The sequence below is a fragment of the Chiloscyllium plagiosum genome, unplaced genomic scaffold (assembly GCF_037043375.1).
Source record: "Chiloscyllium plagiosum isolate Xiang-an unplaced genomic scaffold, Cpla_swu_hap1 HiC_scaffold_50, whole genome shotgun sequence".
In the NCBI taxonomy this organism is placed as follows: domain Eukaryota; kingdom Metazoa; phylum Chordata; class Chondrichthyes; order Orectolobiformes; family Hemiscylliidae; genus Chiloscyllium; species Chiloscyllium plagiosum.
The window spans coordinates 53,975,891-54,047,979 of NW_028270188.1; the positions used below are offsets into that span (position 1 = coordinate 53,975,891).

Sequence of the window (72,089 nt, forward strand, 5' to 3'; positions counted from 1 at the left end):
CAGAACCGGAGTGGAAGTTTTGGTCCTGTCTGGGAGCTGAGTGCGGGATCTTTATCTGTGCACTGGTGCCTGCATCAGTGCAGCCTCACCCTCCAGAGTTCACCTGGCCATGCCCGATTTCCACCCAGCCCACCTGAGGACTCTCCCCTTCCCCACCTGCCCAGTCTCAGGCATGACCCACAGTCTCCCACCTTCACACAGGCTGCGTCTTCCGAGGGATGACCCATGTCCACAAATTTCTCCGATCCAACAGCGCTACCCTCCACACCAGCGTCTCTTTTCCGCAACCGAGGATAGCAAAGGCACAGGCACCCCCAACCCCCACAAAGACCCTCCTCAATCTATATCCTCCCTGATCGGGCTCCCTCTGTCACTTGCCCACCTTCTCTGTATAAACGGTTCAGTCACTGCTCGGTCCAGCCATCTCCCCTCTCTGCATGTTGTGGGGACCACTCGCTCCACCTAAACCACAGCAGACGGCAATGGCCTAGTGCACTGAAAATCCAGAAACCCAGCTCACGTTCTGGGGACCCAGGTGGGGATCCCGCCATGGGATCGGAATTCAATCAAGAATCTGGAATTGAGAGCCCTCAGGATGGCCACGGGTCCATTGTCATGAAAAACCCCAACTAGTTCACAAGTGCTCTCTCACGAAGTGGACTGGCCTACACGTGGCTCCAGCCCCACCGAGTTGGTTGACTTTGACTACTCGGACCCAGACCATGTGCAAGCAGGCCATTCGGCCCATCGGGTCCAGCCTGACACTCCAAAGAGCATTGCCTCCTCAGACCCATCTCCCTACCCTATCCCTACATTTCACACAGCCAATCCCATCCTAACCTGCACATCCCTGGGCACTACGGGACAATTTAGCATGGCCAATCCATCCTAACCTGCACATCCCTGGGCACTACGGGACAATTTAGCACGGCCAATCCACCCTAACCTGCACATCCCTGGGCACTATGGGACAATTTAGCATGGCCAATCCACCCTAACCTGCACATCCCTGGGCACTATGGGACAATTTAGCATGGCCAATCCACCCTAACCTGCACATCCCTGGGCACTACGGGACAATTTAGCATGGCCAATCCACCCTAACGTGCACATCCCTGGGCACAATGGGACAATTTAGCATGGCCAATCCACCCTAACCTGCACATCCCTGGGCACTATGGGACAATTTAGCGTGGCCAATCCACCCTAACCTGCACATCCCTGGGCACTACGGGACAATTTAGCGGATGGGAATTCCAAAAGACACTCAACATTTCGAGAGGATAGAAAAAGGCAGAGGGAATTCTGCCTTCCTTACCTGGATTCAAGTTGCCCCTCGGTACCTTTCAAATCTTGCTTGCCTCGCTTTCAACCTATGGCCCCTAGTTTTGAACTCTACCCTCGGGAAAAGGCACCCCCTTATCTATGCCACTCTCTAAGGTCACCCCTCAACCTTTTACGCTCCAGGGGAAAAAAAAAGTCCCAGACCTCCCCTTATAACTCAAACCCTTCAGTCCTGGCAACATCCTTGTTAAGTTAGGGGGTGATCCGTATGCCGGGGGACATGGTTTATACAGGTACTGTTTACAACACTGAAAAGATAAACTCGGACAGGGACACTAATAGGAATGGTTTAGGAGGGACATGGGCTGAAAGCAGGCAAACAAGACGAGTTTAATTTGGCAAAGTTGATTGGCATGGACGAGTTGGACTGAAGGGTCTGTTTCCATGTTGTATGATTCGGAGGTTTATGAAATCATGATGGATAAGGCGAGGAGCAAGGTTCCTTTCCCTCAGACTGGGGGGGGGGGGGGGGGGGGGGGGGGGGGGTGTTCAAAACTAGAGGGCATAACGTTTAGGGGAGAGAAGAGTGCTTTGAAAAAAAAACTAAACAACATGGGAGCAACTTTTTTGTTTAAAAAAGATAGAGAGTGTGGTTTGTGTGTGGAATGAGCTGCCAGAGGAAGTGGCTGATGTGGGGATGGTTGCAATGGCATTTGGATAAGTGCATGGACAGGAAAGGTTTGGTGGAATCTGCAGGCGGGTGGGATGAGTTTAGTTCGGGATGACGGTCGGCTTGGTTGGACCGAGGGGGCTGTTCCCCCCGCTCTGTGACTGGGCCTACAGCGATGGCGGGGGGGGGAGGGGGGGGGGGTGAACTCTTACACCGCCCTGCGAAACCGACACCCAGGGCGACCGGCGGAGGAGGGGGACAGGCACAAACCTTTCCACGGCTCGGGAAACCCAACGGCCAAAAGGTGGGGATGGGTGCCGGCGGCGCGGCTTGGGGGGGAACGGTCTCTCGGCCATCGCGGCTTCCTTACCGAGTCTTGTTCTTGTTGTTGGGAGTTTCAGCCACAATGCCGGCGTACAGCCACACCGAGTTGCCGTCCTTGTACTTGGCGACCACTCTGCTCCCCACCATCAGGCGGTCAGCAGCGGGGGTGGTAGTCGTAGGCAACGTGGTTCCCTGACAGCAGGCTCTTGCCCTTGTTGTCGAACTTGACCTTGTACTTGTTCGCGTTGCCTGGTCAAAGAGGTTGAAAACAAAACGTGCAAAAGACCAATCAGACTGGGGAGCACGGCCCACAGAGCCTTCGGCCCAATCCGTCCGTGCCAACCATCCCACCTGCCCACTCCTGCCCCAAATCCCTTCCCCACTCATGTACTTCCCAAATGTCTTTTAAACGTTGCTACGGTGTCAGCATCCACCACTTGCTCTGGAAGCCCATTCCACCCACAAACTACCCTGTGTAAAGAAATTGCCCTATTCAAATCTTTCTCCTCTCACCTTAAAGACGCGCTCTTCAAATCCCCCATCCGAGGGAAAAGACAGCGACCGTTTGCTCGATCTACACCCCTCCTTATTTTATCAGCCTCTAAAAGGTCACCTCGCAACCTCCCACATTCCAGTGAAATACATCCCTGCCTTTCTTTATAACTCAAACTCTCCCAAGTGTCAGAGCTGTGCAGCACGGAAACAGACCCTTCAATCCAACTTATGCATGCCGACCCAGATATCCCAGCCTGATCTCGTTCCATTTGCCAGCGTTTGGCTCATTTCCCTCCAAACCCTTCCTATTCATGTCCCCAGCCAGATGCCTTTTAAATGCTGTCATTGCACCAGCCTCCACCACTTCCTTTGGCAGCTCATTCCACACACGCACCACCCTTTGTGTGAAAATGTTACCTCTCAAGTCCCTTTTATATCTTTCCCCTCTCACCCTAAACCTATGCTCATCTAATTCTGGACTCCCCAACCCCAGAGAAAAGACCTTGGGTATTTATCCTATCCATGCACCTCATGGTTTTATAAACCTCTATAAGGTCACCCCTCAGCCTCCAACGCTCCAGGGAAAACAGCCCCAGACTATTCAACCTCTCCCTGTAACTCAAACCCTCCAACCCTGGTAAATCTCTTCTGAGCCCTCTCCGGTTTAATAATCTCCTTCCTGTAACAGGGTGACCAGAACTGGACACAGTTCTCCAGACGAGGCCTCACCAATGTCCTGTACAACCCCAACATGACGTCCCCAACTCAAGGTCTGAGCAATGAAGGCAAGTTTGCTAAACACCTTCTGACCAACGCTGCCTGCCTCTGATGCAAACTTAAGATTTATGCACTGAACCCCTAGGTCTCTGTTTGATAACACTACCCCAGGGCCCTACTTTTAACTGTATAAACCCTATCCTTGCTTGTTTTACCAAAATGCAACACCTCGCATTTATTCAAACTCTACTCCATCTGTTATTTTTACGTCTGTCCCTTTCCGTTTCATTTCGAAGCATTCAATCAAGATTGTGAAACGAGTTAGTGTGAATTCTCTTGCAGTGTGGGTCTTGCGGTTTTCTTTCATTCATCGGGACAGTCTTTGCTTGTGGGGTAGTGTGACCGAGCGCCGGATTAAGCCAGCATTACTTGCGTGCACATTGACTTCAGGCTTTTGGCCTGGAAAACATCAGGTTTTTTGCCTCCTTCCCCAGTAAACATGGAGGACGAGGCGCGACACCGCACCAGATCAAGGGCAGTCGCAGAGGTCTACAGCATGGAAACAGGCCCTTCGGTCCAACTTGTTCATGCCGTTACAACTAATCTCGGCCCATGTCCCTCCACACTTCACTCATCCACGTACCTGCCTAAATCTTCCTTAAATTGCACCCGCCTCCACCACTACTGTTTCAGACACTCACTACCCTGTGAGAGAAAAACTCCCCTCTCTGGACCCTTCTGTATATCTCCCCTCTCACCTTAACCCTATGCCCTCCAGTTTTAGACTCTGGGAAAAGCTGGCCATTATTCACGAGATTGTATATATCTCGGTAAGGTCACCCCACAGTCTCCGACACTCCAGGAGGAGAAAAGTCCCACCCTGTCCTTACAACACAAGCCTTCCAGTCCACGTAGCATCCTAGTAAATTTTCTCTGCAGCCTTTCGAGTTGAATAATATCCTTTCTGTGTTAGGGTGAGCAGAACTGCACGCAGTACTGCAAACGTGGCCTCACCAACATCTTGTTCAGCTGCAAGAGCTCTGAAACTCAGTGCTCTGACCCACGAAAGCACGCGTGCTGAAAGCTTTCTTCACCATCCTGCCTACCTGCGACCCCACTTTCAAGGAGCTATGAACCTGTCCCCTTAGATCTCTTTGCAGAGAGTGAGGGACTGCAGATGCTGGAGGTCAGAGTTGAAGGGCGTGGTGCTGGAAAAGCACAGCTGGTCAGGCAGCACCCGAGGAGCGGGAGAGTCGACATGTCGGCCATAAGCCTGATAAAGCTCCACACACTTCGCCCCGAGATCTCTTTGTTCTATAATGCTCCCCAGGGCCCCACTATCAACTCTGTAAAAGTCCTGCCCTGGTTTGACTAGCCAAAATGCCAGCACCTCACAATTATCAAAATTAAACTCCACCCGCCACTCCTCAGCCCACGATACTGTTGGACTCTTTGAGAAACTTCTTCACAGTCCACTACACCACCAACTTTAGCAGCATCTGCAAACTTACTAACCACGCCTCCTATGCTCACATCCAAGTCATTTGTATAACTGACAAAAAACAGTGGACTCGCACCGATCCCACTGGTCACAGGCCTCCAGCCTGAACAACAACACTCCCCCACCACCCTCCATCTTATACCTTCAAGGCAATTTTGTCTCCAATTGGCGAGCACTCCCTGGATTTGATCTTACTCAATAACCTACCATGTGATAAAGTCCAAGTAGACAACGCCTATGTCGGCGCTGCTCTCATCTACTTTTTGGTCACCCCTTCAAACGTTTTAAAATCAAGCTTACGAGACATGATTTCCCACGCACAAAGCCGTGCTGACTGTCCCAAATGAGTCCTTGCCTCTCCAGATACCTGTAGATTCGGTGTGTCAGTGAGGGTCTGAGATCAGAATGCAGGCCAAAGTAACGAGTTGTAGTCAGGAGCAACCACTCAATGCATGCAAACCTAGGCAGGGATAAAATGGCTTCCTCGTGCAAATAACATGACAAAATGGCTTCCAGGCTGCAAATGGACAATTCTGCTCAAAGCTGCATAAATGGTTTTTAACCCTGTTACAACGCTGAACTAACCACCGTCGGTCTCAACAGAGATTAGCAGACAATGCTTCCTTTGCAGCATAGAAATAACTAGACTAGATAAGACATTACTGGCCACCCTCACTGACCTTAGAGTCAAAACTCGGTTCATGAGATAAGAATGGCTTAAGTTTGGGAAAACAAGGTTGGTTCCAATTGGGAAGTATCATTGGGCTAAGTTGCTGTCAATAAAAGTCATTTCATTAGCATTGTTTGGTAATCGTTTGGATGTGCTCTACGATTATGCTCTGTACTTCTCTCTCAAAAAAAAGGTATAAAAAAGTCTTTGTTTTAAGCGTAGTTTCTGAGTTACATGGAAGTGTTTAATCTGTTACTGGAGAACCTGCACCCAGCCGAGATTGAACCAAGTGTGAAATCTTACAGAACCAGACCGAATTGCTAGTGTTTATTGACCGAACGCAGATCAGGGAAACCCCACCCCCTGCAGGGGATCCAGATTTATGGGCGGCACAGTGATTAGCACTGCTGCCTCACAGGGTCCCAGGTTCGATTCCAGCCTCTGTGCAAACCCCATACAGTCACCCTTTCTTCCAGGGTGTCTGCGTGGGATTGCTCTGGGTGCTCCAGTTCCCTCCCACAGTCCAAAGGTGTGCAGGTTAGGGTGGATTGGCTATGCTAAATTGTCCCATAGTGCCCAGGGATGTGCAGGTTAGGGTGGATTGGCCATGCTAAATTGTCCCATAGTGTCCAGGGGTGTGCAGGTTAGGGTGGATTGGCCATGCTAAATTGTCCCATAGTGTCCAGGGGTGTGCAGGTTAGGGTGGGTTGGCCATGCTAAATTGTCCCGTAGTGCCCAGGGATGTGCAGGTTAGGGTGGATTGGCCATGCTAAATTGTCCCATAGTGTCCAGGGGTGTGCAGGTTAGGGTGGATTGGCCATGCTAAATTGTCCCATAGTGTCCAGGGGTGTGCAGGTTAGGGTGGGTTGGCCATGCTAAATTGTCCCGTAGTGCCCAGGGATGTGCAGGTTAGGGTGGATTGGCCATGCTAAATTGTCCCGTAGTGTCCAGGGCTGTGCAGGTTAGGGTGGATTGGCCATGCTAAATTGTCCCGTAGTGCCCAGGGATGTGCAGGTTAGGGTGGATTGGCCATGGGAAATTGTTCCATAGTGCCCAGGGATGTGCAGGTTAGGGTGGATTGGCCATGCTAAATTGTCCCGTAGTGCCCAGGGATGTGCAGGTTAGGGTGGATTGGCCATGGGAAATTGTTCTGCAGTGTTAGGTGCATTAGTCAGAGGGAAACGGGTCTGGGTGGGTTACTCTTCGGAGGATCAGTGTGGACTTGTTGGGCCGAAGGGCCTGTTTCCACACTGTAGGGAATCTAATCTAATCTTCATCAGAATCCCCTCTAACAACTTACCCACTACAGACGTTAGGCTCACTGGACTGGAGCTCCCCAGGCACTTCCCTGTAGCCCCTCTTAACAAACAGGCACATTAGCCACCTCCCAATCTTCGGTCACTTCACCCACGGCTGTCAATGATGCAAATATCTCCGCTGGGGCCCCCGCAATTTCCTCCCTGGCCCCCAACAAAGTCCTGGGCTACACTTCCTTGGATCTTAGTGAGTTTTAAGACTTACAGCGCCTCCGCCCTGTAATGGAAGGGAGTCACGCCGTGACTGGGCGTCAAGGGGAAAGCAGTCACGATGTCACGTGTGTGCCAAGGCAAATAGATGGCTCGGCCTTCGATGGGTGGCGAACGCTTGAAGGCTGTTCTGGTGATGCCAAGGAAGCCTTTGCTCAAACATTAACGTCGTGGACACCAACAACAGAATGGAGAAGGGAAAAAAAAATCACGTGACTGGTAAAGTGTGCCACTTACCTGTGGTCACGATGGCAATGAGCACCCCTTTATGCCAGGTTTTGGTGCGCTTCTTGCCCAGAATCCGCATGCCCTTAAAGAGGTCGCCGTCCTTCACCACCTCGCCATCTTCCACGACGGAGGTGGCCGCCTGAGGCGGGTTGGCAGCGGGGGGCTGTGGGGCAGCCAGGCGAGCCGGGCGCAGGTGGGTGCTGCAGGTGGACGACAGGGTGCTGGCGGGCGAAGACGGCACAGAGAAGGCCAGCCCGGACTGCCCGCTCTTCTCGGTCTCTAGGGGCGACCAAAAGACGGGACGTTTAAGGCAATCACTCCCGACGATGAGTGCTTCAGTGCACACAATCTAAACCGACAACGCCAGAGGGGGAGCGTGCGGGCAATGCCAGAACGCCAGCGGGAGCACAGGAAACGCAAGGCGCACGCGGGAAACGCCAGAGTGCCAAAGGGAGACAGCAACGCCAGAGCACCAGAGGGAGCAGGCGGGCAACGCCAGAGTGCCAAAGGGAGAGAGCAACGCCAGAGCACCAGAGGGAGCAGGCGGGCAACGCCAGAGTGCCAGAGGAAGTGCATGGGCAACGCCAGAGGGAGCGCGCGGGCAATGCCAAGGGAGAATACAGCTGGGTGCAAATAGTGACAGAGAACAGGAGGGCAGCAGAGTGCTCCTCAGCGTGCCAAGGTTGACCATTCTCCCTCAAGCAGCGGCTCTGGAAACATTGATTATTTCCAATCGGCCGCATGGCAGTTTGCCGGAGGAGTCTGCACGCCAACCGCCGTCCGTTGCCTGACGTGGCAACAGCCAACACTTGCGAACCAACAAGCCATGCTCCGGGGCAGTGAAGCAGCTTGCTGGGAGGAGGTTCTGTGAGGGGGTGGGGGGGGGGGGCTGCTGATACGGTGAAACCAACCTGCTGCCGTGGTCGTGGCTCGGAGCAGGCACACCGAGGCGGGCGGCGGCTTCCTGGAGACGGCCTCCACAAACTTCTGAACGTCCCGGGCAGACTTCCGCATCGCGGCCATGGCATCGCGCAGCTTTGGTGGGGGGAAATGGAGAACAAGGCGAGAGAGCAAACAGGCGGGCATTAAAACACAACATGTCATCCCGAGCAAGTCGCAGGACAGACCCCTGACGGTGACTCCGGCCTTCTCCCACGCTCTCCCAACTGCCCCTTGGCCTACCCAGCAATGCTCAGTCTTCCACAGGCAAGCAGTCCGTTGACGAACTGAGCTCGGAATGCGCTAGGTGGATGAAGCTTCGAGTTATCAAGTTCCACAGCACGGAAACAGACCCTTCGGCCCAACTCGTCCGTGCCGACCCAGATATCCAAACCTAATCCAGTCCTATTTGCCAGCACTTGCCCCATATCCCTCCAAACCCTTCCTATCCATGTCCCCCATCCAGATGCCTTTTAAACATGGTCATTGTACCAGCCTCCCCCACTTCCTCTGGCAGCCCATTCCACACACACACCACCCTCTCTGTGAAAACATTGCCCCTTTAAACCCCCTCTTACCTTAAACTTACACCCTCTACCTGTGAACTTCCCTACCCTGGGGGGAGGGAGAATAAAAAAAGACCTTGGCTATTCACCCGATCCATGCCCCTCATGATTTTATAAGGTCACCCCCTCAGTCTCAATCCCTTTTGGGGGAAGGGGGGGGGGGGGCAGGCCAGTGTTACCATCACCTGTTCCTCCTTCACTCATCAGGATCTATGCAAGAATGCCAAGTCTCACATGGACACGACAACTGACTCCGGCAGGAGCTAAGATGCTGGGGGTTGGCCGTCCACTCCTTGACTCTCTGGGGAGCCACCGAGTCAGTGCCTCGGTTCCTCGCAGCTTACCTTGCTGTGAGGGGGCGAGGTTTGGCATTCTTGCCATTGTCCTGACGATCATACCCTGTACGAGAACTGCTTCTCCAGGTGGGGGTGGGGGGTGAAACTTGCATAACCCTGCTCCGTAGGCACTGGCCAGGTTCAGGGGCTCAGACAAGAAAGGGGGGGGGGGGGGGGTGCCATCGATCCCCAGGAAGGACAGTGACCGGAGGAACTCACCAAGGACGGCTCGCGGGTGATCTTGCTCAGGGCAGTCACGGTCGACGTGGTGGACGCTGGGGCAGCGGCTCGTCCCGTCTCCACTGTTGAGAAGAGAGAGTTTGTTTGCTCAGTAAACTGACACCAAATACCAAGCTGGCCACGAGAAAATGAACAGTGATGGGACAGGGAGGCTGAGCTGCAGAGTCCCGGTGAACAGGAGAGACAACGGTTTACCAGAACATTTGGAAAGGCTGAGGATGGTTTAGCCTGTGAGCACAACGTTGGTGAAAGAAATTAAGGAACAACCCCTTATCTCTGTCACCCCCCTCCAGCCCCCCACACCCCCTCCCCATCTCTGTAACCCCCACCACCCTCACCCCATCATAGTGATGTACAGCATGGAAACAAGCCCTTCGGCCCAACTCGTTGGTGCCAACCCAGATACCCTAACCTAAATCTAGTCCCATTTGCCAGCACTTGGCCGATATCCCTCCAAACCCTTCCTATTCACCTCCCCATCCAGATGCCTTTTAAATGCTGTCATTGTACCAGCCCCCACCACTTCCTCTGGCAGCTCGTTCCTTTTCGAGAAAGGGTTCTCCGTAACCACCCGGTGTGTTTTTTTGGTAAAATCTTCCAGTTCCTATCAGCGGAGCTCAGGATTCCGTCGGCTTTACCCTCTATTTTCTCAGCTGGTCCTACGCCCTCAAACATTTGGTCGCGCACTTCCTTTCGAATCTCACCCCCCCCCCCCACAACGCCCTCGTCTTTTATACTTTTCCCGCCTCTTCGCTCCGCGTCGCCTTGGCGATAATTCCGGGCGTGGGGAGGGAGCGGTGATGTCTCTGGACCGGTAATCCAGAACATTAGCCTGACGCACCGAGGGCTTGTGTTAGAATCCCACCTCAGCGGAAGGTGGGACGAGAAAAGCAACGCGGTATTTCAGAAGCTGGCTGTCATCGGGATCACCAATGGGGAGGGAAACCTGCCCCCCCCCCGCCCCCTTTGCGCACTCTGCCCTCCACATGACTCCCGGCATGGCGTCAACTTGCAAACAGCCCTCTGGGCAAGTAGAGATGGGTATTAGGGTGGACGCTGGGAATTTGTTTCTGTCAGACGGGGAGACTAGGACCCGTGGGCACAGCCTTAGAATTAGTGGGGGCCCATTTAAAAACGGAAATGAGAAGACATGTCTTCGGCCAGAGTGGTGGGCCTGTGGAATTCATTGTCATGGAGCACAGAGGTGGCGGGGACATTGAAGGCAGAGATTGATAAATTCTTAATCTCGCAAGGAATTAAGGGATACAGGGGAGAGTGCGGGTAAGTGGTGTTGAAATGCCCAGGAGAAAGGGAGGGCTGCAGATCAGAGCTGAAATTGTGTTGCTGGAAAAGCGCAGCAGGTCAGGCAGCATCCAAGGAGCAGGAGAATCAACGTTTGGGGTATAAGCCCTTCTTCACGAATGTCATGATTAAATGGCAGAGTGGACTCGATAGGCCAAATAGCCTTCCTTCCACTCCTGTGTCTTCTGGCCTAATAACTGGTCAGCTAGCAACACCCAGATCCCATGTATGAGTTCGTTTCTAAAAAAAAAAAAACAAATGCCACTTCTCTGCCCACATTCTCGCAGTCGGTCGCTACCATTCCTTTCAATTTGTCTCTCAGAAGCTCAGCCAACAGTGGCTGCGGAGAGAGAAAAACAGAGAGTTTAACATCTCGAGTCTGGTCTGGCTGCTCTTCAGAAAGGGATGCGACACGTTAACGCCAACACGGCCAGACTGCCTGGGCATCTCCAACATGTGCGGTGTCGCAGGTCAACGGCAGAGCGGCAATGGCGCCTTTTGCCTTTATTGGTCAGAGCATCGAGTACAGGAGTTGGGAGGCCATGTAGCAGCTGTATGGGACATGGGTGAGGCTACGGTTGGATTGCTGTGTGCAATTCTGGTCTCCCTGCTGTACAACAGGTGTTGTGAAACTTGAGAGGGTGTGGAAAAGGTTGACGAGGATGTGGAAAGGTCTGAGCTACAGGGTGAGGCTGAACAAGCCGGGACTGTTTTCCCTGGAGCGTCGGAGGCTGACCTTCTAGAAATTTATAAAATCATGAGGGGGCATGGATAGGGTAAATAGCCAAGGGGTGGGTGGGGTCCAGAAGTAGAGGGGCATGGGCTCAGGGTGAGAGGGGAAAGAGACCGGAGGGGCAACTTTTTCACACAGAGGGTGGTACGTGTATGGAATGAGCTGCCAGAGGAAGTGGTGGAGGCTGGTACAATGACAGCATTTAAAAGAAGGTGTCGATGGTCGTCATGATTTGGAGATGCCGGTGGTGGACTGGGGTGTACAAAGTTAAAAATCACACCACACCAGGTTATAGTCCAACAGGTTTAATTGGAAGCACTAGCTTTCAAAGCGCTGCTCCTTCATCAGGTGGCTGTCCGAAAGCTAGTGTGCTTCCAATTAAACCTGTTGGACTATAACCTGGCGTGGTGTGATTTTTAAACATTGAAAAGACATCTGGATGGGGACGTGAACAGGAAGGGTTTAGAGGGGAAATGAGCCAAATGGGACTGGATGAATGGAGGATATCTGGAGGACGTGGACCAGTTGGGCCAAAGGGTTTGTTTCAGATTGCCAGCGTCCGCAGTCATTCGCTTTCAAATGAAGCCAGGTCCCCGACACAGATCAGGAAAAGCGGGGCGCTGAGACAGCGTCCATGGGAAGCCCCTGCATACTGCCCTATGGTCTGTGAAACAGGGGCGCGACAGGAGCAGGGGGGGGGGGGGGGGGGGAGCGCAGATCGAAAGCGCTGTGACGAGAAGCCGACCAGCCTTGGATCAGGATGCTGGTGAGGCCTTTCAGGCAGAGGGGTGGATGCGGGTATAGTTACAACCTTTACAAGATATTTGGATAAAGTACATGATTAGGAAAGGGATACGAGCCAGGAGCAAGCAGGTGGGTACTAGTTTATAGTGTGGGATTACGGTCTGCACGGACTGGTTGGGCCGAAGGGTCTGTTTCCAGGCTGCAGGGAGCAGCACCTACCGGGTTCCACGGCCATCACATCGTCGTCGTCATCGTCGTCCAGGATCTCGATCACTTCGGACACCTTGGCGCTGTCCTTCCCCGTTCCTTCCTCGGTGGAGGCCTCCTCATACTGCAGGCCCAGGTTGTTGTACAGGTCCTTCACCATTAACTCGCACACGTCCACCGACCTGGGGGCACACAAAGCCAGGGCACCAGTGAGAACCCCCAACACAACCCCAAGATGCAATTTCACCCCCCACTCTTGGAAGGCCTGGAGGGAGGGGGAGAAAGTGGGGGGTGCTCAAGAGACAGAGAGAGAGAAAGAGGGTGATCATGTGAGAGAGAGGGAGAGAAAAACAGAGGGGGAAATGGCGCGCGAGACAAGAGGGAGCGCGCGAGACAAGAGGGAGCGCGCGAGACAAGAGGGAGCGCGCGAGACAAGAGGGAGCGCGCGAGACAAGAGGGAGCGCGCGAGACAAGAGGGAGCGCGCGAGACAAGAGGGAGCGCGCGAGACAAGAGGGAGCGCGCGAGACAAGAGGGAGCGCGCGAGACAAGAGGGAGCGCGCGAGACAAGAGGGAGCGCGCGAGACAAGAGGGAGCGCGCGAGACAAGAGGGAGCGCGCGAGACAAGAGGGAGCGCGCGAGACAAGAGGGAGCGCGCGAGACAAGAGGGAGCGCGCGAGACAAGAGGGAGCGCGCGAGACAAGAGGGAGCGCGCGAGACAAGAGGGAGCGCGCGAGACAAGAGGGAGCGCGCGAGACAAGAGGGAGCGCGCGAGACAAGAGGGAGCGCGCGAGACAAGAGGGAGCGCGCGAGACAAGAGGGAGCGCGCGAGACAAGAGGGAGCGCGCGAGACAAGAGGGAGCGCGCGAGACAAGAGGGAGCGCGCGAGACAAGAGGGAGCGCGCGAGACAAGAGGGAGCGCGCGAGACAAGAGGGAGCGCGCGAGACAAGAGGGAGCGCGCGAGACAAGAGGGAGCGCGCGAGACAAGAGGGAGCGCGCGAGACAAGAGGGAGCGCGCGAGACAAGAGGGAGCGCGCGAGACAAGAGGGAGCGCGCGAGACAAGAGGGAGCGCGCGAGACAAGAGGGAGCGCGCGAGACAAGAGGGAGCGCGCGAGACAAGAGGGAGCGCGCGAGACAAGAGGGAGCGCGCGAGACAAGAGGGAGCGCGCGAGACAAGAGGGAGCGCGCGAGACAAGAGGGAGCGCGCGAGACAAGAGGGAGCGCGCGAGACAAGAGGGAGCGCGCGAGACAAGAGGGAGCGCGCGAGACAAGAGGGAGCGCGCGAGACAAGAGGGAGCGCGCGAGACAAGAGGGAGCGCGCGAGACAAGAGGGAGCGCGCGAGACAAGAGGGAGCGCGCGAGACAAGAGGGAGCGCGCGAGACAAGAGGGAGCGCGCGAGACAAGAGGGAGCGCGCGAGACAAGAGGGAGCGCGCGAGACAAGAGGGAGCGCGCGAGACAAGAGGGAGCGCGCGAGACAAGAGGGAGCGCGCGAGACAAGAGGGAGCGCGCGAGACAAGAGGGAGCGCGCGAGACAAGAGGGAGAGAGAGAAAAAGAGAGAAATAAAGAAAAAAAAAGAGAGAGAGAGAGACGAAAAAGAGAGGGGGCTCACGCATGAGAGAAAGAGAGCACGTACGTGAGAGAGAGACACGAAAAAGAGAGGAGGATCGCGCGAGGGAGAAAAAAAGAGAAGGGGATCGTGTGAGAGAGAGAGAGAGAGAGAGAGAAAAAGAGACGGGGAAATCAGGAGAGAGAGAGGGGGATCGCACGACAAAGAAAGAGAGAGAGAGAGAGATCACACGCAAGAGAGAGAGCGAAAAAGAGAGGGGGGAATCACGTGTGTGCAAGAGAGAGAAGGAGAGGGGGGGATCACGCGAGAGAGACAGAGGGAGGAGGATCGCGAGAGAGAGAGGGGGGGAACAAAGAGGAGGGGAATGGGCGAGGGGAAAGTGGCAGGGGGTGTCGGGGTCAGGGGGGGCTCTGATGACCTGGACGCGTCTTCGAAGAGCCCGTCGACGTGAGCCATCTCGGCCTCCTTTTTCTCCACCCAGGTCTCCAGCTCCTGCAGGGCAGCACGCCGCTGCTTCAGCAGGTCCACCTTCTCCAGCTCTTGGTCAATCCACTCCCGGATCTCATCCATCGAAAGGCCCAGCTCTTCCACTGCCAAGTCCATGGTCTCAGCAGACGCCATGGCTGTCCTGCTGGAGGACACAGGAGAGCATGCATTAACAGTGCGACAAAGCTTTGTGAGGTGGGGAAGGGGGTGACACAAGAACGCCCCCCCCCCGCCCAAGAGTTAACACACCACGCGGGGGATGCCACCCACCCCTCAACGTAGCTTATTGTGCCAGAACAAGGGCTCAAGATGATACAAAGGAGATCGTTTCACCGAATCATAACACCCCGCAAGGTGGAAGCAGGTCATCTGGCGGGCCAAGTCCAAACCAACCCTCCGAGGAGCACCCTGCCAAGACCCAACTCCAAACCCTGCCACCTCCACCCCTTCATACGTGCAAGCAGCATTTCACATCGCCAATCCACCCTAACCTGCACATCCCTGGACACTACGGGTCAATTTAGCATGGGGAGAAAGCGAGGACTGCAGATGCTGGAGATCAGAGCTGAAAATGTGTTGCTGGAAAAACGCAGCAGGTCAGGCAGCATCCAAAGAGCAGGAGAATCGACGTTTCGGGCATGAGCCCTTCTTCAGGAATGAGGAAAGTTTGTCCAGCAGGCTAAGATAAAAGGTAGGGAGGAGGGACTTGGGGGAGGGGCGTTGGAAATGCGATAGGTGGAGGGAGGTCAAGGTGAGGGTGATAGGCCGGAGTGGGGCTGGGGGTGGCGAGGTCAGGGAGAAGATTGCAGGTTAGGAAGGCGGTGCTGAGTTCGAGGGTTGGGACTGAGACAAGGTGGGGGGGGGGATGAGGAAACTGGAGAAATCTGAGTTCGTCCCTTGTGGTTGGAGGGTTCCTAGGCGGAAGATGAGGCGCTCTTCCTCCAACTGTCGTGTTGCTATGGTCTGGCGATGGAGGAGTCCAAGGACCTGCATGTCCTTGGTGGAGTGGGAGGGGGAGTTGAAGTGTTGAGCCACAGGGTGGTTGGGTTGGTTGGTCCGGGTGTCCCAGAGGTGTTCTCTGAAACGTTCCGCAAGCGGATGCAATAAATGATGTGTGTGGAGGTGCAGGTGAATTTGTGGCGGATATGGAAGGATCCCTCGGGGCCTTGGAGGGGAGTAAGGGCGGAGGTGTGGGCGCAAGTTTTGCATTTCTTGCGGTTGCAGGGGAAGGTGCTGGAAGTGGAAGTTGGGTTGGTGGGGGGTGTGGACCTGACGAGGGAGTCACGGAGGGAGTGGCCTTTTCGGAACGCTGATAGGGGAGGGGAGGGAAATATATCCCTGGTGGTGGGGTCCGTTTGGAGGTAGCGGAAATGACGGCAGATGATACGCTGTATATGGAGGTTGGTGGGGTGGTAGGTGAGGACCAGTGGGGTTCTGTCCTGGAGGCGGTTGGAGGGGCGGGGCGCAAGGGCGGAGGAGCGGGAAGTGGAAGAGATGCGGTGGAGGGCACCGTCGACCATGTCGGGGGGGAAATTGCGGTCTTTGAAGAAGGAGGCCGTCTGGGTTGTACGGTATTGGAACTGGTCCTCCTGGGAGCAGATGCGGCGGAGTCGAAGGAATTGGGAGAATGGGATGGTGTTTTTACAGGGGGCAGGATGGGAGGAGGTGTAGTCCAGGTAGCTGTGGGAGTCGGTCGGTTTGTAGTAGATGTCCGTGTTGATTCGGTCGCCCGAGATAGATACGGAAAGGTCTAGGAAGGGGAGGGAGGAGTCTGAGACGGTCCAGGTGAATTTGAGGTCAGGGTGGAAGGTGTTAGTAAAGTGGGTGAACTGTTCAACCTCCTCGTGGGAGCACGAGGCAGCGCCGATACAGTCATCGATGTAGCGGAGGAAAGGGTGGGGGGTGGTGCCAGCATAGCTGCGGAAGATGGACTGTTCCACATATCCTACGAAGAGGCAGGCATAGCTGGGGCCCATACGGGTGCCCATGGCTACTCCTTTGGTTTGGAGGAAGTGGGAGGATTGGAAAGAGAAGTTGTTCAGGGTGAGGACCAGTTCAATCAGTCGAAGGAGGGTGTTGGTGGAAGCGTACTGGTTGGTACGGTGGGAAAGGAAGAAGCGTACGAAGAGGCAGGCATAGCTGGGGCCCATGCGGGTGCCCATGGCTACTCCTTACGAAGAGGCAGGCATAGCTGTGGATATGTGGAACAGTCCATCTTCAGCAGCTATACTGGCACCATCCCCCACCTTTTCCTCCGCTACATCGATGATTGTATTGGTGCTACCTCGTGCTCCCACGACAAGGTTGAACAGTTCATCCAAGTTACTAACACGCCGACCTCAAATTCACCTGGACAGTCTCAGACTCCTCCCTCCCCTTCCTAGACCTTTCCGTATCTATCTCGGGCAACCGACTCAACACGGACATTTACTACAAACTGACCGACTCCCACAGCTACCTGGACTACACCTCCTCCCACCCTGCCCCCTGTAAAAACGCCATCCCATATTCCCAATTCCTTCGCCTCCGCCACATCTGCTCCAGGAGGACCAGTTCCAATACCGTACAACCCAGATGGCCACCTTCTTCAAGGACCGCAATTTCCCCCCCGACATGGTCGACGATGCCCTCCACCGCATCTCCTCCACTTCCCGCTCCTCCGCCCTTGAACCCCACCCCTCCAACCGCCACCAGGACAGAACCCCACTGGTCCTCACCTCCCACCCCACCAACCTCCGGATACATCATATCATCCTCCGTCACTTCCGCCACCTCCAACAGACCCCACCACTAGGGGTATATTTCCCTCCCCACCCCTAGCAGCGTTCCGGAGAGACCACTCCCTCCGCAACTCCCGCGTCAGGTCCACACCCCCAACAACCCAACCTCCACTCCCAGCACCTTCCCCTGCAACCGCAAGAAATGCAAAACTTGTGCCCACGCCTCCCCCCTTACCTCCCTCCAAGGGATCCTTCCATATCCACCACAGATTCACCTGCACCTCCACACGCATCATTTACTGCATCCGCTGCACCCGATGTGGCCTCCTCTATATTGGGGAGACAGGCCGCCGACTTGCGGAACGTTTCGGGGAACACCTCTGGGACACCCCGACCAACCAACCCAACCACCCCGTGGCTCAACACTTCAACTCCCCCTCCCACTCCACCAAGGACATGCAGGTCCTTGGACTCCTCCATCGCCAGACCCTGACCACACGACACCTGGATGAAGAGCGCCACCATCTTCCACCTAGGAACCCTCCAACCACACAGGATGAATGTAGATTTCTCCAGCTTCCTCATTTCCCCCCCCCCCCCACCATCTTATCTCAGTCCCAACCCTCAGATTCAGCACCGCCCTCTTGACCTGCAATCGTCTTCCCGACCTCTCCGCCCACCCCCCACCCTTCTCCGGCCTATCACCCTCACCTCCTTCCACCTCTCGTATTCCCAGTGCCCCTCCCCCAAATTCCCTCCCCCCTACTCTTTATCTCAGCCCGCTTGGCACACCAAAGCCTCATTCCTGAAGAAGGACTTCTGCCCGAAATGTCGATTCTCCTGCTCCTCGGATGCTGCCTGGCCTGCAGTGTTTTTCCAGCACCACATTTTTCAACCATGGCCAATCCACCCTAACCTGCACATCCCTGGACACTACGGGACAATTTAGCATAGCCAATCCACCCTAACCCACACATCTTTGGAAACCAGAGCGCCTGAAAGAAATCCACGCAGACTCCACACGGAGTCACCCGAGGGTAGATTCATACCCAGGCACAGGGAGACAGTAGTGCTAACCACTGAGCCACTGTGTTGCCCCTTTCAGACAGAGATGACAAATTAGCCACAGTCACATTTAAATGAAGGCACAGGCTCTATGGGTCAGATATACCAGTCATACTCCTATTTCAACATCTCCAAGGGCAGGGTCTGCCGAGGTGGAGCCATGAACTCGCCAAGGCACAATTATAACAGGGGGCTTTCTGAGATGGTCCAGCATGAAGTACAACCCACTCTGTTTCTCAATAATAGCTTATTCACAGGAGCCAGCATTGCATAGGGCTACCAGCGAGAGAGAGAGCACAAGAGCTCAAGGGTGAGAAAGAAAGTGGGAGTGGGAAGGAGAAGGGAGTGGGAAGGAGAAGGGAGTGGGAAGGAGAAGGGAGTGGGAAGGAGAAGGGAGTGGGAAGGAGAAGGGAGTGGGAAGGAGAAGGGAGTGGGAAGGAGAAGGGAGTGGGAAGGAGAAGGGAGTGGGAAGGAGAAGGGAGTGGGAAGGAGAAGGGAGTGGGAAGGAGAAGGGAGTGGGAAGGAGAAGGGAGTGGGAAGGAGAAGGGAGTGGGAAGGAGAAGGGAGTGGGAAGGAGAAGGGAGTGGGAAGGAGAAGGGAGTGGGAAGGAGAAAAGAGAAAAAGGGCAGAAAAAGAGGAAGGGGGGGGTGGTAAGGATTAAAAAGAGAAAGAAAGAGAAGGGGAGAATAGGGGAGGGCTGAGAACTACATTCCCCAGAATGCTCCGCGGGCGCGCAGGCGCGCTGAGCAGCGGCCAGCCCCCCTCGCGCAGGCGCAGTGCTCCGGGAGCCGACACTCCGAGGGAATTTTGAAAGAAAAAATGTGAAGAAAATAAGAAACGGGCGGAGGAGAGAGGCAGAAGCACGGCGTCGGGGGAGCGTGGTGTCGAGAGAGGCCGACGAGCGGAAGCTTCTCACCCCGTCCTGCAGGCCGTGAGGCCTGACCCGGCTGCGAATCACTGAAGGCCGCGGCTTCTTTTCAATCTCCTTTATCTGCCCTCGCTCTCCTTCCCCTAACGTGTGATTCCTGCAAACTGCGGTGGGACGGCTACATCCTTTTTAATTGAAATGCATCACCTTTCTGACCCCCCCCCCAGACAGATTTTGTTTGGAGAAAAAAAAACCGTTTCTGATGCTTTCTACCCAGCGCTGCACGCCCCCTCGCCTGCAAAACCCACCTTGGACCGGGATTGGCCAGCGGCGCTGCCGAGCCCCGCGATTGACGGGGATGCCGACCAATCGACCGTGGGTCCGCGCACGATTGACGGGCCGTCCGTCCAATTGGGTGAGGGTCCAACCCCCCCAACAAGCGCACGGCCTCTGATTGATGATTGTGCGGACGGTTCAAAGTGGGAGTCCCGCCTTCCGGTCGATTGATCGGCAGTGGGAATCCCCCAATGAGGTGGGGTCCCACCCACTGCGTGCAGGTTTTAGACGGGAGTCACATCCAATGGGCCGCGGTCCCGCCTTTCAGTTCCCTGATGGACGGCGTGATTAGCCAATGAGATGAGGTCCCACCCCAGATTGCGCGCCTTTTGGACGAAGCCACGTCCAATGGAATGTGGACCCGCCTTGCAGTCACCGGATCGACGGCGTCAATAACCAATGAGGTGAGGACCCGCTGACGGGATGGTATCCCCGTCCAATGGATTGCGGTCACGCCCCCTACTCGCCTGATGGACAGCGGCAATACCAAATGAGATGAGGTACCACCGACAGCTCGCGTCTGTTTGACAGGAGCCCGGTCCAATGGATTGCGAGCTCCCGCCCCCTCCCTTGACAACCTGCTGATCGGCATCGGGAATACGCAATGAGGTGAAGTCCCACCCATCGGGTGGGGGGGGCATGTATTTGATGGGAGTCCCGTCCAATGGGATCTCTTGATTCCCTTGATCGACGGGCGGACTGTCCACTGAAGGAAGACCCCACCCACTTGCTGAACGTTTCAGGGAACAGCCTCTGGGACACCTGCACCAACCAACCCAGCACTTTGACTCCCCCTCCCCCTCCTCACCCATCCACTCCCTCCTCCCCCCTCCCCCTCCCCCCTCACCCTCACCCCTCACCCTCACCCTCCCCCTCCTCCAAGGGCCATGCAGGTCCTTGGCCTCCTCCATCGCCAGACCATGGCCACACACGACGCCTGGAGGACCAGCGCCTCGGACCCCTCCAACCCCACGGGATGAATGCAGATTTCTCCAGCTTCCTCGTCCCCCCGACCCCCCACCCCACCACCTTTTCTCAGTCCCAACCCCCGCATTCAGCACCGCCCTCTTGACCTGATATCGTCTACCCGACCTTTACCCCCCCCCCCGCTTCTCCGACCTATCACCCTCACCTCCTTCCATTCCCAGCGCCGCCCCCCCGCCCCAAATTCCTTCCCCCTCCCCCCCCCCCTTCTCTGGCCTATCACCCTCACCTCCTTCCATTCCCAGCGCCGCCCCCCCCCTCCCTGCCCCAAATTCCTTCCCCCTCTCCCCCCCCCCTTCTCCGGCCTATCACCCACACCTCCTTCCATTCCCAGCGCCGCCCCCCCCCCCCTCGCCCCAAATTCCTTCCCCCTCCCCCCCTTCTCCGTCCTATCACCCTCACCTCCTTCCATTCCCAGCGCCACCCCTCCCCGCCCCAAATTCCTTCCCCCCGCCCCACCCCCCCAACCCTTTATCTCAGCCCGCTTGGCAACACCAGCCTCAATCCTGATGAAGGGCTCATGCCCGAAACGTCGACTCTCCTGCTCCTCGGACGCTGCCTGGCCTGCTGCGCTTTTCCAGCACCGCACTTTTCAACTCTGGTAGCTCCAGCGTCTGCAGCCCTCACTTTCTCCTTCTAAGGCACATTACCAAACAGGATTCGACACAGGGTCACATTAGGGGATAGGAAATACGGAGTGACCAAAAGCTTAGTCCAACGGGGCATCTTAAAGGAGAGAGAGCATTCAAAAGGTACAGCCCACCACTAGAGCAGCAACGGAAATATGGGGCAGATCCCACTACTCTCTGACTTTTTGGACCAGCAACAGAGTTGTACTCTGACATAATCGACTACCTCAACTCCTGAAGAACGGCTTATGCCTGAAACGTCGTTTCTCCTGCTCCTTTGATGCTGCCTGACCTGCTGCGCTTTTCCAGCAACACATTTTTAAGCTCTGATCCCCAGCATCTGCAGTCCTCACTTCCTCCTACCTCAATTCCTGGCCTACATCCCATGCGACCATTACCGTCAACCTTTCTGACTGGAAGGATGTTATGAAGCGGGAGTGGGTTCAGAAGAGATTTAACAAGATGTTTCCGTGAATGTAGGCTTTGGGTTATAAGTAGAGGCTGGGAGTTCTCTAACTAGAAGGTTGAGGGGTGACCTTAAAGAAGTTTAGAAAATCACGAGGCCCATTAATAAAGTGTGCTCTCCCGAGGATGGGGCATTTCAAGAGTAGGGGGCACATTTTTAAGGTGAGAGGAGAACGATTTGAAAAAGGGGCAATTTGTTTTTACACAGAAAGTAATTCATATGTGGGATGAGCTTCCAGAGGATGTGGGCGCAGTTGCAATGTTGGAAAGACGTTTGGATAAAGTTCCTGAATAGGAAATGTTTCGAGAGATATGGGCCACGCACAGACAAGTGGGGATAATGGTCAGCATGGACTGGTTGAACCGAAGGGTCTGTTTCCATGTTGTTTGACTCCATGGGGAGACGGGCAGCATCAGGAGGTGGACAGAGGAGTAGATATGGAATCCGGACAGTGTGGAAACAGGCCATTCGGCCCCACCAGTCTACACCGACCCTCCGAAGAGTAACCCGCCCAGACCCATTCCCTGACATTTCCCCCTGACTAATACATCTAACCTGCACATCCCTGGGTACTATGGGACAATTTAGCGTGGCCAATCCACCCTAACCTGCACATCCCTGGGCACTATGAGATAATTTAGCATGGCCAATCCATCCTAACCTGCACATCCCTGGGCACTATGAGATAATTTAGCGTGGCCAATCCACCCTAACCTGCACATCCCTGGGCACTATGAGATAATTTAGCATGGCCAATCCATCCTAACCTGCACATCCCTGGGCACAATGAGATAATTTAGCATGGCTAATCCACCCTAACCTGCACATCCCTGGGCACTACGGGACAATTTAGCATGGCCAATCCACCCTAACTTGCACATCCCTGGGCACGACGGGACAATTTAGCATGGCCAATCCACCCTAACTTGCACATCCCTGGGCACTACGGGACAATTTAGCATGGCCAATCCATCCTAACCTGCACATCCCTGGGCACTATGGGGCAATTTAGTATGGCCAATCCACCCTAACCTGCACAGGGAGAATGTGCGAACTCCACACAGACACTCGCCTGAGGCTGAGATCAAACACAGCTCCCTGGCGCTGTGGGACAGTGGTGCTAACCACTGAGCCACCGCATTGCTGCGGCGTGTTGCTGAACAAAGAGACCTTGGAGAGCAGGTTCATAGCTCCTGGAAAGAAAAGTCGCAGGTAGATAGGATAGTGAAGGCGGTGTTTGGTATGCTTTCCTTTATTGGTCAGAGTGTTGATTACAGGAGTTGGGAGGTCATGTTGCGGCTGTAGAGGACATTGGTTAGGCCACTGTTGGAATATTGCATGCAATTCTGGACTCCTTCCTATTGGAAAGATGTTGTGAAACTTGAAAGGGTTCAGTAAAGATTTACAAGGATGTTGCCAGGGTTGGAGGATCTGAGCTACAGGGAGAGGCTGAACAAGCTGTGGCTGTTTTCCCTGGAGCGTCGGAGGCTGAGGGGTGACCTTATAGAGGTTTATAAAATCATGAGGGGCATGGATAGGGTGAATAGACAAAAGCAGTTCAGATTCCCGAAAGTGTGGCAACAGACCCTACAGCCCAACAAGTCCACACCGACCCTCCAAACCCAGACCCATTTACCCCTGACTAATGCACCTAACACTATGGGCATTTTAGCATGGCCAATCACCACACAGACAGTCGCCCGAGGCTGGAATTGAACCTGGGTCCCTGGTGATCTTTTCCATGGGGTGGGGGAGTCCAGAACAAGAGAGGCATAGATTTAGGATGAGAGGGGAAAGGGACCTGAGGGGTGACATTTTCACACAGAGGGTGGTACATGTATGGAATGAGCTGCCAGAGGAAGTGGTGGAGGCTGGTACAATGACAACATTTAAAAGGCATCTGGATGGGTATATGAATAGGAAGGGTTTGGAGGGATATGGGCCCAGTGCTGGCAGGTGGGACTAGATTGGGTTGGGATATCTGGTCGGCATGGACAGGTTGGGCCGCAGGGTCGATTTCTGTACTGTACATTTCTATGACTCAAAGTCGACGTTTTGGGAACTCTACGCCAAGTTTGATAGAGAGTGCAGGAGCAGCACCGAGCGTGCGTGAAAACGAGATGTCAAACCTGGTGAAGCGACCAAACAGGACGACTTGTATCCCGAAACAACAAGCGACAGACAGAGCGAAGTAATCCCACAGCAGACGGATCAGGTCTGAGCTCTGCAGTCCTGCCCCGTCCTGTGGGGAATGGTGGTGGACCATTTAAACAATTCACCGGAGGAGTAAGCCCCACAAACACCCCCATCCTCAACGTTGGAAGTGCCCAGCAAATCGGGGCAAAAGATAAGGCCAAAGGCTTCGCCGGAAGCGGCGAGTGGCTGATCCACCTCGGCCTACTCCATGTTGGTTCCCCAGCATCACAGATACCCCGGACTTCAGCCGATTCGGTTCCCTCCATGTGATCGCAAGAAGATTTGAAAAGAAACTGGAGATCTCGAAATCTCGACACCATTCCGACACCACCAGTACTGAAGGCCTGTGCTTCAGAACGATCCTCACACAAGGTGTTACCACACAACTGTACCAACTCAGCAAAATGGAGAACTGGGCAGAAGTGGGTACTGCCGATGCTGGAGATGAGAGTGGATACTGGAAAAGCCCAGCAGGTCAGGCAGCATCCGGGGAGCAGGAGAATCGACGTTTCGGCCAAAAGCCCTCCATCAGGAATGAGGCTGGGAGCCTCTGAGGTGAAGAGACAAATGGGAAGGGGGGGGTGTGGGGTGGGGTGTGGGGCTGGGGGGAAGGTGGCTGAGAGTGCAATAGGTGGATGGAGGTGAAGGTGAGAGGTGGAAAACTGACCAGGGTATGTACTCTCCACAGAAAGTAGGCCCAAACCAGTCAAGACAATTCTCAACTCCATTGACCGACACATGATCATCGGTCGTGGTGACGCAGGACGTCATGTTAAAACAATTATGTCATCGAGAGGAACAAAGTGCAACAGGTACACGTTACCATCCAAAGCTTGGATCAATGAGAGGGAGTTACAGACTGGGATCGAATCGAGGGGTTCGGGGTGGGTTATATACAGAATATCAGATACCCGGGAGGGAGTTACAGACTGGGATCGAATCGAGGTGTTTGGGGTGGGTTATATACAGAATAACAGATACCCGGGAGGGAGTTACAGACAGCAATCTAATCGAGGGGTTCGGGGTGGGTTATATACAGAATAACAGATACCCGGGAGGGAGTAACAGACTGGAATCTAATCGAGGGGTTCGGGGTGGGTTATATACAGAATAACAGATACCCGGGGGGGAGTTACAGACTGGAATCTAATCGAGGGGTTCGGGGTGGGTTATATACAGAATAACAGATACCCGGGAGGGAGTTACAGACTGGAATCTAATCGAGGGGTTCGGGGTGGGTTATACACAGAATAACAGATACCCCGGGAGGGAGTTACAGACTGGGATCGAATCGAGGGGTTCGGGGTGGATTACATACAGAATAACAGATACCCGGGAGGGAGTTACAGACTGGGAACTAATCGAAGGATTCGGGGTGGGTTATATACAGAATAACAGATACCTGGGAGGGAGTAACAGACTGGAATCTAATCGAGGGGTTCGGGGTGGGTAATATACAGAATAACAGATACCCGGGGGGGAGTTACAGACTGGAATCTAATCGAGGGGTTCGGGGTGGGTTATATACAGAATAACAGATACCCGGGAGGGAGTTACAGACTGGAATCTAATCGAAGGGTTCGGGGTGGGTATAGACAGAATAACAGATACCCGGGAGGGAGTAACAGACTGGAATCTAATCGAGGGGTTCGGGGTGGGTTATATACAGAATAACAGATCCACGGGAGGGAGTTACAGACTGGAATCTAATCGAGGGGTTCGGGGTGGGTTATATACAGAATGACAGATACCCCGGGAGGAAGGTACAGACTGGAATCTAATCGAGGGGTTCGGGGTGGGTTATATACAGAATAACAGATACCCCGGGAGGGAGTTACAGACTGGAATCTAATCGAGGGGTTCGGGGTGGGTTATATACAGAATAACAGATACCCGGGAGGGAGGTACAGACTGGAATCTAATCGAGGGGTTCGGGGTGGGTTATATACAGAATAACAGATACCCGGGAGGGAGTTACAGACTGGAATCTAATCTAAGGGTTCGGGGTGGGTGTAGACAGAATAACAGATACCCGGGAGGCAGTTACAGACTGGAATCTAATCAAGGGGTTCGGGGTGGGTTATATACAGAATAACAGATACCCGGGAGGGAGTTACAGACTGGAATCTAATCAAGGGGTTCGGGGTGGGTTATATACAGAATCACAGATCCCTGGGAGGGAGTTACAGACTGGAATCTAATCGAGGGATTCGGGGTGGGTATAGACAGAATAACAGATACCCGGGAGGGAGTTACAGACTGGAATCTAATCGAGGGGTTCGGGGTGGGTTACATACAGAATAACAGATACCCGGGGGGGGAGTTACAGACTGGAATCTAATCGAAGGGTTCGGGGTGGGTAGAGACAGAATAACAGATACCCGGGAGGGAGTTACAGACTGGAATCTAATCAAGGGGTTCGGGGTGGGTTATATACAGAATAACAGATACCCGGGAGGGAGTTAAAGACTGGAATCTAATGGAGCGGTTCGGGGTGGGTTATATACAGAATAATAGATACCCGCGAGGGAGTTACAGACTGGAATCTAATCAAGGGGTTCGGGGTGGGTTATATACAGAATAACAGATCCCTGGGAGGGAGTTACAGACTGGAATCTAATCGAGGGGTTGGGGTGGATTATATACAGAATAACAGATACCCGGGAGGGAGTTACAGACTGGAATCTAATCGAGGGGTTCGGGGTGGGTTATATACAGAATAACAGATACCCGGGAGGGAGTTACAGACTGGAATCTAATCGAGGGGTTCGGGGTGGGTTATATACAGAATAACAGATACCCGGGAGGGAGTTACAGACTGGAATCTAATCGAGGGGTTCGGGGTGGGTTACATACAGAATAACAGATACCCGGGGGGGAGTTACAGACTGGAATCTAATCGAAGGGTTCGGGGTGGGTAGAGACAGAATAACAGATACCCGGGAGGGAGTTACAGACTGGAATCTAATCAAGGGGTTTGGGGTGGGTTATATACAGAATAACAGATACCCGGGAGGGAGTTAAAGACTGGAATCTAATTGAGCGGTTCGGGGTGGGTTATATACAGAATAACAGATACCCGGGAGGGTGTTACAGACTGGAATCTAATCGAGGGGTTCGGGGTGGGTTATATACAGAAGACCAGATACCCGGGAGGGAGTTACAGACTGTAATGTAATCGAGGGGTTCGGGGTGGGTTATATACAGAATAACAGATCCCCGGGAGGGAGTTACAGACTGGAATCTAATCGAGGGGTTGGGGTGGGTTACATACAGAATAACAGATACCCGGGAGGGAGTTACAGGCTGGAATCTAATCGAGGGGTTCGGAGTGGGTTACATACAAAATAACAGATACCCGGGAGGGAGTTACAGACTGGAATCTAATCGAGGGGTTCGGGGTGGGTTATATACAGAACAACAGATCCCCGGTAGGGAGTTACCGACTGGAATCTAATCGAGGGGTTCGGGGTGGGTTATATACAGAATAACAGATACCCGGGAGGGAGTTAAAGACTGGAATCTAATTGAGCGGTTCGGGGTGGGTTATATACAGAATAACAGATACCCGGGAGGGAGTTACAGACTGGAATCTAATCGAGGGGTTCGGGGTGGGTTATATACAGAATAACAGATACCCGGGAGGGAGTTACAGACTGGAATCTAATCGAGGAGTTCGGGGTGGATTATATACAGAATAACAGATACCTGGGAGGGAGTAACAGACTGGAATCTAATCGAGGGGTTCGGGGTGGGTTATATGCTGAATAACATATACCCGGGAGTGAGTTACAGACTGGAATCTAATCGATGGGTTCGGGGTGGGTTATATACAGAATAACAGATACCCGGGGGGGAGTTACAGACTGGAATCTAATCGAAGGGTTCGGGGTGGGTTATATACAGAATAACAGATACCCGGGGGGGAGTTACAGACTGGAATCTAATCGAAGGGTTCGGGGTGGGTAGAGACAGAATAACAGATACCCGGGAGGGAGTGTCAGACTGGAATCTAATCAAGGGGTTCGGGGTGGGTTATATACAGAATAACAGATACCCGGGAGGGAGTTACAGACTGGAATCGAATCGAGGGGTTCGGGGTGGGTTATATACAGAATAACAGATCCCCGGGAGGGAGTTACAGACTGGAATCTAATCGAGGGGTTCGGGGTGGGTTATATACAGAATAACAGATACCCGGGAGGGAGTTACAGACTGGAATCTAATCGAGGGGTTGCGGTGGATTATATACAGAATAACAGATACCCGGGAGGGAGTTACAGACTGGAATCAAATCGAGGGGTTCGGGGTGGGTTATATACAGAATAACAGATACCCGGGAGGGAGTTACAATCTGGAATCTAATCGAGGGGTTCGGGGTGGGTTATATACAGAAGAACAGATACCCGGGAGGGAGTTACAGACTGGAATCTAATCGAGGGGTTCGGGGTGGGTTATATACAGAATAACAGATCCCCGGGAGGGAGTTACAGACTGGAATCTAATCGAGGGGTTCGGGGTGGGTTATAGACAGAATAACAGATACCCGGGAGGGAGTGACAGACTGGAATCTAATCGAGGGGTTCTGGGTGGGTTATATACAGAATAACAGATACCCGGGAGGGAGTTACAGACTGGAATCTAATCGAGTGGTTCGGGGTGGGTTATAGACAGAATAACAGATACCCGGGAGGGAGTTAAAGACTGGAATCTAATCGAGGGGTTCGGGGTGGGTTATATACAGAATAACAGATACCCGGGAGGGAGTTACAGACTGGAATCTAATCGAGGGGTTCGGGGTGGGTTATATACAGAACAAAAGATACCCGGGAGGGAGTTACAGACTGGAATCTAATCGAGGGGTTCGGGGTGGGTTATATACAGAACAACAGATATCCGGGAGGGAGTTACAGACTGGAATCTAATCGAGGGGTTCGGGGTGGGTTATATACAGAATAACAGATACCCGGGAGGGAGTTACAGACTGGAATCTAATCGAGGGGTTCAGGGTGGGTTATATATCGAATAACAGATACCCGGGAGGGAGTTACAGACTGGAATCGAATCGAGGGGTTTGGGGTGGGTTATATACTGAATAACAGATACCCGGGAGGGAGTTACAGACTGGAATCTAATCGAGGGTTTCGGGATGGGTTATATACAGAATAACAGATACCCATGAGGGAGTTATAGACTGGAATCTAATCGAGGGGTTCGGGTGTGTTATATACAGAATAACAGATACCCGGGTGGGAGTTACAGATAGGAATCTAATCGAGGGGTTCGGGGTGGGTTATATACAGAATAACAGATACCCCGGGAGGGAGTTACAGACTGGAATCTAATCGAGGGGTTCGGGGTGGGTTATATACAGAATAACAGATACCCGGGAGGGAGGTACAGACTGGAATCTAATCGAGGGGTTCGGGGTGGGTTATATACAGAATAACAGATACCCGGGAGGGAGTTACAGACTGGAATCTAATCGAAGGGTTCGGGGTGGGTGTAGACAGAATAACAGATACCCGGGAGGCAGTTACAGACTGGAATCTAATCAAGGGGTTCGGGGTGGGTTATATACAGAATAACAGATACCCGGGAGGGAGTTACAGACTGGAATCTAATCAAGGGGTTCGGGGTGGGTTATATACAGAATCACAGATCCCTGGGAGGGAGTTACAGACTGGAATCTAATCGAGGGATTCGGGGTGGGTATAGACAGAATAACAGATACCCGGGAGGGAGTTACAGACTGGAATCTAATCGAGGGGTTCGGGGTGGGTTACATACAGAATAACAGATACCCGGGGGGGGAGTTACAGACTGGAATCTAATCGAAGGGTTCGGGGTGGGTAGAGACAGAATAACAGATACCCGGGAGGGTGTTACAGACTGGAATCTAATCAAGGGGTTCGGGGTGGGTTATATACAGAATAACAGATACCCGGGAGGGAGTTAAAGACTGGAATCTAATGGAGCGGTTCGGGGTGGGTTATATACAGAATAATAGATACCCGCGAGGGAGTTACAGACTGGAATCTAATCAAGGGGTTCGGGGTGGGTTATATACAGAATAACAGATCCCTGGGAGGGAGTTACAGACTGGAATCTAATCGAGGGGTTGGGGTGGATTATATACAGAATAACAGATACCCGGGAGGGAGTTACAGACTGGAATCTAATCGAGGGGTTCGGGGTGGGTTATATACAGAATAACAGATACCCGGGAGGGAGTTACAGACTGGAATCTAATCGAGGGGTTCGGGGTGGGTTATATACAGAATAACAGATACCCGGGAGGGAGTTACAGACTGGAATCTAATCGAGGGGTTCGGGGTGGGTTACATACAGAATAACAGATACCCGGGGGGGAGTTACAGACTGGAATCTAATCGAAGGGTTCGGGGTGGGTAGAGACAGAATAACAGATACCCGGGAGGGAGTTACAGACTGGAATCTAATCAAGGGGTTTGGGGTGGGTTATATACAGAATAACAGATACCCGGGAGGGAGTTAAAGACTGGAATCTAATTGAGCGGTTCGGGGTGGGTTATATACAGAATAACAGATACCCGGGAGGGTGTTACAGACTGGAATCTAATCGAGGGGTTCGGGGTGGGTTATATACAGAAGACCAGATACCCGGGAGGGAGTTACAGACTGTAATGTAATCGAGGGGTTCGGGGTGGGTTATATACAGAATAACAGATCCCCGGGAGGGAGTTACAGACTGGAATCTAATCGAGGGGTTGGGGTGGGTTACATACAGAATAACAGATACCCGGGAGGGAGTTACAGGCTGGAATCTAATCGAGGGGTTCGGAGTGGGTTACATACAAAATAACAGATACCCGGGAGGGAGTTACAGACTGGAATCTAATCGAGGGGTTCGGGGTGGGTTATATACAGAACAACAGATCCCCGGTAGGGAGTTACCGACTGGAATCTAATCGAGGGGTTCGGGGTGGGTTATATACAGAATAACAGATACCCGGGAGGGAGTTAAAGACTGGAATCTAATTGAGCGGTTCGGGGTGGGTTATATACAGAATAACAGATACCCGGGAGGGAGTTACAGACTGGAATCTAATCGAGGGGTTCGGGGTGGGTTATATACAGAATAACAGATACCCGGGAGGGAGTTACAGACTGGAATCTAATCGAGGTGTTCGGGGTGGATTATATACAGAATAACAGATACCTGGGAGGGAGTAACAGACTGGAATCTAATCGAGGGGTTCGGGGTGGGTTATATGCTGAATAACATATACCCGGGAGTGAGTTACAGACTGGAATCTAATCGATGGGTTCGGGGTGGGTTATATACAGAATAACAGATACCCGGGGGGGAGTTACAGACTGGAATCTAATCGAAGGGTTCGGGGTGGGTTATATACAGAATAACAGATACCCGGGGGGGAGTTACAGACTGGAATCTAATCGAAGGGTTCGGGGTGGGTAGAGACAGAATAACAGATACCCGGGAGGGAGTGTCAGACTGGAATCTAATCAAGGGGTTCGGGGTGGGTTATATACAGAATAACAGATACCCGGGAGGGAGTTACAGACTGGAATCGAATCGAGGGGTTCGGGGTGGGTTATATACAGAATAACAGATACCCGGGAGGGAGTTACAGACTGGAATCTAATCGAGGGGTTGCGGTGGATTATATACAGAATAACAGATACCCGGGAGGGAGTTACAGACTGGAATCAAATCGAGGGGTTCGGGGTGGGTTATATACAGAATAACAGATACCCGGGAGGGAGTTACAATCTGGAATCTAATCGAGGGGTTCGGGGTGGGTTATATACAGAAGAACAGATACCCGGGAGGGAGTTACAGACTGGAATCTAATCGAGGGGTTCGGGGTGGGTTATATACAGAATAACAGATCCCCGGGAGGGAGTTACAGACTGGAATCTAATCGAGGGGTTCGGGGTGGGTTATAGACAGAATAACAGATACCCGGGAGGGAGTGACAGACTGGAATCTAATCGAGGGGTTCTGGGTGGGTTATATACAGAATAACAGATACCCGGGAGGGAGTTACAGACTGGAATCTAATCGAGTGGTTCGGGGTGGGTTATAGACAGAATAACAGATACCCGGGAGGGAGTTAAAGACTGGAATCTAATCGAGGGGTTCGGGGTGGGTAAAAAACAGAATAACAGATACCCGGGAGGGAGTTAAAGACTGGAATCTAATCGAGGGGTTCGGGGTGGGTTATATACAGAATAACAGATCCCCGGGAGGGAGTTAAAGACTGGAATCTAATCGAGGGGTTCGGGGTGGGTTATGTACAGAATAACAGATACCCGGGAGGGAGTTAAAGACTGGAATCTAATCGAGGGGTTCGGGGTGGGTTATATACAGAATAACAGATACCCGGGAGGGAGTTACAGACTGGAATCTAATCGAGGGGTTGGGGTGGATTATATACAGAATAACAGATACCCGGGAGGGAGTTACAGACTGGAATCTAATCGAGGGGTTTGGGGTGGGTTATATACAGAATAACAGATACCCGGGAGGGAGTTACAGACTGGAATCTAGTCGAGGGGTTCGGGGTGGGTTATATACAGAATAACAGATACCCGGGAGGGAGTAACAATCTGGAAACTAATCGAGTGGTTCGGGGTGGGTTATATACAGAATAACAGATACCCGGGAGGGAGTAACAATCTGGAATCTAATGGAGGGGTTCGGGGTGGGTTATATACAGAATAACAGATACCCGGGAGGGAGTTACAGACTGTAATGTAATCGAGGGGTTCGGGGTGGGTTATATACAGAATAACAGATACCCGGGAGGGAGTTACAGACTGGAATCTAATCGAAGGGTTCGGGGTGGGTTATATACAGAATAACAGATACCCGGGAGGGAGTTACAGACTGGAATTTAATCGAGGGGTTCGGGGTGGATTATATACAGAATAACAGATCCCCGGGAGGGAGTTACAGACTGGAATCTAATCGAGGGGTTCGGGGTGGGTTTTATACAGAATAACAGATACCCGGGAGGGAGTTAAAGACTGGAATCTAATCGAGGGGTTCGGGGTGGGTTATATACAGAATAACAGATACCCGGGAGGGAGTTACAGACTGGAATCTAATCGAGGGGTTCGGGGTGGGTTATATACAGAATAACAGATCCCCGGGAGGGAGTTACAGACTGGAATCTAATCGAGGGGTTCGGGGTGGGTTTTATACCGAATAACAGATACCCGGGAGGGAGTTAAAGACTGGAATCTAATCGAGGGGTTCGGGGTGGGTTATATACAGAATAACAGATACCCGGGAGGGAGTTACAGACTGGAATCTAATTGAGGGGTTCAGGGTGGGTTATATACAGAATAACAGATACCCGGGAGGGAGTTACAGACTGGAATCGAATCGAGGGGTTCGGGGTGGGTTATATACTGAATAACAGATACCCGGGAGGGAGTTACAGACTGGAATCTAATCGAGGGTTTCGGGGTGGGTTATATACAGAATAACAGATACCCGGGAGGGAGTTATAGACTGGAATCTAATCGAGGGGTTCGGGGTGGGTTATATACAGAATAACAGATACCCGGGGGGGAGTTACCGACTGGAATCTAATCGAAGGGTTCGGTGCGGGTAGAGACAGAATAACAGATACCCGGGAGGGAGTTACAGACTGGAATCTAATCAAGGGGTTCGGGGTGGGTTATATACAGAATAACAGATACCCGGGAGGGAGTTACAGACTGGAATCGAATCGAGGGGTTCGGGGTGGGTTATATACAGAATAACAGATACCCGGGAGGGAGTAACAATCTGGAATCTAATCGAGGGGTTCGGGGTGGGTTATATACAGAATAACAGATACCCGGGAGGGAGTTACAGACTGTAATGTAATCGAGGGGTTCGGGGTGGGTTATATACAGAATAACAGATACCCGGGAGGGAGTTACAGACTGTAATGTATTCGAGGCGTTCGGTGTGGATTATATACAGAATAACAGATACCCGGGAGGGAGTTACAATCTGGAATCTAATCGAGGGATTCGGGGTGGGTTATATACAGAATAACAGATACCCGGGAGGGAGTTACAGACTGGAATCTAATCGAGGGATTCGGGGTGGGTTATATACAGAATAACAGATCCCCGGGAGGGAGTTACAGACTCGAATCTAATCGAGTGGTTCGGTGTGGGTTTTATACAGAATAACAGATACCCGGGAGGGAGTTAAAGACTGGAATCTAATCGAGGGGTTCGGGGTGGGTTATATACAGAATAACAGATACCCGGGAGGGAGTTACAGACTGGAATCTACTGGAGGGGTTCGGGTGGGTTATATACAGAATAACAGATACCCGGGAGGGAGTTACAGACTGGAATCTAATCGAGGGGTTGGGGTGGATTATATACAGAATAACAGATACCCCGGAGGGAGGTACAGACTGGAATCTAATCGAGGGGTTCGGGGTGGGTTAGAGACAGAATAACAGATACCCGGGAGGGAGTTACAGACTGGAATCTAATCGAGGGGTTCGGGGTGGGTTATATACAGAATAACAGATACCCGGGAGGGAGTTACAGACTGGAATCTAATCGAGGGATTCGGGGTGGGTTATATACAGAATAACAGATCCCCGGGAGGGAGTTACAGACTCGAATCTAATCGAGTGGTTCGGGGTGGGTTTTATACAGAATAACAGATACCCGGGAGGGAGTTCAAGACTGGAATCTAATCGAGGGGTTCGGGGTGGGTTATATACAGAATAACAGATACCCGGGAGGGAGTTACAGACTGGAATCTACTGGAGGGGTTCGGGGTGGGTTATATACAGAATAACAGATACCCGGGAGGGAGTTACAGACTGGAATCTAATCGAGGGGTTCGGGGTGGGTTGTATACAGAATAACAGATACCTGGGAGGGAGTAACAGACTGGAATCTAATCGAGGGATTCGGGGTGGGTTATATACAGAATAACAGATACCCGGGAGGGAGTTAAAGACTGGAATTTAATCGAGGGGTTCGGGGTGGGTTATAAACAGAATAACAGATACCCGGGAGGGAATTACCGACTGGAATCTAATCGAGGGGTTCGGGGTGGTTTATATGCAGAATAACAGATACCTGGGAGGGAGTAACAGACTGGAATCTAATCGAGGGGTTCAGGGTGGGTTATATACTGAATAACAGATACCCGGGAGTGAGTTACAGACTGGAAACTAATCGAGGGGTTCGGATTGGGTTACATACAGAATAACAGACACCCGGGAGGGAGTTACAGACTGGAATCTAATCGAGGGGATCGGGGTGGGTTATATGCAGAATAACAGATACCCAGGAGGGAGTTACAGACTGGAATCTAATCGAGGGGTTCGGGGTGGGTTATATACAGAATAACAGATACCCGGGAGGGAGTTACAGACTGGAATCTAATCGAAGGGTTCGGGGTGGGTATAGACAGAATAACAGATACCCGGGAGGGAGTTACAGACTGGAATCTAATCGAGGGGTTCGGGGTGGGTTATATTCTGAATAACAGATCCCCGGGAGGGAGTTACAGACTGGAATCTAATCGAGGGGTTGGGGTGGATTATATACAGAATAACAGATACCCGGGAGGGAGTTACAGACTGGAATCTAATCGAGGGGTTTGGGGTGGGTTATATACAGAATAACAGATACCCGGGAGGGAGTAACAATCTGGAAACTAATCGAGGGGTTCGGGGTGGGTTATATATAGAATAACAGATACCCGGGAGGGAGTTACAGACTGTAATGTAATCGAGTGGTTCGGGGTGGGTTATATACAGAATAACAGATACCCGGGAGGGAGTAACAATCTGGAATCTAATGGAGGGTTTCGGGGTGGGTTATATACAGAATAACAGATACCCGGGAGGGAGTTACAGACTGTAATGTAATCGAGGGGTTCGGGGTGGGTTATGTATAGAATAACAGATACCCGGGAGGGAGTTACAGACTGTAATGTATTTGAGGCGTTCGGGGTGGATTATATACAGAATAACAGATACCCGGGAGGGAGTTACAGACTGGAATCTAATCGAGGGATTCGGGGTGGGTTATATACAGAATAACAGATACCCGGGAGGGAGTTACAGACTGGAATCTAGTCGAGGGGTTCGGGGTGGGTTATATAAAGAATAACAGATACCCGGGAGAGAGTTACAGACTGGAATCTAATCGAGGGGTTCAGGGTGGGTGAAATACAGAATAACAGATACCCGGGAGGGAGTTACAGACTGGAATCTAATCGAGGGGTTCGGGGTGGGTTATATACAGAATAACAGATACCCGGGAGGGAGTTACAGACTGGAATCTAATCGAAGGGTTCGGTGTGGGTTATATACAGAATAACAGATCCCCGGGAGGGAGTTACAGACTGGAATCTAATCGAGGGGTTGGGGTGGATAACATACAGAATAACAGATACCCGGGATGGTGTTACAGACTGGAATCTAATCGAGGGGTTCGGGGTGGGTTACATACAGAATAACAGATACCCGGGAGGGAGTTACAGACTGGAATCTAATCGAGGGGTTCGGGGTGGGTTATATACAGAATAACAGATACCCGGGAGGGAGTTACAGACTGGAATCTAATCGAGGGGTTCGGGGTGGGTTATATACAGAATAACAGATACCCGGGAGGGAGTTACAGACTGGAATCTAATCGAGGGGTTCGGGGTGGGTTATATACAGAATAACAGATCCCCGGGAGGGAGTAACAGACTGGAATCTAATCGAGGGGTTCCGGGTGGGCTATATACAGAATAGCAGATACCCGGGAGGGAGTTATCGACTGGAATCTAATCGAGGGGTTCGGGGTGGTTTATATACAGAATAACAGATACCTGGGAGGGAGTAACAGACTGGAATCTAATCGAGGGGTTCAGGGTGGGTTATATACTGAATAACAGATACCCGGGAGTGAGTTACAGACTGGAAACTAATCGAGGGGTTCGGGGTGGGTTACATACAGAATAACAGACACCCGGGAGGGACTTACAGACTGGAATCTAATCGAGGGGATCGGGGTGGGTTATATACAGAATAACAGATACCCGGGAGGGAGTTACAGACTGGAATCTAATCGAGGGTTTCGGGTGGGTTATATACAGAATAACAGATAACCGGGAGGGAGTTACAGACTGGAATCTAATCGAAGGGTTCGGGGTGGGTATAGACAGAATAACAGATACCCGGGAGGGAGTTACAGACTGGAATCTAATCGAGGGGATCGGGGTGGGTTATATACAGAATAACAGATCCCCGGGAGGGAGTTACAGACTGGAATCTAATCGAGGGGTTGGGGTGGATTATATACAGAATAACAGATACCCGGGAGGGAGTTACAGACTGGAATCTAATCGAGGGGTTTGGGGTGGGTTTTAAACAGAATAACAGATACCCGGGAGGGAGTTACAGACTGCAATCTAGTCGAGGGGTTCGGGGTGGGTTATATACAGAATAACAGATACCCGGGAGGGAGTAACAATCTGGAAACTAATCGAGGGGTTCGGGGTGGGTTATATACAGAAAAGCAGATACCCGGGAGGGAGTTACAGACTGTAATGTAATCGAGTGGTTCGGGGTGGGTTATATACAGAATAACAGATACCCGGGAGGGAGTAACAATCTGGAATCTAATCGAGGGGTTCGGTGTGGGTTATATACAGAATAACAGATACCCGGGAGGGAGTTACAGACTGTAATGTAATCGAGGGGTTCGGGGTGGGTTATATACAGAATAACAGATACCCGGGAGGGAGTTACGGACTGTAATGTATTCGAGGCGTTCGGGGTGGATTATATACAGAATAACAGATACCCGGGAGGGAGTTACAGACTGGAATCTAATCGAGGGATTCGGGGTGGGTTATATACAGAATAACAGATACCCGGGAGGGAGTTACAGACTGGAATTTAATCGAGGGGTTCGGGGTGGGTTATATACAGAATAACAGATCCCCGGGAGGGAGTTACAGACTGGAATCTAATCGAGGGGTTCGGGGTGGGTTATATACAGAATAACAGATACCCGGGAGGGAGTTACAGACTGGAATCTAATCGAGGGGTTCGGGGTGGGTTATATACAGAATAACAGATACCTGGGAGGGAGTAACAGACTGGAATCTAATCGAGGGGTTTGGGGTGGGTTATATACAGAATAACAGATACCCGGGAGGGAGTTAAAGACTGGAATCTGATCGAGGGGTTCGGCGTGGGTTATATACAGAATAACAGATACCCGGGAGGGAATTACCGACTGGAATCTAATCGAGGGGTTCGGGGTGGGTTATATACAGAATAACAGATACCTGGGAGGGAGTAACAGACTGGAATCTAATCGAGGGGTTCAGGGTGGGTTATATACTGAATAACAGATACCCGGGAGTGAGGTACAGACTTGAAACTAATCGAGGGGTTCGGGTTGGGTTACATACAGAATAACAGACACCCGGGAGGGAGTTACAGACTGGAATCTAATCGAGGGGATCGGGGTGGGTTATATGCAGAATAACAGATACCCGGGAGGGAGTTACAGACTGGAATCTAATCGAGGGGTTCGGGGTGGGTTATATACAGAATAACAGATACCCGGGAGGGAGTTACAGACTGGAATCTAATCGAAGGGTTCGGGGTGGGTATAGACAGAATAACAGATACCCGGGAGGGAGTTACAGACTGGAATCTAATCGAGGGGTTCGGGGTGGGTTATATACAGAATAACAGATCCCCGGGAGGGAGTTACAGACTGGAATCTAATCGAAGGGTTCGGGGTGGGTATAGACAGAATAACAGATACCCGGGAGGGAGTTACAGACTGGAATCTAATCTAGGGGTTCGGGGTGGGTTATATACAGAATAACAGATCCCCGGGAGGGAGTTACAGACTGGAATCTAATCGAGGGGTTGGGGTGGATTATATACAGAATAACAGATAACCGGGAGGGAGTTACAGACTGGAATCTAGTCGAGGGGTTCGGGGTGGGTTATATATAGAATAACAGATACCCGGGAGGGAGTTACAGACTGTAATGTAATCGAGTGGTTCGGGGTGGGTTATATACAGAATAATAGATACCCGGGAGGGAGTAACAATCTGGAATCTAATGGAGGGGTTCGGGGTGGGTTATATACAGAATAACAGATACCCGGGATGGAGTTACAGACTGTAATGTAATCAAGGGGTTCGGGGTGGGTTATATACAGAATAACAGATACCCGGGAGGGAGTTACAGACTGTAATGTATTTGAGGCGTTCGGGGTGGATTATATACAGAATAACAGATACCCGGGAGGGAGTTACAGACTGGAATCTAATCGAGGGATTCGGGGTGGGTTATATGCAGAATAACAGATACCCGGGAGAGAGTTACAGACTGGAATCTAATCGAGGGGTTCAGGGGGGGTTATATACAGAATAACAGATACCCGGGAGGGAGTTACAGACTGGAATCTAATCGAAGGGTTCGGGGTGTGTTTTGACAGAATAACAGATACCCGGGAGGGAGTTACAGACTGGAATCTAATCGAGGGGTTCGGGGTGGGTTATATACAGAATAACAGATCCCCGGGAGGGAGTTACAGACTGGAATCTAATCGAGGGGTTGGGGTGGATTATATACAGAATAACAGATACCCGGGATGGTGTTACAGACTGGAATCTAATCGAGGGGTTCGGGGTGGGTTATATACAGAATAACAGATACCCGGGAGGGAGTTACAGACTGGAATCTAATCGAGGGATTCGGGGTGGGTTATATACAGAATAACAGATACCCGGGAGGGAGTTACAGACTGGAACCAAATCGAGGGGTTCAGGGTGGGTTATATACAGAATAACAGATACCCGGGAGGGAGTTACAATCTGGAATCTAATCGAGGGGTTCGGGGTGGTTTATATACAGAACAGATACCCGGGAGGGAGTTACAGACTGGAATCTAATCGAGGGGTTCGGGGTGGGTTATATACAGAATAACAGATACCCGGGAGGGAGTTACAGACTGTAATGTAATCGAGGGGTTCTGGGTGGGTTATATGCAGAATAACAGATCCCCTGGAGGGAGTTACAGACTGGAATCTGATCGAGGGGTTGGGGTGGGTTCCATACAAAATTACAGATACCCGGGAGGGAGTTACAGACTGGAATCTAATCGAGGGGTTCTGGGTGGGTTATATACAGAATAACAGATCCCCGGGAGGGAGTTACAGACTGGAATCTAATCGAGGGGTTCGGGGTGGGTTATATACAGAATAACAGATACCCGGGAGGGAGTTAAAGACTGGAATCTAATTGAGCGGTTCGGGGTGGGTTATATACAGAATAACAGATACCCGGGAGGGAGTTACAGACTGGAATCTAATCGAGGGATTGGGGTGGGTTATATACAGAACTACAGATACCCGGGAGGGAGTTACAGACTGGAATCTAATCGAGGGGTTTGGGGTGGTTGATATACAGAACAACAGATACCCGGGAGGGAGTTACAGACTGGAATCTAATCGAGGGGTTCAGGGTTGGTTATATACAGAATAACAGACACCCGGGAGGGAGTTACAGACTGGAATCGAATCGAGGGTTTGGGGTGGGTTATATACTGAATAACAGATACCCGGGAAGGAGTTACAGACTGGAATCTAATCGAGGGGTTCGGGGTGGGTTATATACAGAATAACAGATACCCGGGCGGGAGTTATAGACTGGAATCTAATCGAGGGGTTCAGGTGTGTTATATACAGAATAACAGATACCCGGGTGGGAGTTACACATAGGAATCTAATCGAGGGGTTCGGGGTGGGTTATATACAGAATAACAGATACCCAGGAGTGAGTTACAGACTGGAATCTAATCGAAGTGTTCGGGGTGGGTATAGACAGAATAACAGATACCCGGGAGGGAGTTACAGACTGGAATCTAATCAAGGGGTTCGGGGTGGGTTATATACAGAATAACAGATACCCGGGAGGGAGTTACAGACTGGAATCTAATCGAGGGGTTCGGGGTGGGTTATATACAGAATAACAGATACCCGGGAGGGAGTTACAGACTGGAATCTAATCAAGGGGTTCGGGGTGGGTTATATACAGAATAACAGATCCCCGGGAGGGAGTTACAGACTGGAATCGAATCGAGGGGTTCGGGGTGGGTTATATACAGAATAACAGATCCCCGGGAGGGAGTTACAGACTGGAATCTAATCGAGGGGTTGGGGTGGATTATATACAGAATAACAGATACCCGGGATGGTGCCACAGACTGGAATCTAATCGAGGGGTTCGGGGTGGGTTATATACAGAATAATAGATACCCGGGGAGGGAGTTACAGACTGGAATCTAGTCGAGGGATTCGGGGTGGGTTATATACAGAATAACAGATACCCGGGAGGGAGTTACAATCTGGGATCTAATCGAGGGGTTCGGGGTGGGTGAAATACAGAAGAACAGATACCCGGGAGGGAGTTACAGACTGGAATCTAATCGAGGGGTTCGGGGTGGGTTATATCCAGAATAACAGATACCCGGGAGGGAGTTACAGACTGGAATGTAATCGAGGGTTTCGGGGTGGGTTATATACAGAATAACAGATACCCGGGAGGGAGTTACAGACTGGAATCTAATCAAGGGGTTCGGGGTGGGTTATATATAGAATAACAGATACCCGGGAGGGAGTTACAATCTGGAATCTAATCGAGGGGTTCGGGGTGGGTTATATACAGAAGAACAGATACCCGGGAGGGAGTTACAGACTGGAATCTAATCGAGGGGTTCGGCGTGGGTTATATACAGAATAACAGATACCCGGGAGGGAGTTACAGACTGTAATGTAATCGAGGGGTTCGGGGTGGGTTATCTACAGAATAACAGATCCCCGGGAGGGAGTTACAGACCGGAATCTAATCGAGGGGTTGGGGTGGGTTACATACAGAATAACAGATATCCGGGAGGGAGTTACAGGCTGGAATCTAATCGAGGGGTTCGGGGTGGGTTACATACAAAATAACAGATACCCGGGAGGGAGTTACAGACTGGAATCTAATCGAGGGGTTCGGGGTGGGTTATATACAGAATAACAGATCCACGGGAGGGAGTTACAGACTGGAATCTAATCGAGGGGTTCGGGGTGGGTTATATACAGAATAACAGATACCCGGGAGGGAGTTAAAGACTGGAATCTAATTGAGGGGTTCGGGGTGGTTTATATACAGAATAACAGATACCCGGGAGGGAGTTACAGACTGGAATCTAATCGAGGGGTTCGGGGTGGGTTACATACAGAATAACAGATACCCGGGAGGGAGTTACAGACTGGAATCTAATCGAGGGGTTCGGGGTGGGTTATATACAGAATAACAGATACCTGGGAGGGAGTAACAGACTGGAATCTAATCGAGGGGTTCGGGGTGGGTTATATACTGAATAACAGATACCCGGGAGGGAGTTACAGTCTGGAATCTAATCGAGGGGATCAGGGTGGGTTATATACAGAATAACAGACACCCGGGAGGGAGTTACAGACTGGAATCTAATCGAGGGGTTCGGGGTGGGTTATATACAGAATAACAGATACCCGGGAGGGAGTTACAGACTGTAATGTAATCGAGGGGTTCGGGGTGGGTTATATACAGAATAACAGATCCCCGGGAGGGTGTTACAGACTGGAATCTAATCGAGGGGTTGGGGTGGGTTACATACAGAATAACAGATATCCGGGAGGGAGTTACAGGCTGGAATCTAATCGAGGGGTTCGGGGTGGGTTACGTACAAAATAACAGATACCCGGGAGGGAGTTACAGACTGGAATCTAATCGAGGGGTTCGGGGTGGGTTATATACAGAATAACAGATCCACGGGAGGGAGTTACAGACTGGAATCTAATCGAGGGGTTCGGGGTGGGTTATATACAGAATAACAGATACCCGGGAGGGAGTTAAAGACTGGAATCTAATGGAGGGGTTCGGGGTGGGTTATATACAGAATAACAGATACCCGGGAGGGAGTTACAGACTGGAATCTAATCGAGGGGTTCGGGGTGGGTTACATACAGAATAACAGATACCCGGGAGGGAGTTACAGACTGGAATCTAATCGAGGGGTTCGGGGTGGGCTATATACAGAATAACAGATACCTGGGAGGGAGTAACAGACTGGAATCTAATCGAGGGGTTCGGGGTGGGTTATATACTGAATAACAGATACCCGGGAGTGAGTTACAGACTGGAATCTAATCGAGGGGTTCGGGTTGGGTTATATACAGAATAACAGACACACGGGAGGGAGTTACAGACTGGAATCTAATCGAGGGGATCAGGGTGGGTTATATACAGAATAACAGACACCCGGGAGGGAGTTACATACTGGAATCTAATCGAGGGGTTCGGGGTGAGTTATATACAGAATAACAGATATCCGGGAGGGAGTTACAGACTGGAATCTAATCGAGAGGTTCGGGGTGGGTTATATACAGAATAACAGATACCCGGGAGCGAGTTACAGACTGGAATCTAATCGAGGGGTTCGGGGTGGGTTATATACAGAACAACAGATACCCGGGAGGGAGTTACAGACTGGAATCTAATCGAAGGGTTCGGGGTGGGTATAGACAGAATAACAGATACCCGGGAGGGAGTTACAGACTGGAATCTAATCGAGGGGTTCGGGGTGGGTTATATACAGAATAACAGACACCCGGGAGGGAGTTACAGACTGGAATCTAATCGAGGGGTTCGGGGTGGGTTATATACAGAATAACAGATACCCGGGAGGGAGTTACAGACTGGAATCTAATCGAGGGGTTCGGGGTGGGTTATATACAGAATAACAGATACCTGGGAGGGAGTTACAGACTGGAATCTAATCGAGGGGTTGGGGTGGATTATATACAGAATAACAGATACCCGGGAGGGAGTTACAGACTGGAATCTAATCGAGGTGTTCGGGGTGGGTTATATACAGAATAACAGATACCCGGGAGGGAGTTACAGACTGGAATCTAATCGAAGGGTTCGGGGTGGGTATTGACAGAATAACAGATATCCGGGAGGGAGTTACAGGCTGGAATCTAATCGAGGGGTTCGGGGTGGGTTACGTACAAAATAACAGATACCCGGGAGGGAGTTACAGACTGGAATCTAATCGAGGGGTTCGGGGTGGGTTATATACAGAATAACAGATCCACGGGAGGGAGTTACAGACTGGAATCTAATCGAGGGGTTCGGGGTGGGTTATATACAGAATAACAGATACCCGGGAGGGAGTTAAAGACTGGAATCTAATGGAGGGGTTCGGGGTGGGTTATATACAGAATAACAGATACCCGGGAGGGAGTTACAGACTGGAATCTAATCGAGGGGTTCGGGGTGGGTTACATACAGAATAACAGATACCCGGGAGGGAGTTACAGACTGGAATCTAATCGAGGGGTTCGGGGTGGGCTATATACAGAATAACAGATACCTGGGAGGGAGTAACAGACTGGAATCTAATCGAGGGGTTCGGGGTGGGTTATATACTGAATAACAGATACCCGGGAGTGAGTTACAGACTGGAATCTAATCGAGGGGTTCGGGTTGGGTTATATACAGAATAACAGACACCCGGGAGGGAGTTACAGACTGGAAATTAATCGAGGGGATCAGGGTGGGTTATATACAGAATAACAGACACCCGGGAGGGAGTTACATACTGGAATCTAATCGAGGGGTTCGGGGTGGGTTATATACAGAATAACAGATACCCGGGAGGGAGTTACAGACTGGAATCTAATCGAGGGGTTCGGGGTGAGTTATATACAGAATAACAGATATCCGGGAGGGAGTTACAGACTGGAATCTAATCGAGAGGTTCGGGGTGGGTTATATACAGAATAACAGATACCCGGGAGCGAGTTACAGACTGGAATCTAATCGAGGGGTTCGGGGTGGGTTATATACAGAACAACAGATACCCGGGAGGGAGTTACAGACTGGAATCTAATCGAAGGGTTCGGGGTGGGTATAGACAGAATAACAGATACCCGGGAGGGAGTTACAGACTGGAATCTAATCGAGGGTTTCGGGGTGGGTTATATACAGAATAACAGACACCCGGGAGGGAGTTACAGACTGGAATCTAATCGAGGGGTTCGGGGTGGGTTATATACAGAATAACAGATACCCGGGAGGGAGTGACAGACTGGAATCTAATCGAGGGGTTCGGGGTGGGTTATATACAGAATAACAGATACCTGGGAGGGAGTTACAGACTGGAATCTAATCGAGGGGTTGGGGTGGATTATATACAGAATAACAGATACCCGGGAGGGAGTTACAGACTGGAATCTAATCGAGGTGTTCGGGGTGGGTTATATACAGAATAACAGATACCCGGGAGGGAGTTACAGACTGGAATCTAATCGAAGGGTTCGGGGTGGGTATTGACAGAATAACAGATACCCGGGAGGGAGTTACAGACTGGACTCTAATCGAGGGGTTCGGGGTGGGTTATATACAGAATAACAGATACCCAGTGGGGAGTTACAGACTGGAATCTAATCGAGGGGTTGGGGTGGGTTATATACAGAATAACAGGTCCCCGGGAGGGAGTTACAGACTGGAATCTAATCGAGGGGTTCGGGGTGGATTATACACAGAATAACAGATACCCGGGAGGGAGTTACAGACTGGAATCTAATCGAGGGGTTCGCCGTGGGTCATATACAGAATAACAGATACCCGGGAGGGAGTTACAGTCTGGAATCTAATCGAGGGGTTCAGGGTGGGTTATATACAGAATAACAGATACCCGGGAGGGAGTTACAGACTGGAATCAAATCGAGGGGTTCGGGGTGGGTTATATACAGAACAACAGATACCTGGGAAGGAGTTACAGACTGGAATCTAATCGAGGGATTCGGGGTGGGTTATATTTACAGAATAACAGATACCCGGGAGGGAGTTACAGACTGGAATCTACTGGAGGGGTTCGGGGTGGGTTATATACAGAATAACAGATACCCGGGAGGGAGTTACAGTCTGGAATCTAATCGAGGGGTTCGGGGTGGGTTATATTTACAGAATAACAGATACCCGGGAGGGAGTTACAGACTGGAATCTAATGGAGGGGTTCGGGGTGGGTTATATACAGAATAACAGATACCCGGGAGGGAGTCACAGACTGGAATCTAATCGAGGGGTTCGGGGTGGGTTATATACAGAATAACAGATACCCGGGAGGGAGTTACTGACTGAAATCTAATCGAAGGGTTCGGGTGGGTTCTCTACTGAATAACAGATACCCGGGAGGGAGTTACAGACTGGAATCTAATCGAGGGATTCGGGGTGGGTTATATACAGAATAACAGATACCCGGGAGGGAGTTACTGACTGGAATCTAGTCGAGGGGTTCGGGGTGGGTTATATAAAGAATAACAGATACCCGGGAGAGAGTTACAGACAGGAATCTAATCGAGGGGTTCAGGGTGGGTGAAATACAGAATAACAGATACCCGGGAGGGAGTTACAGACTGGAATCTAATCGAGGGGTTCGGGGTGGGTTATATACAGAATAACAGATACCCGGGAGGGAGTTACAGACTGGAATCTAATCGAAGGGTTCGGGGTGGGTATAGACAGAATAACAGATACCCGGGAGGGAGTTACAGACTGGAATCTAATCGAGGGGTTCGGGGTGGGTTATATACAGAATAACAGATCCCCGGGAGGGAGTTACAGACTGGAATCTAATCAAGGGGTTGGGGTGGATTATATACAGAATAACAGATACCCGGGATGGTGTTACAGACTGGAATCTAATCGAGGGGTTCGGGGTGGGTTATATACAGAATAACAGATACCCGGGAGGGAGTTACAGACTGGAATCTAGTCGAGGGATTCGGGCTGGGTTATATACAGAATAACAGATACCCGGGAGGGAGTTACAGACTGGAATCTAATCGAGGGGATCAGGGTGGGTTATATACAGAATAACAGATCCCCGGGAGGGAGTTACAGACTGGAATCTAATCGAGGGGTTCGGGGTGGGTTATATACAGAATAACAGATACCCGGGAGGGAGTTACAGACTGGAATCTAATCGAGGGGTTCGGGGTGGGTTATATACAGAATAACAGATACCTGGGAGGGAGTAACAGACTGGAATCTAATCGAGGGGTTCGGGGTGGGCTATATACAGAATAACAGATATCCGGGAGGGAGTTACCGACTGGAATCTAATCGAGGGGTTCGGGGTGGGTTTTATACAGAATAACAGATACCTGGGAGGGAGTAACAGACTGGAATCTAATCGAGGGGTTCAGGGTGGGTTATATACAGAAGAACAGATACCCGGGAGGGAGTTACAGACTGGAATCTAATCGAGGGGTTCGGCGTGGGTTATATACAGAATAACAGATACCCGGGAGGGAGTTACAGACTGTAATGTAATCGAGGGGTTCGGGGTGGGTTATATACAGAATAACAGATCCCCGGGAGGGAGTTACAGACTGGAATCTAATCGAGGGGTTGGGGTGGGTTATATACAGAATAACAGATACCCGGGAGGGAGTTAAAGACTGGAATCTAATCGAGGGGTTCGGGGTGGTTTATATACAGAATAACAGATACCCGGGAGGGAGTTACAGACTGGAATCTAATCGAGTGGTTCGGGGTGGGTTACATACAGAATAACAGATACCCGGGAGGGAGTTACAGACTGGAATCTAATCGAGGGGTTCGGGGTGGGTTATATACAGAATAACAGATACCTGGGAGGGAGTAACAGACTGGAATCTAATCGAGGGGTTCGGGGTGGGTCATATACTGAATAACAGATACCCGGGAGGGAGTTACAGTCTGGAATCTAATCGAGGGGATCAGGGTGGGTTATATACAGAATAACAGACACCCGGGAGGGAGTTACAGACTGGAATCTAATCGAGGGGTTCGGGGTGGGTTATATACAGAATAACAGATACCCGGGAGGGAGTTACAGACTGTAATGTAATCGAGGGGTTCGGGGTGGGTTATATACTGAATAACAGATACCCGGGAGGGAGTTACAGTCTGGAATCTAATCGAGGGGATCAGGGTGGGTTATATACAGAATAACAGACACCCGGGAGGGAGTTACAGACTGGAATCTAATCGAGGGGTTCGGGGTGGGTTATATACAGAATAACAGATACCCGGGAGGGAGTTACAGACTGTAATGTAATCGAGGGGTTCGGGGTGGGTTATATACAGAATAACAGATCCCCGGGAGGGAGTTACAGACTGGAATCTAATCGAGGGGTTGGGGTGGGTTACATACAGAATAACAGATATCCGGGAGGGAGTTACAGGCTGGAATCTAATCGAGGGGTTCGGGGTGGGTTACATACAAAATAACAGATACCCGGGAGGGAGTTACAGACTGGAATCTAATCGAGGGGTTCGGGGTGGGTTATATACAGAATAACAGATCCACGGGAGGGAGTTACAGACTGGAATCTAATCGAGGGGTTCGGGGTGGGTTATATACAGAATAACAGATACCCGGGAGTGAGTTACAGACTGGAATCTAATCGAGGGGTTCGGGGTGGGTTATATACAGAATAACAGATACCCGGGAGGGAGTTAAAGACTGGAATCTAATGGAGGGGTTCGGGGTGGGTTATATACAGAATAACAGATACCCGGGAGGGAGTTACAGACTGGAATCTAATCGAGGGGTTCGGGGTGGGTTACATACAGAATAACAGATACCCGGGAGGGAGTTACAGACTGGAATCTAATCGAGGGGTTCGGGGTGGGTTATATACAGAATAACAGATACCTGGGAGGGAGTAACAGACTGGAATCTAATCGAGGGGTTCGGGGTGGGTTATATACTGAATAACAGATACCCGGGAGTGAGTTACAGACTGGAATCTAATCGAGGCGTTCGGGTTGGGTTATATACAGAATAACAGACACCCGGGAGGGAGTTACAGACTGGAATCTAATCGAGGGTATCAGGGTGGGTTATATACAGAATAACGGACACCCGGGAGGGAGTTGCATACTGGAATCTAATCGAGGGGTTCGGGGTGGGTTATATACAGAATAACAGATACCCGGGAGGGAGTTACAGACTGGAATCTAATCGAGGGGTTCGGGGTGAGTTATATACAGAATAACAGATATCCGGGAGGGAGTTACAGACTGGAATCTAATCGAGAGGTTCGGGGTGGGTTATATACAGAACAACAGATACCCGGGAGGGAGTTACAGACTGGAATCTAATCGAAGGGTTCGGGGTGGGTATAGACAGAATAACAGATACCCGGGAGGGAGTTACAGACTGGAATCTAATCAAGGGGTTTGGGGTGGGTTATATACAGAATAACAGATACCCGGGAGGGAGTTACAGACTGGAATCTAATCGAGGGGTTCGGGGTGGGTTATATACAGAATAACAGATACCCGGGAGGGAGTTACAGACTGGGATCTAATCGAGGGGTTCGGGGTGGGTTATATACAGAATAACAGATACCCGGGAGGGAGTTACTGACTGAAATCTAATCGAGGGATTCGGGGTGGGTTATATACAGAATAACAGATACCCGGGAGGGAGTTACAGACTGGAATCTAGTCGAGGGGTTCGGGGTGGGTTATATAAAGAATAACAGATACCCGGGAGAGAGTTACAGACTGGAATCTAATCGAGGGGTTCAGGGTGGGTGAAATACAGAATAACAGATACCCGGGAGGGAGTTACAGACTGGAATCTAATCGAGGGGTTTGGGGTGGGTTATATACAGAATAACAGATACCCGGGAGAGAGTTACAGACTGGAATCTAATCGAAGGGTTCGGGGTGGGTATAGACAGAATAACAGATACCCGGGAGGGAGTTACAGACTGGAATCTAATCGAGGGGTTCGGGGTGGGTTATATACAGAATAACAGATCCCCGGGAGGGAGTTACAGACTGGAATCTAATCGAGGGGTTGGGGTGGATTATATACAGAATAACAGATACCCGGGATGGTGTTACAGACTGGAATCTAATCGAGGGGTTCGGGGTGGGTTATATACAGAATAACAGATACCCGGGAGGGAGTTACAGACTGGAATCTAGTCGAGGGATTCGGGCTGGGTTATATACAGAATAACAGATACCCGGGAGGGAGTTACAGACTGGAATCTAATCGAGGGGTTCGGGGTGGGTTATATACAGAATAACAGATACCCGGGAGGGAGTTACAGACTGTAATGTAATCGAGGGGTTCGGGGTGGGTTATATACAGAATAACAGATCCCTAGGAGGGAGTTACAGCCTGGAATCTAATCGAGGGGTTGGGGTGGGTTACATACAGAATAACAGATACCCGGGAGGGAGTTACAGACTGGAATCTAATCGAGGGGTTCGGGGTGGGTTATATACAGAATAACAGATACCTGGGAGGGAGTAACAGACTGGAATCTAATCGAGGGGATCAGGGTGGGTTATATACAGAATAACAGATCCCCGGGAGGGAGTTACAGACTGGAATCTAATCGAGGGGTTCGGGGTGGGTTATATACAGAATAACAGATACCCGGGAGGGAGTTACAGACTGGAATCTAATCGAGGGGTTCGGGGTGGGTTATATACAGAATAACAGATACCTGGGAGGGAGTAACAGACTGGAATCTAATCGAGGGGTTCGGGGTGGGCTATATACAGAATAACAGATACCCGGGAGGGAGTTACCGACTGGAATCTAATCGAGGGGTTCGGGGTGGGTTATATACAGAATAACAGATACCTGGGAGGGAGTAACAGACTGGATTCTAATCGAGGGGTTCGGCGTGGGTTATACACAGAATAACAGATACCCGGGAGGGAGTTACAGACTGTAATGTAATCGAGGGGTTCGGGGTGGGTTATATACAGAATAACAGATCCCCGGGAGGGAGTTACAGACTGGAATCTAATCGAGGGGTTCGGGGTGGGTTATATACAGAATAACAGATACCCGGGAGGGGGTTAAAGACTGGAATCTAATTGAGGGGTTCGGGGTGGTTTATATACAGAATAACAGATACCCGGGAGGGAGTTACAGACTGGAATCTAATCGAGGGGTTCGGGGTGGGTTACATACAGAATAACAGATACCCGGGAGGGAGTTACAGACTGGAATCTAATCGAGGGGTTCGGGGTGGGTTATATACAGAATAACAGATACCTGGGAGGGAGTAACAGACTGGAATCTAATCGAGGGGTTCGGGGTGGGTTTTCTACAGAATAACAGATCCACGGGAGGGAGTTACAGACTGGAATCTAATCGAGGGGTTCGGGGTGGGTTATACACAGAATAACAGATACCCGGGAGGGAGTTACAGACTGGAATCTAATCGAGGGGTTCGGGGTGGGTTATATACAGAATAACAGATACCCGGGAGGGAGTTAAAGACTGGAATCTAATGGAGGGGTTCGGGGTGGGTTATATACAGAATAACAGATACCCGGGAGGGGGTTAAAGACTGGAATCTAATTGAGGGGTTCGGGGTGGTTTATATACAGAATAACAGATACCCGGGAGGGAGTTACAGACTGGAATCTAATCGAGGGGTTCGGGGTGGGTTACATACAGAATAACAGATACCCGGGAGGGAGTTACAGACTGGAATCTAATCGAGGGGTTCGGGGTGGGTTATATACAGAATAACAGATACCCGGGAGGGAGTTACAGACTGGAATCTCATCGAGGGGTTCGGCGTGGGTTATATACAGAATAACAGATCCACGGGAGGGAGTTACAGACTGGAATCTAATCGAGGGGTTCGGGGTGGGTTATACACAGAATAACAGATACCCGGGAGGGAGTTACAGACTGGAATCTAATCGAGGGGTTCGGGGTGGGTTATATACAGAATAACAGATACCCGGGAGGGAGTTAAAGACTGGAATCTAATGGAGGGGTTCGGGGTGGGTTATATACAGAATAACAGATACCCGGGAGGGAGTTACAGACTGGAATCTAATCGAGGGGTTCGGGGTCGGTTACATACAGAATAACAGATACCCGGGAGGGAGTTACAGACTGGAATCTAATCGAGGGGTTCGGGGTGGGTTATATACAGAATAACAGATACCCGGGAGGGAGTTACAGACTGGAATCTAATCGAGGGGTTCGGGTTGGGTTATATACAGAATAACAGACACCCGGGAGGGAGTTACATACTGGAATCTAATCGAGGGGTTCGGGGTGGGTTATATACAGAATAACAGATACCCGGGAGGGAGTTACAGACTGGAATCTAATCGAGGGGTTCGGGGTGAGTTATATACAGAATAACAGATATCCGGGAGGGAGTTACAGACTGGAATCTAATCGAGAGGTTCGGGGTGGTTTATATACAGAATAACAGATATCCTGGAGGGAGTTACAGACTGGAATCTAATCGAAGGGTTCGGGGTGGGTATAGACAGAATAACAGATACCCGGGAGGGAGTTACAGACTGGAATCTAATCGAAGGGTTCGGGGTGGGTATAGACAGAATAACAGATACCCGGGAGGGAGTTACAGACTGGAATCTAATCAAGGGGTTTGGGGTGGGTTATATACAGAATAACAGATACCCGGGAGGGATTTACAGACTGGAATCTAATCGAGGGGTTGGGGTGGGTTACATACAGAATAACAGATATCCGGGAGGGAGTTACAGGCTGGAATCTAATCGAGGGGTTCGGGGTGGGTTATATACAGAATAACAGATACCCGGGAGGGAGTTGCTGACTGAAATCTAATCGAAGGGTTCGGGTGGGTTCTCTACTGAATAACAGATACCCGGGAGGGAGTTACAGACTGGAATCTAATCGAGGGATTCGGGGTGGGTTATATACAGAATAACAGATACCCGGGACGGAGTTACAGACTGGAATCTAGTCGAGGGGTTCGGGGTGGGTTATATAAAGAATAACAGATACCCGGGAGAGAGTTACAGACTGGAATCTAATCGAGGGGTTCAGGGTGGGTGAAATACAGAATAACAGATACCCGGGAGGGAGTTACAGACTGGAATCTAATCGAGGGGTTTGGGGTGGGTTATATACAGAATAACAGATACCCGGGAGAGAGTTACAGACTGGAATCTAATCGAAGGGTTCGGGGTGGGTATCGACAGAATAACAGAAACCCGGGAGGGAGTTACAGACTGGAATCTAATCGAGGGGTTCGGGGTGGGTTATATACAGAATAACAGATCCCCGGGAGGGAGTTACAGACTGGAATCTAATCGAGGGGTTGGGGTGGATTATATACAGAATAACAGATACCCGGGATGGTGTTACAGACTGGAATCTAATCGAGGGGTTCGGGGTGGGTTATATACAGAATAACAGATACCCGGGAGGGAGTTACAGACTGGAATCTAGTCGAGGGATTCGGGCTGGGTTATATACAGAATAACAGATACCCGGGAGGGAGTTACAGACTGGAATCTAATCGAGGGGTTCGGGGTGGGTTATATACAGAATAACAGATACCCGGGAGGGAGTTACAGACTGTAATGTAATCGAGGGGTTCGGGGTGGGTTATATACAGAATAACAGATCCCTAGGAGGGAGTTACAGCCTGGAATCTAATCGAGGGGTTGGGATGGGTTATATACAGAATAACAGATACCCGGGAGGGAGTTACAGACTGGAATCTAATTGAGGGGTTCGGGGTGGGTTATATACAGAATAACAGATCCCCGGGAGGGAGTTACAGACTGGAATCTAATCGAGGGGTTCGGGGTGGGTTATATACAGAATAACAGATACCCGGGAGGGAGTTACAGACTGGAATCTAATCGAGGGGTTCGGGGTGGGTTATATACTGAATAACAGATACCCGGGAGGGAGTTACAGTCTGGAATCTAATCGAGGGGATCAGGGTGGGTTATATACAGAATAACAGATACCCGGGAGGGAGTTACAGACTGGAATCTAATCGAGGGGTTCGGGGTGGGTTATATACATAATAACAGATACCTGGGAGGGAGTAACAGACTGGAATCTAATCGAGGGGTTCGGGGTGGGCTATATACAGAATAACAGATACCCGGGAGGGAGTAACAGACTGGAATCTAATCGAGGGGTTCGGGGTGGGCTATATACAGAATAACAGATACCCGGGAGGGAGTAACAGACTGGAATCTAAACGAGGGGTTCGGGGTGGGTTATATACAGAATAACAGATACCCGGGAGGGAGTTACAGACTGGAATCTAATCGAGGGGTTCGGGGTGGGTTATATACAGAATAACAGATACCTGGGAGGGAGTAACAGACTGGAATCTAATCGAGGGGTTCGGGGTGGGCTATATACAGAATAACAGATACCCGGGAGGGAGTTACCGACTGGAATCTAATCGAGGGGTTCGGGGTGGGTTATATGCAGAATAACAGATACCTGGGAGGGAGTAACAGACTGGAATCTAATCGAGGGGTTCAGGGTGGGTTATACACAGAAGAACAGATACCCGGGAGGGAGTTACAGACTGGAATCTAATCGAGGGGTTCGGCGTGGGTTATATACAGAATAACAGATACCCGGGAGGGAGTTACAGACTGTAATGTAATCGAGGGGTTCGGGGTGGGTTATATACAGAATAACAGATCCCCGGGAGGGAGTTACAGACTGGAATCTAATCGAGGGGTTCGGGGTGGGTTATATACAGAATAACAGATACCCGGGAGGGAGTTAAAGACTGGAATCTAATTGAGGGGTTCGGGGTGGTTTATATACAGAATAACAGATACCCGGGAGGGAGTTACAGACTGGAATCTAATCGAGGGGTTCGGGGTGGGTTACATACAGAATAACAGATACCCGGGAGGGAGTTACAGACTGGAATCTAATCGAGGGGTTCGGGGTGGGTTATATACAGAATAACAGATACCCAGTGGGGAGTTACAGACTGGAATCTAATCGAAGGGTTCGGGGTGGGTAGAGACAGAATAACAGATACCCGGGAGGGAGTTACAGACTGGAATCTAATCGAGGGGTTCGGGGTGGGTTATATACAGAATAACAGATACCCGGGAGGGTGTTACAGACTGGAATCTTATCAAGGGGTTCGTGGCGGGTTATATACAGAATAACAGATATCCGGGAGGGAGTTACAGACTGGAATCTAATCGAAGGGTTCGGGGTGGGTATAGACAGAATAACAGATACCCAGTGGGGAGTTACAGACTGGAATCTAATCGAAGGGTTCGGGGTGGGTAGAGACAGAATAACAGATACCGGGAGGGAGATACAGACTGGAATCTAATCAAGGGGTTTGGGGTGGGTTATATACAGAATAACAGATACCTGGGAGGGAGTTACAGACTGGAATCTTATCAACGGGTTCGTGGCGGGTTATATACAGAATAACAGATACCCGGGAGGGAGTTACAGACTGGAATCTAATCGAGGGGTTCGGGGTGGGTTATATACAGAATAACAGGTCCCCGGGAGGGAGTTACAGACTGGAATCTAATCGAGGGGTTCGGGGTGGGTTATATACAGAATAACAGATACCCGGGTGGGAGTTACAGACTGGAATCTAATCGAGGGGTTCGTGGCGGGTTATATACAGAATAACAGATACCCGGGAGGGAGTTAAAGACTGGAATCTAATGGAGGGGTTCGGGGTGGGTTATATACAGAATAACAGATACCCGGGAGGGAGTTACAGACTGGAATCTAATCGAGGGGTTCGGGGTGGGTTACATACAGAATAACAGATACCCGGGAGGGAGTTACAGACTGGAATCTAATCGAGGGGTTCGGGGTGGGTTATATACAGAATAACAGATACCTGGGAGGGAGTAACAGACTGGAATCTAATCGAGGGGTTCGGGGTGGGTTATATACTGAATAACAGATACCCGGGAGTGAGTTACAGACTGGAATCTAATCGAGGGGTTCGGGTTGGGTTATATACAGAATAACAGACACCCGGGAGGGAGTTACCGACTGGAATCTAATCGAGGGGATCAGGGTGGGTTATATACAGAATAACAGACACCCGGGAGGGAGTTACAAACTGGAATCTAATCGAGGGGTTCGGGGTGGGTTATATACAGAATAACAGATACCCGGGAGGGAGTTACAGACTGGAATCTAATCGAGGGGTTCGGGGTGAGTTATATACAGAATAACAGATATCCGGGAGGGAGTTACAGACTGGAATCTAATCGAAGGGTTCGGGGTGGGTATAGACAGAATAACAGATACCCAGTGGGGAGTTACAGACTGGAATCTAATCGAAGGGTTCGGGGTGGGTAGAGACAGAATAACAGATACCGGGAGGGAGATACAGACTGGAATCTAATCAAGGGGTTTGGGGTGGGTTATATACAGAATAACAGATACCTGGGAGGGAGTTACAGACTGGAATCTTATCAAGGGGTTCGTGGCGGGTTATATACAGAATAACAGATACCCGGGAGGGAGTTACAGACTGGAATCTAATCGAGGGGTTCGGGGTGGGTTATATACAGAATAACAGGTCCCCGGGAGGGAGTTACAGACTGGAATCTAATCGAGGGGTTCGGGGTGGATTATATACAGAATAACAGATACCCGGGAGGGAGTTAAAGACTGGAATCTAATCGAGGGGTTCGCCGTGGGTTATATACAGAATAACAGATACCCGGGAGGGAGTTACAGTCTGGAATCTAATCGAGGGGTTCAGGGTGGGTTATATACAGAATAACAGATACCCGGGAGGGAGTTATAGACTGGAATCAAATCGAGGGGTTCGGGGTGGGTTATATACAGAACAACAGATACCTGGGAAGGAGATACAGACTGGAATCTAATCGAGGGGTTCGGGGTGGGTTATATTTACAGAATAACAGATACCCGGGAGGGAGTTACAGACTGGAATCTACTGGAGGGGTTCGGGGTGGGTTATATACAGAATAACAGATACCCGGGAGGGAGTTACAGTCTGGAATCTAATCGAGGGGTTCGGGGTGGGTTATATTTACAGAATAACAGATACCCGGGAGGGAGTTACAGACTGGAATCTAATGGAGGGGTTCGGGGTGGGTTAAAAACAGAATAACAGATACCCGGGAGGGAGTCACAGACTGGAATCTAATCGAGGGGTTCGGGGTGGGTTATATACAGAATAACAGATACCCGGGAGGGAGTTACAGACTGGAATCTAATCGAAGGGTTCGGGGTGGGTATAGACAGAATAACAGATACCCGGGAGGGAGTTACAGACTGGAATCTAATCAAGGGGTTTGGGGTGGGTTATATACAGAATAACAGATACCCGGGAGGGAGTTACAGACTGGAATCTAATCGAGGGGTTCGGGGTGGGTTATATAAAGAATAACAGACACCCGGGAGGGAGTTACAGACTGGAATCTAATCGAGGGGTTTGGGTGGATTATATACAGAATAACAGATACCCGGGAGGGAGTTACAGACTGGAATCTAATCGAGGTGTTCGGGGTGGGTTATATACAGAATAACAGATACCCGGGAGGGAGTTACAGACTGGAATCTAATCGAAGGGTTCGGGGTGGGTATAGACAGAATAACAGATACCCGGGAGGGAGTTACAGACTGGAATCTAATCAAGGGGTTTGGGGTGGGTTATATACAGAATAACAGATACCCGGGAGGGAGTTACAGACTGGAATCTAATCGAGGGGTTCGGGGTGGGTTATATAAAGAATAACAGACACCCGGGAGGGAGTTACAGACTGGAATCTAATCGAGGGGTTTGGGTGGATTATATACAGAATAACAGATACCCGGGAGGGAGTTACAGACTGGAATCTAATCGAGGTGTTCGGGGTGGGTTATATACAGAATAACAGATACCCGGGAGGGAGTTACAGACTGGAATCTAATCGAAGGGTTCGGGGTGGGTATTGACAGAATAACAGATACCCGGGAGGGAGTTACAGACTGGAATCTAATCGAGGGGTTCGGGGTGGGTTATATACAGAATAACAGATACCCAGTGGGGAGTTACAGACTGGAATCTAATCGAAGGGTTCGGGGTGGGTAGAGACAGAATAACAGATACCCGGGAGGGAGTTACAGACTGGAATCTAATCGAGGGGTTCGGGGTGGGTTATATACAGAATAACAGATACCCGGGAGGGTGTTACAGACTGGAATCTTATCAAGGGGTTCGTGGCGGGTTATATACAGAATAACAGATATCCGGGAGGGAGTTACAGACTGGAATCTAATCGAAGGGTTCGGGGTGGGTATAGACAGAATAACAGATACCCAGTGGGGAGTTACAGACTGGAATCTAATCGAAGGGTTCGGGGTGGGTAGAGACAGAATAACAGATACCGGGAGGGAGATACAGACTGGAATCTAATCAAGGGGTTTGGGGTGGGTTATATACAGAATAACAGATACCTGGGAGGGAGTTACAGACTGGAATCTTATCAAGGGGTTCGTGGCGGGTTATATACAGAATAACAGATACCCGGGAGGGAGTTACAGACTGGAATCTAATCGAGGGGTTCGGGGTGGGTTATATACAGAATAACAGGTCCCCGGGAGGGAGTTACAGACTGGAATCTAATCGAGGGGTTCGGGGTGGGTTATATACAGAATAACAGATACCCGGGTGGGAGTTACAGACTGGAATCTAATCGAGGGGTTCGTGGCGGGTTATATACAGAATAACAGATACCCGGGAGGGAGTTAAAGACTGGAATCTAATGGAGGGGTTCGGGGTGGGTTATATACAGAATAACAGATACCCGGGAGGGAGTTACAGACTGGAATCTAATCGAGGGGTTCGGGGTGGGTTACATACAGAATAACAGATACCCGGGAGGGAGTTACAGACTGGAATCTAATCGAGGGGTTCGGGGTGGGTTATATACAGAATAACAGATACCTGGGAGGGAGTAACAGACTGGAATCTAATCGAGGGGTTCGGGGTGGGTTATATACTGAATAACAGATACCCGGGAGTGAGTTACAGACTGGAATCTAATCGAGGGGTTCGGGTTGGGTTATATACAGAATAACAGACACCCGGGAGGGAGTTACCGACTGGAATCTAATCGAGGGGATCAGGGTGGGTTATATACAGAATAACAGACACCCGGGAGGGAGTTACAAACTGGAATCTAATCGAGGGGTTCGGGGTGGGTTATATACAGAATAACAGATACCCGGGAGGGAGTTACAGACTGGAATCTAATCGAGGGGTTCGGGGTGAGTTATATACAGAATAACAGATATCCGGGAGGGAGTTACAGACTGGAATCTAATCGAAGGGTTCGGGGTGGGTATAGACAGAATAACAGATACCCAGTGGGGAGTTACAGACTGGAATCTAATCGAAGGGTTCGGGGTGGGTAGAGACAGAATAACAGATACCGGGAGGGAGATACAGACTGGAATCTAATCAAGGGGTTTGGGGTGGGTTATATACAGAATAACAGATACCTGGGAGGGAGTTACAGACTGGAATCTTATCAAGGGGTTCGTGGCGGGTTATATACAGAATAACAGATACCCGGGAGGGAGTTACAGACTGGAATCTAATCGAGGGGTTCGGGGTGGGTTATATACAGAATAACAGGTCCCCGGGAGGGAGTTACAGACTGGAATCTAATCGAGGGGTTCGGGGTGGATTATATACAGAATAACAGATACCCGGGAGGGAGTTAAAGACTGGAATCTAATCGAGGGGTTCGCCGTGGGTTATATACAGAATAACAGATACCCGGGAGGGAGTTACAGTCTGGAATCTAATCGAGGGGTTCAGGGTGGGTTATATACAGAATAACAGATACCCGGGAGGGAGTTATAGACTGGAATCAAATCGAGGGGTTCGGGGTGGGTTATATACAGAACAACAGATACCTGGGAAGGAGATACAGACTGGAATCTAATCGAGGGGTTCGGGGTGGGTTATATTTACAGAATAACAGATACCCGGGAGGGAGTTACAGACTGGAATCTACTGGAGGGGTTCGGGGTGGGTTATATACAGAATAACAGATACCCGGGAGGGAGTTACAGTCTGGAATCTAATCGAGGGGTTCGGGGTGGGTTATATTTACAGAATAACAGATACCCGGGAGGGAGTTACAGACTGGAATCTAATGGAGGGGTTCGGGGTGGGTTAAAAACAGAATAACAGATACCCGGGAGGGAGTCACAGACTGGAATCTAATCGAGGGGTTCGGGGTGGGTTATATACAGAATAACAGATACCCGGGAGGGAGTTACAGACTGGAATCTAATCGAAGGGTTCGGGGTGGGTATAGACAGAATAACAGATACCCGGGAGGGAGTTACAGACTGGAATCTAATCAAGGGGTTTGGGGTGGGTTATATACAGAATAACAGATACCCGGGAGGGAGTTACAGACTGGAATCTAATCGAGGGGTTCGGGGTGGGTTATATAAAGAATAACAGACACCCGGGAGGGAGTTACAGACTGGAATCTAATCGAGGGGTTTGGGTGGATTATATACAGAATAACAGATACCCGGGAGGGAGTTACAGACTGGAATCTAATCGAGGTGTTCGGGGTGGGTTATATACAGAATAACAGATACCCGGGAGGGAGTTACAGACTGGAATCTAATCGAGGGGTTCGGGGTGGGTTATATACAGAATAACAGATACCCAGTGGGGAGTTACAGACTGGAATCTAATCGAAGGGTTCGGGGTGGGTAGAGACAGAATAACAGATACCCGGGAGGGAGTTACAGACTGGAATCTAATCGAGGGGTTCGGGGTGGGTTATATACAGAATAACAGATACCCGGGAGGGTGTTACAGACTGGAATCTAATCAAGGGGTTCGGGGTGGGTTATATACAGAATAACAGATACCCGGGAGGGAGTTACAGACTGGAATCTAATCGAGGGGTTCGGGGTGAGTTATATACAGAATAACAGATATCCGGGAGGGAGTTACAGACTGGAATCTAATCGAGAGGTTCGGGGTGGGTTATATACAGAACAACAGATACCCGGGAGGGAGTTACAGGCTGGAATCTAATCGAAGGGTTCGGGGTGGGTATAGACAGAATAACAGATACCCGGGAGGGAGTTACAGACTGGAATCTAATCGAGGGGATCAGGGTGGGTTATATACAGAATAACAGACACCCGGGAGGGAGTTACAGACTGGAATCTAATCGAGGGGTTCGGGGTGGGTTATATACAGAATAACAGATACCCGGGAGGGAGTTACAGACTGGAATCTAATCGAGGGGTTCGGGGTCGGTTATTTACAGAATAACAGATGCCTGGGAGGGAGTTACAGACTGGAATCTAATCGAGGGGTTCGGGGTGGGTTATATACAGAATAACAGATACCTGGGAGGGAGTAACAGACTGGAATCTAATCGAGGGGTTGGGGTGGATTATATACAGAATAACAGATACCCGGGAGGGAGTTACAGACTGGAATCTAATCGAGGTGTTCGGGGTGGGTTATATACAGAATAACAGATACCCGGGAGGGAGTTACAGACTGGGATCTAATCGAGGGGTTCGGGGTGGGTTATATACAGAATAACAGATACCCGGGCGGGAGTTACAGACTGGAATCCAATCGAAGGGTTCGGGGTGGGTATTGACAGAATAACAGATACCCGGGAGGGAGTTACAGACTGGAATCTAATCGAGGGGTTCGGGGTGGGTTATATACAGAATAACAGATACCCAGTGGGGAGTTACAGACTGGAATCTAATCGAAGAGTTCGGGGTGGGTAGAGACAGAATAACAGATACCCGGGAGGGAGATACAGACTGGAATCTAATCAAGGGGTTTGGGGTGGGTTATATACAGAATAACAGATACCCGGGAGGGAGTTACAGACTGGAATCAAATCAAGGGGTTCGTGGCGGGTTATATACAGAATAACAGATACCCGGGAGGGAGTTACAGACTGGAATCTAATCGAGGGGTTCGGGGTGGGTTATATACAGAATAACAGATACCCGGGAGGGAGTTACAGACTGGAATCTAATCGAGGGGTTCAGGGTGGGTTATATACAGAATAACAGATACCCGGGAGGGAGTTACAGACTGGAATCAAATCGAGGGGTTCGGGGTGGGTTATATACAGAACAACAGATACCCGGGAGGGAGTTACAGACTGGAATCTACTGGAGGGGTTCGGGGTGGGTTATATTTACAGAATAACAGATACCCGGGAGGGAGTTACAGACTGGAATCTACTGGAGGGGTTCGGGGTGGGTTATATACAGAATAACAGATACCCGGGAGGGAGTTGCAGTCTGGAATCTAATCGAGGGGTTCGGGGTGGGTTATATTTACAGAATAACAGATACCCGGGAGGGAGTTACAGACTGGAATCTAATGGAGGGGTTCGGGGTGGGTTATATACAGAATAACAGATACCCGGGAGGGAGTCACAGACTGGAATCTAATCGAGGGGTTCGGGGTGGGTTATATACAGAATAACAGATACCCGGGAGGGAGTTACTGACTGAAATCTAATCGAAGGGTTCGGGTGGGTTCTCTACTGAATAACAGATACCCGGGAGGGAGTTACAGACTGGAATCTAGTCGAGGGGTTCGGGGTGGGTTATATAAAGAATAGCAGATACCCGGGAGAGAGTTACAGACTGGAATCTAATCGAGGGGTTCAGGGTGGGTGAAATACAGAATAACAGATACCCGGGAGGGAGTTACAGACTGGAATCTAATCGAGGGGTTCGGGGTGGGTTATATACAGAATAACAGATACCCGGGAGGGAGTTACAAACTGGAATCTAATCGAAGGGTTCGGGGTGGGTATAGACAGAATAACAGATACCCGGGAGGGAGTTACAGACTGGAATCTAATCGAGGGGTTCGGGGTGGGTTATATACAGAATAACAGATCCCCGGGAGGGAGTTACAGACTGGAATCTAATCGAGGGGTTGGGGTGGATTATATTCAGAATAACAGATACCCGGGATGGTGTTACAGACTGGAATCTAATCGAGGGGTTCGGGGTGGGTTATATACAGAATAACAGATACCCGGGAGGGAGTTACAGACTGGAATCTAGTCGAGGGATTCGGGCTGGGTTATATACAGAATAACAGATACCCGGGAGGGAGTTACAGACTGGAATCTAATCGAGGGGTTCGGGGTGGGTTATATACAGAATAACAGATACCCGGGAGGGAGTTACAGACTGTAATGTAATCGAGGGGTTCGGGGTGGGTTATATACAGAATAACAGATCCCTAGGAGGGAGTTACAGCCTGGAATCTAATCGAGGGGTTGGGGTGGGTTACATACAGAATAACAGATACCCGGGAGGGAGTTACAGGCTGGAATCTAATCGAGGGGTTCGGCGTGGGTTCCATACAAAATTACAGATCCCCGGGAGGGAGTTACAGACTGGAATCTAATCGAGGGGATCAGGGTGTGTTATATACAGAATAACAGATCCCCGGGAGGGAGTTACAGACTGGAATCTAATCGAGGGGTTCGGGGTGGGTTATATACAGAATAACAGATACCCGGGAGGGAGTTACAGACTGAAATCTAATCGAGGGGTTCGGGGTGGGTTATATACAGAATAACAGATACCCGGGAGGGAGTAACAGACTGGAATCTAATCGAGGGGTTCGGGGTGGGCTATATACAGAATAACAGATACCCGGGAGGGAGTTACCGACTGGAATCTAATCGAGGGGTTCGGGGTGGGTTATATACAGAATAACAGATACCTGGGAGGGAGTAACAGACTGGAATCTAATCGAGGGGTTCAGGGTGGGTTATATACAGAAGAACAGATACCCGGGAGGGAGTTACAGACTGGAATCTAATCGAGGGGTTCGGCGTGGGTTATATACAGAATAACAGATACCCGGGAGGGAGTTACAGACTGTAATGTAATCGAGGGGTTCGGGGTGGGTTATATACAGAATAACAGATCCCCGGGAGGGAGTTACAGACTGGAATCTAATCGAGGGGTTCGGGGTGGGTTATATACAGAATAACAGATACCCGGGAGGGAGTTACAGACTGGAATCTAATCGAGGGGTTCGGGGTGGGTTATATACAGAATAACAGATACCTGGGAGGGAGTAACAGACTGGAATCTAATCGAGGGGTTCGGGGTGGGCTATATACAGAATAACAGATACCCGGGAGGGAGTAACAGACTGGAATCTAATCGAGGGGTTCGGGGTGGGCTATATACAGAATAACAGATACCCGGGAGGGAGTAACAGACTGGAATCTAATCGAGGGGTTCGGGGTGGGTTATATACAGAATAACAGATACCCGGGAGGGAGTTACAGACTGGAATCTAATCGAGGGGTTCGGGGTGGGTTATATACAGAATAACAGATACCTGGGAGGGAGTAACAGACTGGAATCTAATCGAGGGGTTCGGGGTGGGCTTTCTACAGAATAACAGATACCCGGGAGGGAGTTACCGACTGGAATCTAATCGAGGGGTTCGGGGTGGGTTATATGCAGAATAACAGATACCTGGGAGGGAGTAACAGACTGGAATCTAATCGAGGGGTTCAGGGTGGGTTATACACAGAAGAACAGATACCCGGGAGGGAGTTACAGACTGGAATCTAATCGAGGGGTTCGGCGTGGGTTATATACAGAATAACAGATACCCGGGAGGGAGTTACAGACTGTAATGTAATCGAGGGGTTCGGGGTGGGTTATATACAGAATAACAGATCCCCGGGAGGGAGTTACAGACTGGAATCTAATCGAGGGGTTCGGGGTGGGTTATATACAGAATAACAGATACCCGGGAGGGAGTTAAAGACTGGAATCTAATTGAGGGGTTCGGGGTGGTTTATATACAGAATAACAGATACCCGGGAGGGAGTTACAGACTGGAATCTAATCGAGGGGTTCGGGGTGGGTTACATACAGAATAACAGATACCCGGGAGGGAGTTACAGACTGGAATCTAATCGAGGGGTTCGGGGTGGGTTATATACAGAATAACAGATACCTGGGAGGGAGTAACAGACTGGAATCTAATCGAGGGGTTCGGGGTGGGTTATATACTGAATAACAGATACCCGGGAGGGAGTTACAGTCTGGAATCTAATCGAGGGGATCAGGGTGGGTTATATACTGAATAACAGACACCCGGGAGGGAGTTACAGACTGGAATCTAATCGAGGGGTTCGGGGTGGGTTATATACAGAATAACAGATACCCGGGAGGGAGTTACAGACTGTAATGTAATCGAGGGGTTCGGGGTGGGTTATATACAGAATAACAGATCCCCGGGAGGGAGTTACAGACTGGAATCTAATCGAGGGGTTGGGGTGGGTTACATACAGAATAACAGATATCCGGGAGGGAGTTACAGGCTGGAATCTAATCGAGGGGTTCGGGGTGGGTTACATACAAAATAACAGATACCCGGGAGGGAGTTACAGACTGGAATCTAATCGAGGGGTTCGGGGTGGGTTATATACAGAATAACAGATCCACGGGAGGGAGTTACAGACTGGAATCTAATCGAGGGGTTCGGGGTGGGTTATATACAGAATAACAGATACCCGGGTGGGAGTTACAGACTGGAATCTAATCGAGGGGTTCGGGGTGGGTTATATACAGAATAACAGATACCCGGGAGGGAGTTAAAGACTGGAATCTAATGGAGGGGTTCGGGGTGGGTTATATACAGAATAACAGATACCCGGGAGGGAGTTACAGACTGGAATCTAATCGAGGGGTTCGGGTTGGGTTATATACAGAATAACAGACACCCGGGAGGGAGTTACAGACTGGAATCTAATCGAGGGGATCAGGGTGGGTTATATACAGAATAACAGACACCCGGGAGGGAGTTACATACTGGAATCTAATCGAGGGGTTCGGGGTGGGTTATATACAGAATCACAGATACCCGGGAGGGAGTTACAGACTGGAATCTAATCGAGGGGTTCGGGGTGAGTTATATACAGAATAACAGATATCCGGGAGGGAGTTACAGACTGGAATCTAATCGAGAGGTTCGGGGTGGGTTATATACAGAATAACAGATATCCGGGAGGGAGTTACAGACTGGAATCTAATCGAAGGGTTCGGGGTGGGTATAGACAGAATAACAGATACCCAGTGGGGAGTTACAGACTGGAATCTAATCGAAGGGTTCGGGGTGGGTAGAGACAGAATAACAGATACCGGGAGGGAGATACAGACTGGAATCTAATCAAGGGGTTTGGGGTGGGTTATATACAGAATAACAGATACCTGGGAGGGAGTTACAGACTGGAATCTAATCAAGGGGTTCGTGGCGGGTTATATACAGAATAACAGATACCCGGGAGGGAGTTACAGACTGGAATCTAATCGAGGGGTTCGGGGTGGGTTATATACAGAATAACAGGTCCCCGGGAGGGAGTTACAGACTGGAATCTAATCGAGGGGTTCGGGGTGGATTATATACAGAATAACAGATACCCGGGAGGGAGTTACAGACTGGAATCTAATCGAGGGGTTCGCCGTGGGTTATATACAGAATAACAGATACCCGGGAGGGAGTTACAGTCTGGAATCTAATCGAGGGGTTCAGGGTGGGTTATATACAGAATAACAGATACCCGGGAGGGAGTTATAGACTGGAATCAAATCGAGGGGTTCGGGGTGGGTTATATACAGAACAACAGATACCTGGGAAGGAGATACAGACTGGAATCTAATCGAGGGGTTCGGGGTGGGTTATATTTACAGAATAACAGATACCCGGGAGGGAGTTACAGACTGGAATCTACTGGAGGGGTTCGGGGTGGGTTATATACAGAATAACAGATACCCGGGAGGGAGTTACAGTCTGGAATCTAATCGAGGGGTTCGGGGTGGGTTATATTTACAGAATAACAGATACCCGGGAGGGAGTTACAGACTGGAATCTAATGGAGGGGTTCGGGGTGGGTTAAAAACAGAATAACAGATACCCGGGAGGGAGTCACAGACTGGAATCTAATCGAGGGGTTCGGGGTGGGTTATATACAGAATAACAGATACCCGGGAGGGAGTTACTGACTGAAATCTAATCGAAGGGTTCGGGTGGGTTCTCTACTGAATAACAGATACCCGGGAGGGAGTTACAGACTGGAATCTAATCGAGGGATTCGGGGTGGGTTACATACAGAATAACAGATACCCGGGAGGGAGTTACAGACTGGAATCTAATCGAAGGGTTCGGGGTGGGTATAGACAGAATAACAGATACCCGGGAGGGAGTTACAGACTGGAATCTAATCAAGGGGTTTGGGGTGGGTTATATACAGAATAACAGATACCCGGGAGGGAGTTACAGACTGGAATCTAATCGAGGGGTTCGGGGTGGGTTATATAAAGAATAACAGACACCCGGGAGGGAGTTACAGACTGGAATCTAATCGAGGGGTTTGGGTGGATTATATACAGAACAACAGATACCCGGGAGGGAGTTACAGACTGGAATCTAATCGAGGTGTTCGGGGTGGGTTATATTCAGAATAACAGATACCCGGGAGGGAGTTACAGACTGGAATCTAATCGAAGGGTTCGGGGTGGGTATTGACAGAATAACAGATACCCGGGAGGGAGTTACAGACTGGAATCTAATCGAGGGGTTCGGGGTGGGTTATATACAGAATAACAGATACCCAGTGGGGAGTTACAGACTGGAATCTAATCGAAGGGTTCGGGGTGGGTAGAGACAGAATAACAGATACCCGGGAGGGAGTTACAGACTGGAATCTAATCGAGGGGTTCGGGGTGGGTTATATACAGAATAACAGATACCCGGGAGGGTGTTACAGACTGGAATCTAATCAAGGGGTTCGGGGTGGGTTATATACAGAATAACAGATACCCGGGAGGGAGTTACAGACTGGAATCTAATCGAGGGGTTCGGGGTGAGTTATATACAGAATAACAGATATCCGGGAGGGAGTTACAGACTGGAATCTAATCGAGAGGTTCGGGGTGGGTTATATACAGAACAACAGATACCCGGGAGGGAGTTACAGGCTGGAATCTAATCGAAGGGTTCGGGGTGGGTATAGACAGAATAACAGATACCCGGGAGGGAGTTACAGACTGGAATCTAATCGAGGGGATCAGGGTGGGTTATATACAGAATAACAGACACCCGGGAGGGAGTTGCAGACTGGAATCTAATCGAGGGGTTCGGGGTGGGTTATATACAGAATAACAGATACCCGGGAGGGAGTTACAGACTGGAATCTAATCGAGGGGTTCGGGGTCGGTTATTTACAGAATAACAGATGCCTGGGAGGGAGTTACAGACTGGAATCTAATCGAGGGGTTGGGGTGGATTATATACAGAATAACAGATACCCGGGAGGGAGTTACAGACTGGAATCTAATCGAGGTGTTCGGGGTGGGTTATATACAGAATAACAGATACCCGGGAGGGAGTTACAGACTGGGATCTAATCGAGGGGTTCGGGGTGGGTTATATACAGAATAACAGATACCCGGGCGGGAGTTACAGACTGGAATCCAATCGAAGGGTTCGGGGTGGGTATTGACAGAATAACAGATACCCGGGAGGGAGTTACAGACTGGAATCTAATCGAGGGGTTCGGGGTGGGTTATATACAGAATAACAGATACCCAGTGGGGAGTTACAGACTGGAATCTAATCGAAGAGTTCGGGGTGGGTAGAGACAGAATAACAGATACCCGGGAGGGAGATACAGACTGGAATCTAATCAAGGGGTTTGGGGTGGGTTATATACAGAATAACAGATACCCGGGAGGGAGTTACAGGCTGGAATCTAATCAAGGGGTTCGTGGCGGGTTATATACAGAATAACAGATACCCGGGAGGGAGTTACAGACTGGAATCTAATCGAGGGGTTCGGGGTGGGTTATATACAGAATAACAGGTCCCCGGGAGGGAGTTACAGACTGGAATCTAATCGAGGGGTTCGGGGTGGATTATATACAGAATAACAGATACCCGGGAGGGAGTTACAGACTGGAATCTAATCGAGGGGTTCGCCGTGGGTTATATACAGAATAACAGATACCCGGGAGGGAGTTACAGTCTGGAATCTAATCGAGGGGTTCAGGGTGGGTTATATACAGAATAACAGATACCCGGGAGGGAGTTACAGACTGGAATCAAATCGAGGGGTTCGGGGTGGGTTATATACAGAACAACAGATACCCGGGAGGGAGTTACAGACTGGAATCTACTGGAGGGGTTCGGGGTGGGTTATATTTACAGAATAACAGATACCCGGGAGGGAGTTACAGACTGGAATCTACTGGAGGGGTTCGGGGTGGGTTATATACAGAATAACAGATACCCGGGAGGGAGTTGCAGTCTGGAATCTAATCGAGGGGTTCGGGGTGGGTTATATTTACAGAATAACAGATACCCGGGAGGGAGTTACAGACTGGAATCTAATGGAGGGGTTCGGGGTGGGTTATATACAGAATAACAGATACCCGGGAGGGAGTCACAGACTGGAATCTAATCGAGGGGTTCGGGGTGGGTTATATACAGAATAACAGATACCCGGGAGGGAGTTACTGACTGAAATCTAATCGAAGGGTTCGGGTGGGTTCTCTACTGAATAACAGATACCCGGGAGGGAGTTACAGACTGGAATCTAGTCGAGGGGTTCGGGGTGGGTTATATAAAGAATAGCAGATACCCGGGAGAGAGTTACAGACTGGAATCTAATCGAGGGGTTCAGGGTGGGTGAAATACAGAATAACAGATACCCGGGAGGGAGTTACAGACTGGAATCTAATCGAGGGGTTCGGGGTGGGTTATATACAGAATAACAGATACCCGGGAGGGAGTTACAAACTGGAATCTAATCGAAGGGTTCGGGGTGGGTATAGACAGAATAACAGATACCCGGGAGGGAGTTACAGACTGGAATCTAATCGAGGGGTTCGGGGTGGGTTATATACAGAATAACAGATCCCCGGGAGGGAGTTACAGACTGGAATCTAATCGAGGGGTTGGGGTGGATTATATTCAGAATAACAGATACCCGGGATGGTGTTACAGACTGGAATCTAATCGAGGGGTTCGGGGTGGGTTATATACAGAATAACAGATACCCGGGAGGGAGTTACAGACTGGAATCTAGTCGAGGGATTCGGGCTGGGTTATATACAGAATAACAGATACCCGGGAGGGAGTTACAGACTGGAATCTAATCGAGGGGTTCGGGGTGGGTTATATACAGAATAACAGATACCTGGGAGGGAGTTACAGACTGGAATCTAATCGAGGGGTTCGGGGTGGGTTATATACAGAATAACAGATACCCGGGAGGGAGTTACAGACTGGAATCTAATCGAGGGGTTCGGGGTGGGTTATATACAGAATAACAGATACCCGGGAGTGAGTTACAGACTGTAATGTAATCGAGGGGTTCGGGGTGGGTTATATACAGAATAACAGATCCCTAGGAGGGAGTTACAGCCTGGAATCTAATCGAGGGGTTGGGGTGGGTTACATACAGAATAACAGATACCCGGGAGGGAGTTACAGGCTGGAATCTAATCGAGGGGTTCGGCGTGGGTTCCATACAAAATTACAGATCCCCGGGAGGGAGTTACAGACTGGAATCTAATCGAGGGGTTCAGGGTGGGTTATATACAGAAGAACAGATACCCGGGAGGGAGTTACAGACTGGAATCTAATCGAGGGGTTCGGCGTGGGTTATATACAGAATAACAGATACCCGGGAGGGAGTTACAGACTGTAATGTAATCGAGGGGTTCGGGGTGGGTTATATACAGAATAACAGATCCCCGGGAGGGAGTTACAGACTGGAATCTAATCGAGGGGTTGGGGTGGGTTACATACAGAATAACAGATATCCGGGAGGGAGTTACAGGCTGGAATCTAATCGAGGGGTTCGGGGTGGGTTACATACAAAATAACAGATACCCGGGAGAGAGTTACAGACTGGAATCTAATCGAGGGGTTCGGGGTGGGTTATATACAGAATAACAGATCCACGGGAGGGAGTTACAGACTGGAATCTAATCGAGGGGTTCGGGGTGGGTTATATACAGAATAACAGATACCCGGGAGGGAGTTAAAGACTGGAATCTAATTGTGGGGTTCGGGGTGGTTTATATACAGAATAACAGATACCCGGGAGGGAGTTACAGACTGGAATCTAATCGAGGGGTTCGGGGTGGGTTACATACAGAATAACAGATACCCGGGAGGGAGTTACAGACTGGAATCTAATCGAGGGGTTCGGGGTGGGTTATATACAGAATAACAGATACCTGGGAGGGAGTAACAGACTGGAATCTAATCGAGGGGTTCGGGGTGGGTTATATACTGAATAACAGATACCCGGGAGGGAGTTACAGTCTGGAATCTAATCGAGGGGATCAGGGTGGGTTATATACAGAATAACAGACACCCGGGAGGGAGTTACAGACTGGAATCTAATCGAGGGGTTCGGGGTGGGTTATATACAGAATAACAGATACCCGGGAGGGAGTTACAGACTGTAATGTAATCGAGGGGTTCGGGGTGGGTTATATACAGAATAACAGATCCCCGGGAGGGAGTTACAGACTGGAATCTAATCGAGGGGTTGGGGTGGGTTACATACAGAATAACAGATATCCGGGAGGGAGTTACAGGCTGGAATCTAATCGAGGGGTTCGGGGTGGGTTACATACAAAATAACAGATACCCGGGAGGGAGTTACAGACTGGAATCTAATCGAGGGGTTCGGGGTGGGTTATATACAGAATAACAGATCCACGGGAGGGAGTTACAGACTGGAATCTAATCGAGGGGTTCGGGGTGGGTTATATACAGAATAACAGATACCCGGGAGGGAGTTAAAGATTGGAATCTAATTGAGGGGTTCGGGGTGGTTTATATACAGAATAACAGATACCCGGGAGGGAGTTACAGACTGGAATCTAATCGAGGGGTTCGGGGTGGGTTATATACAGAATAACAGATCCACGGGAGGGAGTTACAGACTGGAATCTAATCGAGGGGTTCGGGGTGGGTTATATACAGAATAACAGATACCCGGGAGGGAGTTAAAGACTGGAATCTAATTGAGGGGTTCGGGGTGGTTTATATACAGAATAACAGATACCCGGGAGGGAGTTACAGACTGGAATCTAATCGAGGGGTTCGGGGTGGGTTATATACAGAATAACAGATCCACGGGAGGGAGTTACAGACTGGAATCTAATCGAGGGGTTCGGGGTGGGTTATATACAGAATAACAGATACCCGGGAGGGAGTTAAAGACTGGAATCTAATTGAGGGGTTCGGGGTGGTTTATATACAGAATAACAGATACCC

General features: G+C 50.5%; 1 protein-coding gene across 1 annotated transcript; it reads right to left on the bottom strand.

Annotated features, from left to right (window-relative positions):
* Positions 1-2,320: 2,320 nt before the first annotated feature.
* Positions 2,321-19,484, bottom strand: LOC122544755 (histone-lysine N-methyltransferase SETDB1-like). Its single transcript, XM_087985113.1, is given in 8 exon segments — positions 2,321-2,443; positions 2,445-2,527; positions 7,425-7,694; positions 8,327-8,450; positions 9,475-9,557; positions 12,494-12,663; positions 14,470-14,679; positions 19,239-19,484. Coding segments are annotated over 7 exon segments (1,056 nt in total). The 5' UTR covers positions 14,673-14,679; positions 19,239-19,484.
* Positions 19,485-72,089: the final 52,605 nt, after the last annotated feature.